Below are 72,089 nucleotides of genomic sequence, written 5' to 3' on the forward strand. Positions count from 1 at the left end.
TGAATTAGAGACGGCCGGTGTTGATGAAAACAAACATGGAGATCCTACATGCAGTTATCGTTTTCAGAATTTGTATTCTATTTTTACAGATTCAAATTTACGAGAATAATATTAACTGTCAAGAACAGCTCATTCGGAGTCAGTTTCGTGATTTGTGCCTCTGACCAAATGTCCACATCTGTCCACAGCTCATGCCTGCTGCTATTAGCTCTGACTACCTGTGCGGCTCAGCTACTTCCAGCAGTAACGGAGGCTCGTCAAGTATAAAAAAGCACATGGTTCCTTGGTTTGTTTCGGCTTGAGACTGGTTATATTCACACCAGAAGTGAACCGGCCCAGAGTTGATTTGGAAGTGGACCTCTTCTAGGTGGTCCTGGTCCACTTGTTTGATTCAAATCAGAGATCACTTTTGTGTTCACACCTAAAAAAACAGTCCAAACTTTCCAGGGAAACGAACTGTGGTCTGTTTTAAATGGACCAAACAAAGTAGGTGTGCATATGTGACATGTTAAAATGCCTTATTTTTTTGTAATTTAAAAAGAGCATTATTTATTTGAAATGTTCTTCATGGGTCATTAATAAGTCTACTTGTTCTCAGGTATTATTACAGCTTTACATAAATTGGTACAGGTTCAGTATAATTACATTTATATTTAATTAATGAGGGAAAATACAGGTTTATATAAATTTAATATTACATTTAAAATTGTTATTAAAGTCATTACATATTTTGCTTAAAAACCTAATGCATTTACAAATGTTTTATTTTAAACAAGCGATACACTGTTTTGTGGGATGTTTCATGCCTGGTCGATTGATGCTGTCTAGGAGGAAGTTGTTGTACGCATGTGCATCATTGAGTTGATTGTTGTGATGGTGGCCGTTGAATAAACCACGGACGAGGGAGGACACGTAGCGAGTTCGTGGTATTTCGATAACACATACAACACAGTCATCTCCCTCAAATGTCTGAGCGGAGAGCGCAACACATACACCCTAAGTCAGGGGTCATCAATCCTGGTCCTCGAGGGCCGGTATTCTGCATGTTTTAGACGTATCCCTCTTCCAACACACCTGATTCAAATGATAAGCCTATCATCAAACTCTGCAGAAGCCTGATAATGACTGTCAGGTGTGCTGGAAGAGGGAAACATCTAAAACATGCAGGATACCAGCCCTCGAGGACCAGGATTGGTGACCCTTGCCCTTAGTTAAATCTGTGTAACTTTACATGATTGAAAAATGTCCTTTCACTATTAATCTGACCTAAGATCCCCTTCTCTTACTGTTAAACTATCAGCTGTATCCCATTTTAAACTAGAAGCACTTGGAAAGCACAGACCTCCGCCAAGGCAGATCAGTGGGCCCCTCTGTGCCCCCCCCCCCCCCCCCCCCCGATCACCACCAAAATTTAATAATTTGTTCCTTGTGCAAGTATCAACATTTCCTGAAATTTTCATCCAAATCCATCCATAACTTTTTGAGTTATCTTGCACACAGACAGACAGACAGACAGACAGACAGACAAACCAACACTGGCAAAAACATAACCTCCTTGGCGGAGGTAGTAATGATGAGATTTTCTTGTGCATCTTCACCTGGATATATGATTCTAGTGTTTTAATGACTAAAACCTGATTGTGGCTCATGGATGATTAACATAGCTTAGATAACAACACGATACAGTATCATTAATGAGTACATGCACAACCCACACTTGTACAGTTAATCTCCTGTATTAACACCAAGCAGCGGCCTCTCAAACATAAAACCAAAACTAAAATAGCAAAATGTGCTGTTCCTTGAATGGCAACTAGAGGCTGGATGTTTACAATCGACCACAGAAATGGTTTTGGCTGATGTCTGAGGCACGGATATAACAGTTTTGGATTTTTCATTATAGTTTAATTTAGTTTTGACTTTTTTTTCTCTTTAATTCAGTTAGTTTTAATTTTTAGAGCAGGATTACTAATTGTTTTTAGTTTTCTTTATTTTTTTCTTAATTCTTAGTTTTAGTTTAGTTTTAGTTTTTTCATATCTTATCTTGCTCGCTGTCGTATTCAAATGAATCCCATTCAGGACTCTGCTGCTTTCTCCCAGCTTTAGTCTACATGTTTTCAGGTAGAGTGAGGACAAGAAGCCGACTCTAAACCACAAGTGACGAGAAGTAACGGACCATGAAGTGTCGTATGGTGCCGCCAGCTAAAACCGCTCGAGCGAAATAAATTAATTTCATATCTATCTGACATTGACGAAGACAAAAACAAAGGGAATTTTATCCATAATTTGTATATGTTTTAGTTAGTTTTGTAAACATACGATAGAGTTTTAGTTAGTTATTGTTTTTTTCGTCTAATTACCCTGCCCCCCGAAGGGGTGGCGAGGGGTGTTGTTTTTGGTTTGGTTTGATTGTTTGTTTCTTTCTTCGTTTAACACTCTAGCAGCAAAACTATTGGTTGAATTCATACCAAATTGGGTTTATAGATTGCCAGTGACCCAGAATAGATGTGGTTACATTTTGGGAACAGTAGGTCAAAGTTCACATTTTTTTAAAGGTATTTTTTAAATCTTTTTTTTTCTTCTCCCATTTACTTATAATGAGCGAAATTTCAAATGTCTATAAAAACATCAATTCTGTTTCAATTTACTTCAAACTTGGCACATATATAGAGGCAATTGATATGCTGACATCAGCACACACAAAGACATGATGAAATCTGCTTGATCGATGCTAAAGTAAGCTACAATATGTGCGAGGGGCAGGGTTTGTTGTGCCTGGAACCATTTGATATAGTTTTTATTTATTTCAGTTAATGAAAATGTTTTTTTTTTATTCTATTTTTCATTGATATATTTTTGTATATTTATTTATTTGCACATATAAATATAAAATAGGACAAATACATGTACATATCTCTCTTGGTAGAGAGAAGGGTACTAAAATGTGAAGGTGAGGTCAGAAAAGCTGAATGACCTCACCTTGACCCAGCTGTATTTTAAACAAAATAAAAGAATGTTATTGGCATACCTTCCATGAAGTAGAGGGATAAATAAAAATGATATAACAGTAACAAATGAAGGTTATATATTATAAACATCATTTTCTTCAAAAACAAAGAGCAAAACAAAATGAATAATAATGATAAGCAATAACAGTAGTTGTAATAGAAACACTAAATACATAGATAAATAAATAGATAGATGGGAAAAAGTGAGATTCGGAAGGGAAAAGAACCCTAATACTGCTAAATTAAGGTCAAATAACAAACCATCATCATTCTGTTAGTTTTTGTTAAGGATAATAACCTTGGTCTGAAGGTGAATTTTTTATTTAACTCATCAATTTAAGTTATATTAAGTCTTCAGGTTGTGCATAATTAAAGAAATTAATGCTTTATTCACTAGGTAGATATGCAGCTGATGAAGATTTCTGAGCTGGTGTGTATTCAATAAAACATTTTTTCCTGACAGACAACTCTAGTGTACTTTGACACATCATATAAAATGATGATTGTGATGATCTATTATAATAAAAAAAAATAAAATAAAAAAAAAAAATCCAGAATCTGGTGCTGCACTTATTGGAAATGACATGACACCACCACACTGTGTGATGAAGGGCAAAGTCACCTCCATCTGATGACATGTGATACTGTGTGATGAAAAATAAAGGAAAGCCTGATGATAGCGCCATGATCTGAAATTTACACGGGAACACTCAGTTCAGGTGAAATGACACCGAGCTCAGACGTGAGCTCACTTCTTTGAATATATAATGGATGCATATTTGAAGGGAAAGAACAGGAGTCAAGTCCTGATGCACTGCCCGCTTCAACAGCCCGACTACTTCCATCTACCTCCATCTGTTGCAGAATGAGTATGCTGCAGGCAGTGCCAGCATTAGTTCCTGTCTTGTGCATGGGCAGTGTGGAAATGGAAAAAACAAGGAGGAAGAAAGGATTCAAGGCTGCGTTGAGAAACGGCATTATCTGTGCCAGTAAAACAAAACAAACAAAAGCAACAGAGCCAACAGATGCACTGTGTTGGCTCAGTGTGTGCATACTCAGACTCCTTTGTTGCAGGTTACTCCGGTGAAATAGCTGAACCTGGCTCAGTTTGAACAACTGTGTAATCTGCTGTCAAGTAAAAACTATGAAATGAACTTTTGATTAACATTACCTAAGTCTGTCCTGGGTTTGATTCCAACCAGAGCCCTTTCTCTGTGGAGTTTGCATGTTCTCCTCGTGTTTGCGTGGGTTTTCTCCAGGTACTCCGGCTTCCTCCCACTATCCAAAGACATGCACTGATAGGTTAATTGGTCAACCTAAAATTATCTCTATATGTCAGCCCTACCATGAACTGAAGACTCGTCCAGGGTGTACCCCGCCTTCGCCCATAGCTAGCCAGGATAGGCTCCAGCACCCCCGTGACCCTAGTGAGGATAAAGTGGGTTCAGAAGATGAATGAATGAATTACCTAAGTCTGTGGACACACCTCAGACCTTGCAACAGGACACAATGAAATGAAGTCAACTCAGTGCTTTTTGTCCCTGTAGGGAAATTCAACCTGTGCATTTAACACATTCTACAACATGTAAGGATCAGTGGACTCACAGTGAAGGTACCAGGGACCACCTCCAGGTCTATGTCAGTACCATGTTTCATAAGATCCGGCAGGAGAATTAACCCAGCGCACATGTTTTTGAGAGTGAATTAAACCAGAGGACCTGAAGGAAAGCTACAGAGCAACTAGCTGCTGGGAGGTGCCACTTTGAGGCAATAATGCTAACAATCATGAACCTGTTTGAACCCATAAAGACCCAAAAAGCCAGCGGCGACCAAAATCATCTACTGATCTAAACTGTTAAATACCTATTGATCCACTAATCTTATCAATAAATGCAAATACTTGGTGTAAAATACAGTTTGTCATCTTTTCTTGGTCATCAGATATGACCCATTTGGATGTTCAGAGGCTCCGTAGTTACCATGGAAACACCATCATCTTCTACGACATTGATTCATCAGTAAAACCCATGGAGTTGGATCAATGACAGTGGATGGAAACACTGGGTTTATGTTCAGTTAATGATATATTTTTCTGAAAAAGTAATTTTTTCTTCAGTTTTCTCTGTTTCTGATATAATAACCCTTAACTTTACTGTGAGCTTTTATGAACACCTACATGATCAGTGAATTAAATACAGAAAAATACCTAATTTTCACAGAAAAAAAGCACAAAATATAGACGATAATATAATAATAAATGGTGATAAATTGCTTAAGAAATGTTAAGTATCGAGAAAAATTTATTTGGGAACTGCCACAAAAGTACCGCTGGGTCTTTATGGATTAAGAGCTTGGAGATGTAATCATCAGTAAATTGCCTGTCATAGATGCCGGAGAAGGAATAAAACCAATAGAAAGGTCAGTTGTGTGAATTCACTCAGACTGCCTCTATAATGTACCCCTCTACAGAACAAACCACTACTTCACATTCTTTCATTCCTCTGCTATGAGGTTGATAAACACTCATGCCAGCCATTTTAAATCAACGACTGAGACATTTCCTTTTAGGCTGAATAGAGATGCCTGAATCTGAATTCTAATGTGTTGACTCATAGCATCAACACAACACCTTAAAAGCTACTGGTAGTTTCAAAGGTCTGTCTACTGAAAGGAAAACACTGTGTTCTAGCCAAGGTTATAATCATTAACGAAAACGACTGAAATGACGAAAACTAAAATTGAAAAACATTTTCGTTAACTGAAATAAATAAAAACTCTAATTAAAAGGAAAAACAATGATAACTAACTGAAACTGTATTGTGAGCTTACAAAACTAACTAAAACTTATAAAAATTATGGATAAAATTCCCTCCGTTTTTGTCTTTGTCAATGTCGGATTCATATCAAATTGATTTATTTCTCTCCAGCAGTTTGAGCTAGCAGCACCATACGACACTTCATAGTCTGTCATGTCTGGTCACTGGTGGTTTCCAGTCGTCTTCTGGTCCACACTCTACCTGGAACATACAGACTAAAGCTGGGACACAGCAGCACAGTCCTGTCTGGAATTTACTTTAGTGATATGTGGGGTTGTTTTTTTTTTTTTTTTTCTCACTGTGTGTGTGTGAGTGACAGAGTGGAGCTAAATGACAGCATCAGACAGGTGTTGAACTAGCATCCAGGTAAAAACTGGAAAGTTTATCACCATGAAAAGGCCTTCCAAGCCCTTAACTGCACAGTTTAGAAGAGGAGAAAAGAGGAGGATGATAACTAATCCAATTACAGAGGTATGGAACCTGTTAGAATGTTAAAAAAACGTTTGATAGTAGCAGCTACAGCTAGCTGAACTGAACTGAAGCAAAGTTGGCTAATAATGGAACTGGAGATGATTAAGATATGATATATCTGCTAAGGTGTGGTTTACTGCTGATGAACTGGGTTATATATGTTTATAAGTGGTTTATATATGTTTCTATATGGTTTGTATACGTTTGTATGCCATTTACTGCTGGTTAGCTGGTTTACATATGTTTGTATCTGGTTTACTGCTGGTTAGCTCGTTTATATATGTTTGTATCTGGTTCACTGCTGGTTAGCGGGTTTATATATGTTTGTATGTGGTTTACTGCTGGTTAGCTGGTTTATATATGTTTGTATCTGGTTTACTGCTGGTTAGCTGGTTTATATATGTTTGTATCTGGTTTACTGCTGGCTGCTTTGTGCATCTCCTCTCACGCTTCGCACATCTTCGCATTGTTTTCACGTAAGTGACGTTGTGTATGGATCGCACCCCCCCCCCCCCAACCTGCTATAGGGAATTTATACATCATACTGTACATGTGTTTGTGTCTCTGCTCAGTCAATGAGCCGCCCTAACCCGACCCCCAAATAAAGTGTCCAGGGTAACCCACTGATTCGCGCCTCACTAATTTCTTTGAATAGGATGGTTAGGAAGATAAAATATATGATATAACTAAAACTAATACTAAAACTAAACTAAACTAAAACTAAGCATTCAGAAAAAAAAAAGATAACTAATAAAAACTAGCAAACCTGCTGTAACAACAAATTAAAACTAACTGAATTAGAGAAAAAGAAAAAACTATTATTAAAAATCCAGAACTATTGTAACCTTGGTTCTTGCATATAGATGAACTAGTTTATTTTCATATGGAGCAGGGAGAAGATGACTCAATATGTGCACTTGTGAAGCAAAAATGCACATAAATACAGTAGGTTTGAGCAGGGCCTTGGAACTGGACAGTCAGACCAGTCAATAGTATTCAGCACACAGCTCAGACTGGAAACAGACATTTCAGAATTATAGAGTAACTTCATCCTACTCTGAGCCAAACTAAGCCGCTGCATGATTTCGAAAAGTGCTAAAAAGTCAGTAAGAGGTTGAGAGGGGGAGGTGTGGAAATGACAGATGGGAGTTATTCAGGGTCACCCCCAGGACAGAGTAATAAGACACCCATATGAGAGTGCGAAAGGGTTAGAGATTTTTTAAATGGGTTTCCGCTGTCAAATCTATCATCAGGCATTTAGAAATAAAAAAGAGAAAACAATAACAATAAGGGTGTAAAACAAAGAACAAAAGACAACAAAATGGTCAGTTCTGAAAAAACGAAGATAGGAGGGCTAAATATAGTGGATGCAAAGTAATGAAGAAAAGTAAAAGAGGGAAAAAAAACCACACAAAAAACAATTAATTACAATTAATTACAGCTGTAGAATTCCCATAGTGCATGGCTTATAAATGTAAGACTGAGGAAAGTTTAGAGATGAACGTGAGCAATTCCTTGTTCTGATTGTTGTTTTGATTTTGCATTGGCTTCCGTTTAGAAATCTGAATAAATGAAAAATGCGTGGTGGAAAAAGACAACTTTGCACCATTTGCATTATTACTTTTTTCTTTTGTTTTAAGAAAATAAATATCTGTAATGCCTTCTGGTTGGTGATTTTGTGTGCTGTAATTTACATAAACCTCAGCCCACACGTTACAGAAATTAATCCCAGATGTTGAAATGTTTGCTTTACAGAAAAGTCATGAATATAAACATGGGACTATAAATGCTAAAGTAAAATGCAAAATAAAGCAAAAGATGAAATATGACTGGATTTTATAGAACATTAGATTAAATTGGTTATTAATCCCTCCCTTAATCCCTCTTGCCCATGAAGAGCCATTTGAGACAGAGAAAGGATTAAAAGCGAAAAAACTAATTAATGCTATATATCTTCACATTAAACATAACATGCGTGCACTTGAAAACCCTTGGCCTGACTTATCAGGCGCACTACTGCCCCCAGTGGCCTGACTTATCAATGCATGTGTGGCGAGTGTGGGGAATGTAAATGACGACAATGCCACCTGAGGAATTGCACCCCAGGAAATTAGTGACAAGCTCACAGGTTCAAGCAAATACCACAGGGGGCATGAGATGGTTTCAATTTAAAAAAACAAATTTATTGAACAAAAAATATTAAAAAGACTACTATTATTTAAAAACTAGCACGTGGCCCATAAAGGTGAACAGGGCCGGGGCTTACCACTGCGGCAGAGATCCAACAAAATATAAAAAAAGGGACTGCAAACCAGCACCTGTGAAGCTGCACACCAAACAAAACTGTCAACTGTGTAGAAAATCCACCACCAGGGATCACGCTGCCACCCCAGGCCCACGGCTCCTGTTCAAAAGAAAGAAAGAGAACAGTTAAAAAGGGCCACATGTTGTACCCCAAACCCCCAACCGAAAATAAACTAAGAATACAATTAATCAAACTATAATGCAAAGAACTAAACAAAACACAATGACATAAACTAGGAATGCACGAAAGACAGAACAAAAAGGAAAAATACATAAACTAAAAATTCAATTAATGGGAAACTTAACTATAAACACAAGTTTCTAAACAGAAAAATACAGTAATGATAATAAACAATCCAGCAATACAACAAAAGGGAAACAAAATAAATAAAGATTCAATTGAACAAACACAATATAACAAATGGGAAATATGATTAATTTTAATGAACACAATCCAACAATACACAAGAACAGAACAAAAAGGAAAATATAACAAACTAGAAGCACTCGGAGAGCGCAGACCTCCGCCAAGGCTGATCAGTGGCCCCCCCCCGTGGGCCCCCCCACCCCCGATCACCACCAAAATTTAATCATTTCTTCCTTATCCCATTTCCAACAAACCCTGAAAATTTCATCCAAATCTGTCCATAACTTTTTGAGTTATGTTGCACACTAACAGACAGACAAACAAACAAACAGACAGACAGACAAACAAACAAACAAACAAACCCTGGCAAAAACATAACCTCCTTGGCGGAGGTAAAGATTCAATGAAACGACGTCAACATAGTACAAACAAAAAAAAAACCCTAACACAACTAAATACAAATCAACTAAATGAAAAAGGAAGAAATCTCCGGAGAGGGGAATGGGTGCATCCACGGCGCTCCTTAAGGCTGGTTTATGCTTGCCGCACGAACAAGACGTGCGGAAAATAGACGCGGGCAGTTGGTTGGGGAGTATGTGTGGTGCTTTTATACTCCAGGCGGCTCCACACAGTGTCTATTCCCAAACTGCAGGGGGTAGTGTGCCGCACATCTATCACAGTAAAAAACTTGGGAAGAAGAAAATTGCCATAACAAACCAAACATAGTGACTCTCGCTTACCTCCTCCAGAGGGAAATTTGTGTCTGTTTCCCTGTGTTTAATATAATTCCAGAGCCAGCTCTACTCTCTTAGAATCCGTGGGACATTTGGGGTCCCCCCTGGGTCTCCACTTCTCCCTTTGGTGGTCTTTTTTGCCTTCACATATCTGTCCTGAATGTTTTTCCAGGTATTTTTGCTCATTCCTCCTCTTTGCCGACTGTAGCTGCAATTTCCCTCCGTGAATTGTTCACCACACGGCAGTGGTCCCGGTGTGACGAATCATACAAGTGCCTGTACTTCTGTACTTCTACCACCAGGAGCTCCTGAATGTCGGCCATGTTGTCCGTGCATCTCTTACAAATTTTCTGAGGCGTGCAAAGCGGAAAGTCTCTGCTTAAGATGAGCCGCGTGAAGGGGCATGGGTATGAAAATGACGTCAAGTGGCCGCGTGAAGCTGCGCAGAGCTCGCTAATGCGGTAAGCAGAAAACAGCCTTTAGACGCCAGCCATGAGCTTAGGCCAGGGCGAGAGGCAAACCTTTGCTGACCATGGAGACCATGGATGAGAAGATTAAAACAAAACCGTTAAAGCCAGAACAGCAGCGCCTCAGGAGAGTGGGGGAAGTATAGCCAGTCGAATCTTGGGATGGGCGCCGGCTCCACAGCTTCGCTGTGTGTAGAATGGAGGAGTTGTGACCAGGCTCAATCACACTGCAGCGTAAAAAGCATAATTAGCTCCAGGAGCCAGGCAGCAACAAGAAACAGAACCACACTGAAGGACGGACAACAGCAACCTACCAGCATATGCACCCTGACCGAACCCCAGCAGGGCAACGCGCTTCTACCCACCGCTCTGGAGGTCAGCCGCACTACAATGAACGGTAATGGTCACAAATGCTGGAAGCTATTACAGCACTTTTGCGCAACAGGCCAAAGGCTGAGTTCGAGTACCTCACCTGTTCAGATCCGCTGACCAGCCACCAGCGTTACACTGGATTAAATCGCCACATGGCTAACGCTGTCGCCGATGAGGAAGAGAGAGAGGGCGAAGGTGTGGGGGTGTGCCTGAGTATATATACGGTGCATAGCACCTCCCCTCAATCAGTGCTGATTTGGCACACAGAGGGGAGGGGAGGAGCAAATCCTCCTGCCACGTCTGCCAAAGCTTTTGGGACAGACGGATGACCAACTGATGACAATACCCTGCAGCCAGTGTGGCTGAGGGTGGAAATGGAAGTTTAGAAATTGGTCTAAAATTATTACGAACAGAAGGATCAAGGTTTGTTTCTTTAGAAGAGGTTGGACCACAGCATGTTTAGAAGAAGAGGGGACGGTGCCTTGCATTAAGGAGTTGGTAATGAAACTGGTTCAAAATTGTTAAAATGACAAAAAAAATTCTCTTCCTTTATGTAAAATACAGTCTGGGGGGTGATTTGTTGCCTTATGTCCTTGATTTTGGTAGAAAATAATTTTAAAAACTCCTCACATGTTTTGTGAGGCATCAGTAAAATGGCAGGGGGAGGGGGTAGTGATCGAGTGTATGACCTTAAATAAAATTCTGTGATTAGAACGATTTGCTAAAATTAAGTTGGAGTCAAAAGATGCTCTTGCTTCCTTAACTGCTATTGATCATTTTTGTTGCAGCTTTCCAGATTTCATAAAATACTTGTAAGCCTGTTTTCTTCCAATTTCTTTCTTTTCTCCTACAGTCTCTTTTCAATTCAGCATTACACTCATTTAGCCAGGGCTGCGGTGAAGTCGTGGACTTTTTAACTTTGTTTGGAGCAGCGGAGCCCAGAACAGTCTGGAAGGTTTGGTTCAAATGGGATACCAGCTCTTCTGGGTTAAAATTATTTGGGTTAACCCTACAACACCAGTTTTGAAGCCCTCTACATGATCAGTGTGATATTTATTTTCTTGAAAAACCTGATGGATACAATTAGATACATGCAATACACGGATAATCCACCGGGGGGAGGAATTTGTTCACCAGAGGCCTTTCCAGTGACACTACAAGATTGTCATTAATGAGGAAGGAGGTAGAACTTTGCCAATTTTGAAAAGGAATTACCAATTTGTTAGACATGTTTGTGTTATATTATGTTTTTGTTTGTTCAAAAATAATATTTGAGCATTAAGACCCGATGTATCAAATATGATACAAATTTGAAACTCATACATGGAAATTGATATTTGACAAAAAAGGTTTTGGGTTGTTCAGAAGGACCAATAAAGGCTCCAATTTCAAAGAACTGGAATTTTCTGTCAATGATGTAATGGTTCAGGCTTTACAGGGTTAAAAGCAGTTAAAAAAGCAGTATTAAAAAGTTCAGAAAACTGACTGGCAGACATAGAGTTAAAAACACGATAACGGAGGAGAGAGTTGTGATTAAAAGGTGGTTTGGATAAGGTTACATTAAATTAAATTGCTTTTTGGTCCGACACAGATATCCTTAAGCTCAAGGTTCTCAGGACTGAGACTGAGATGAAGAACTAAATCAAGTGTGTGACCTTTCGAATGTGTGGGAACTTGTATGGTCTGTGTGAGATTAAAAGATTCCAGTGTATAAATAAGATAACCAGATAAGATAAAGTCGATGACAAGAGACTGAGAAGAGCAACACACATGTATGTTAAAATCACCTAAGATAAGAACTGTCCCAAACTTTAAATTAAAACCAAACAGTAACTTAGCAAACTCTTGGATAAAAATATAGTTTGGCCTGGTCAGTCTGTAGAGTATTTAAATTAGCACTGGGTGTTTAGAATCTAATGTAAAATCAAAATGTTCAAATGAGGTAAAATCCTTCTGAGAAATGGGGGAGCGTTTAAAATCCTTTCTGAAGATAACAGCAGTGCCCCCACCCCCACACCCCTGCCTGTCAGCCGTTGTTGGTTTTCTGTTTGTGTTGTCAATAGCTGCACTATAGAATGACTTTTGCAACCAAGGTCAGATCTGTCAGTTCAGGATGAACTCTGTGTGGAAATTGCAGCATTTCTTATGCTTGCTGTCATTTGTTTGTGCAAACATCATTATTTTATTTAAGTAGTTTTTTACTGCCTCTCAACATGAATCTAGCCTTGATTTTATTGCCTCCGGCAAGAAAGGATGGAGGTTATGTTTTCATTGGAGTTTGTTTGTCTGTCTGTTAGCAAGATAACTCAAAAAGTTAAGGACGGCTTTGGATGAAATTTTCAGGAAATGTTGAGACTGGCACAAGGAACAAAGGATTAAATTTTGGTGGTGATCGGGGGGGGGGGGGGGGGGGGGGGGTGATGATCTGCCTTGGCGGAGGTCTGCGCTCTCCGAGTGCTTTTCTAGGTTTCCAATGCAATGGGTGACCTGCAGGGTTTTTATATATATGCTTCCTAGATTTATTTATTTTTTTGTCACTTAAGGGCAAGGAACCAAATATAGTTACTTCCTTGACCTTGATTTTTTTACATTACAATAAAATTTTTTGACAAATTTCACAAAGACAGTTGAGTCTTGTTATGTCCTCCAATAACACACTAAGGTTGAAATTCTGAATTCCAAAGTGTTTAAGATAACACATACATCATTTCCAGTTACCTCGAACATATATTGGTCACACTGGGATAAATATCAGGAATGCTGCTCTAACAAAATATTTTCACCACATCTGAAATGTAATGCAAAATACATTTCGCAGTCATTACTTCATTTAGATTGAGGAAGAAAATTTGTGATTTGTGAATGCAGACGGCACCCTTTTTGTTTGAGAGCACAGAAGGCAACCTTTTGTTTCATGTTCCCTGCCAAGCTAACCTCTTTAGCATTAACCAGTGATGTTTTGACTATATGTTAAGATGCCTCCACCAGGTCTGAGAGACCTACCCTCCCTTCCCTTGGTGTGAACCCCCCTTCCTGGAGTGCGACCCCCCTCCCCTTTCCCCTGAATGTAAATTTTCTTGTCTCCTTCCTAAAGTACAACCCCCTTTTCTTTATTACTTTGTTTGTCTTTTGTTTTCTATTGACTGCTTTGAAGTAACTGTATAAATACCATCTGAAAACATAGATTCGGGGTCAGACTACTGAAACAGACTCTGTCTGCATTGGTACTCTCACCGTGCTCCGGAACACTAAATAAAGCTACACTCATTGCAGCAAACTTTTAACCACGTTTTATGATTTTTCTTCAACAAGATATTTTCCCTCATCTTTAAATATCTGCATCACCTGCTACATTTTGGATTCCACATTTCCAACTCTCCTACCGTAAAGCTTGCATTACACATATGGTAAAATCTATTTTCTGCATCTTAGCAATAAAGCCAGCACCACTGAACTGAATTGCTACAGGAAAATATCCCTCACTCCGTTTTATGTGAAAAACAGGAAAGAGCTATTTCTGGAGCTCATTAGTCTCCATTATTGCTTCATGGAAATTGGCTGCAGCTCTGACAACAAGCTACTGTCACTGGTTCTCTCTCTCTCTTTTTTTTTCTTTTCTTTTTTTGGCGCCACTTCAGAAAATCTTATGCTTTCTGCTTCACTTCATTTAGATATTGAGCATTGGAAACCGGTGATGGAGGCATCACACTCCAACGTCCTGGTGGAGCCTCGGCCATCTGGGGAGCACCACCTTTTACTTCAAGGTATTCTGAGTCCATCAACTGTATAAACTGTGAAACGCCTGAAAAAATAAGCTTATTTTTGTCATTCACAGGAGCCCCCTACATCCATAGATGCAAACACAGACATGGAGATACACACACACATACACACACATACATAGTGCAGTTTCCATCTCAACTGTTGCATTTGGGGAAATAATAAACCTTATCAGTCGCTCTCAGAATAACACTCACAGTGCCAGAAGTCAATTTTAAGATTCATTTCAGATTGAATGTGTGCGGCTGTATGTTTGTGCTGAGGCAGGCGTTGGCTACTTGCGTCGGTGACCACTTACATACAAGCTTGTTTCGTACACTTTATGTAATCATTTCACACATGCCAAGTCCACTTACATATTGTGTGTGCTTGTGCAGACTATAAATGAGAGAGCTACAAACACAAAGCTTAGAGGTTGACTGCTGGCTCTGTTACCTTTTAATGCACAACTCTTCTCTTGTAAACAAGTGGACAAGGAGGAAAATTGAGGGGAAAATCTAAAAAATTACAACATTTGACTAGGCAGGATGGCTTAAAACAGGGGTGTCAAACTCATTTTAGCTCAGGGGCCACATTCAGCCTAATATGATATAAAGTGGGCCAGACCAGTAAAATAATATAAATGATAGGGTAAGAACTTTTGAGTAAAAAAAGTAAATTCCGTAATGAAAATGTTTACATCTACGAATTGTACTTGAACATAACATGAACAAATACGAACAATCTGAAAATTTGTTTAGTAAAATAAGTGCAACGTTAACAGTATTATGCATCAGTTTATCATTTATACATGTGAATCACAACTTAGAGATCACAGTGGGTCTACAAATACATGAAACATTAAATAACAGGTAGAATATTATTAAAATTCCACATACTTCTCTTAAGACATTTCAGATATTCACATTTTTTGTAAACGGCTAGGCTGTAAATGTCAACATTTTTGTATAATTTTACAGTTTTTTTATACTAAAACAAAGAGACAAATTTACAGTTTTCATTATTTAGAGGTTATTATGAGAGTCTTTTACTGGTCTGATCCACTTTAGACTGAAATGACCTAAAGTGACATCCTTGACTGTTAATATCTTCAATGTGTAATTTTTGCAATTCACAAATTCATCCCAGGGGCCGGATTGAACCCTTTGACGGGCCGGATTTGGCCCCCGGGCCGCATGTTTGACACTTGTGGTTTAAAATGAAGGTGTAATAAGAACAAAACTATACAAGCATTTGTGCACATTCTCTATTTTTCCACTGTTCATGAAATCTATTCTGTTCTATTCATTCTGTTCTATTATATTCTATTGTGTTCTATTCTGTTTTGTTGTGGTCAATTCTATTCTGGTCTATTCTGTTTTGTTCAGTTCTATTCTATTCAGTTTTATTCTATGACTCAGGATGGACTAATGGATTAGTGATAATCAGGCTAACATTGGGGTTTTACAAATTTGAAAAAGAATCTGATGAAAGTCATACGCTGCTTTAAAGGTCCTGTACAGAGAATTTGTTTAAAGTGACACCTTCGGCTGGAATCGGTGGCGTTTTTAAGGGACAAAGACTCCACTTCCCATGAGCACTAGCACCTACTGTCGTAAGGGCATAACTGTGGGCAAGGCGTGCATTTGAAGCTAATGAATGAGGAGCAGATCCTCTTTCCAACTCTGCATTTCTTTTTTCAAGACAGAAACTTGCCGGTGCAAAGTGACGTTTGAAATGAGACAACAAGCAAACTTCATAAAGTCCGTTTGTAGCGTAGTTTAGTAATTGGCATGAAAACGAAAGTGAAACCAAACTGAAAGTCTGACTCCTGCTTCTATGTCTGTTTTACTCCGGAGCTCCTGAGTGTTACTCACAGACCGGTGCTTAAAACGTGTCCCAATAATACACATTTGCTCCAGCTTTTCCACAAAGTATTCAAGCATTTTCATAAATTCCTTCAGTCATTCGACATCATCATTCTGCATTAGCAGTTCAGCTCTAGCTGCTTCAGCCTTCTGCATTCACAGTATTCTACTGTTAGAATGGTCTTGTTCCTGAAGGACAGTTTAGTATTCAGGCCCCGGCATGAACATTCAACTCCATACAGAACCATTTCAGTCTCACTTTACAAAGCCCTTAGTTTGGGACTGAAACAATGCTCCAAATAAAACAGATTACAGACGTCACAGAGCTAGCCCTGTGGCTAACACACAAGTGTTTACTAAGTATTTGACTGAGCTACAACAGCCACTATACTCAAATCCAATGTTCCAATGCATATGTATAACAAGAAAAGCACTCGGAGAGCGCAGACCTCCGTCAAGACAGATCTGCCCCCCCCCGATCACCACCAAAATGTAATAATTTCTTCCTTGTGCCAGTGTCAACATTTCCTGAAAATTTCCTGAAAATCCATCCATAACTTTTTGAGTTATCTTGCAAATAAAAAACAAACACACACGCACGTAAACACGCAAAGCACAGTAATCACAATACCTCCTGGTGAAAGTAAAGAACAGAACCATTCTATACCTGTGGAGAAGGAAGAGGGACAACCCCAGGTCTGTTTTCATTCCTTTAACTCCCTTAGTTCTATCCATCAGTTCAGTGCAGAGGTTTACCGGTGTTTTAGCTGGTGCTTTTTCACTGTACCGTTTCTTTTTCTTTCTGTCAGTCCAGCTCCAGTTCCAGTGTCCACCATCACAACTAAATAAATCCAAGAAATTCCTTTCTTTAGGAAAAAGGACAGATCTTCCTCCTCACTTATTCAGCTTATGTCACACTACTAAACTCTGCCGGTTGGTGTGGTGTTGTCATAGTGACATGAGTCTGCCATAAATCACTCCAGTCTTATCCGACCTGACCAGGGAAGCTGTAAATAGCATTTGGAAACAACCGATTTTGATGCTGATAATCTCATTTTAAATGGCTGACTACAATCAGGCATATATATAAAAAAATGAGAGTTTTGTAAGATCACACAGAAAGTCTGTTCGAAAGTCTATTCTATTAAGCTCGGTGTCCCGCCCACTCATTTGTCCTTCCTTTCACACTCCACTCACCTGTTTCTCATCATCCTCACTCACCTGTGCTTAATCACCACTCACTACTTCTGTTCACTCTCCCCTGTTGGTTCTTTCTCCATGCCTCAGCCTGAATGTCTCTTCAGGGTCTCTCCTCACCTGATCCCAGGTCAGGTGGTTATCAGTAACACCCTACTGTTCCTTCCCCATTCAAACTTGTGTGTGCTACACCAGGCTTCTTTCCTTTGCCTGTTTTCAGCAACCTCCTCCATTGCTGTGTTATTATTTGACAGTGTTTTCCTACACCGCCTCTGTTTGAGGATATTCTCTGAAGTGCAATAAAGAGTTTATTCTGTTATCACCTGTAAGTCCACTTTTGGTCCTTCTCCTGCATGACACTCAGAGTAAATTCAAATGTTATTATATCAAATAAAAAAAAACAACAACAAAAAAACAGGAAAACGTGACTTTTTCAACCAAATATACTACCGGTCAAAAGTATTGGAACACCTCAATTTTTCCAGTTTTGTATTGAAATTCAAGCAGTTCAAGTCCAATGAACAGCTTGAAATGGTACAAAGGTAAGCGGTGAACTGCCAGAGGTAAAAAAAAAAAAAAAAAAAACAAGGTTAAAAAAAACCTGAAAAATAATGTACATTCCAGAATTATACAAAAAGGCGAACAAGAAATGGGTTAACAACTTAAAGCAGTTCTGCAGCAATGGAGGTTGATCAAGCCTGGAAATCTGGTGCTACCAGTTCCTACAGGTGTCCCAACGTTTGTGAATTCCTTCCAACCCCCTGTGTCTGCAGAAAAGTAGAGCTGGAACACACTTTGGTACCATACCTTTGGGAGCATTATTTGAACAGTATTGTACTGCAGAAAGTAGTGTGTTACTATAAAAATGGAAAAGAAGAAAAGGCAATTAACCATAGAAGAGAGACAGAGCATCAGAACACTGGAAAATGTAGGTCTGTCCTACAGAGAAATGTCCAAGAAAGTCCAGGTGTCAGTAAGTCCACTTTCCTTCACCATCCAAAGGCACTCAGAAACTGGGGGAAATGCTGACAGGAGGAGGTCTGGCAGAGCCAAAGACACAACAGAATCAGAAGACAAGTCTCTGACAGTCAACAGCTGGAGTGAGAGGAGACTCACAGGACAACAGCTGAAAGCACAGTGAAGATAGTGGTCGTAGTAAGCAAGTCTGTTTCAGCTGTGAAGAGAGGACTTCCAGTTGCAGATTTGATCAGTCCATAACACCTTCTTCCAGTCTTCAGTAGTCCACTGGTGGTGTTTCATGGCCCAGGTAAGCCTCTTTTTCTTATTCTGAAGATTCAGCAATGGTTTTCTTGCTGCAACTCAACCCATCAGACCAAACCTTTGTATCATTTCAAGCTGTTCATTGGACTTGAACAGCTTGAATTTGAATACAAAACTGGAAAAATTGGGGTGTTCTAAAACTTTTGACCCGTAGTGTATATCGTTAACTGAACATAAACCCAGTGTGTCCATCCACTGCCATTGATCCAACTCCATGGGTTTTACTGGTGAATCAGTGTTGTAGAAAGTGACAGTGTTTCCACAGTAACTATGGAGCCTCTGAACGTCCAAATGGGTCATATCTGATGACCATGACAAGATGACAAACAGCATTTCACACCAATTATTTACATGGATTGATGGGATTAGTGGATCAACAGGTGTGCGGGATGGCCGTGGCTCAGGTGGTATAACGGGTTGTCCAATAACTGAGGGGTTGGCGGTTCGAATCCCGCTCCATCCTAGTCAGTCTGTTGTGTCCTTGGGCAAGACACTTCACCCTCCTTGCCTCCAGTGGTTGGATATAAAAAATAAAGATGTCTATATGGGAAATGATTCTATTATAAACAATTCAGAGCTTAAAGAAAAATAAAAACACCCAGAAAATAGAAGGATTAAAGCATGCCCATTGTCACACCATGAGCTGGTCGGAGGGGCCATAGGCGCAAATTGGCAGCCACGCTTCTGTCAGTCTGCCCCAGGGCAGCTGTGACTACAGGTGTAGTTTACCACCACCAGAGGGGGAATGTGAGGGCGAATGAATAATGGATCAATAATGTAAAGCGCTTTGGGTGTCTAGAAAAGCACTATATAAAATCCAACCCATTATCAACAGGTATTAAACAGTTCAGATGAGTGAATGTTTTTGGTCAGCGGTGGATGTTTGGGTCTTTATGGGTTAAAGCGTGATGCATTACATAGGCATTTCAGTAAAATTCACAAACTAATTACATAACGGAAACATCCACTAAATTATTTTGAAGAGAAGAAATGTATTAGCATATTATTGTTTTCAATTGTATATAATCACCTGATAAGAGCTGTGTGTTTTCATTACCTTAGAATGATGAGCAGCCACGTTTGGACAATAGCTCAGAACAAACCTGCTCTTTCTGTTTGACACTGGGTGTTATCCAGTGTTAATGTCCATTACTGTCACATAATAACATCTGAGTGGAGACCACAGTTATTATCCTCTTCAATAAAAAGCCCAGAATGGACAAAACAAACGCTGACTCTTCTCAAATCGTTTCCCTCTATTTCCCTCCCTCTACAACAGTTTTTGTTTTTTCATTATAAATGAGTTTCCATTTAACGATTATCTGGTTTTTGTCCCTGAAAAATGGTGTTGGCAATGATGAAAATTATTCAGCAATGAAATTAATGCTGCCACAGATGGAATTTGGATCAAAATATGACATGAACGCCTAATTATTTGTGAGTTATTCACTACTCAGTATTCACTACACCTATTTTTAATGTGCATTTCTATTTTTCTACATATTTATCATAGACCATGTGTAAATTCAGGCTTTTATTAATATATTATTCATACATGAGAGTGATTCATCACTAATTCACTTTAATACAGATGCCAGTGTTCACTTTACTCCTGCAGTATCACACTTCAGTTTACCTCATAGATCAGGAAAAAAACAAACAAATGTCCATATTGAAAATATTAATAGCTGAAATAAATTTAACCAAAAAGCAAAAAAGTGCATTATAAATGTTGGGTCTACTGTTTTTTCCAGTAAATGAGATTGTCGGAAACCCTGCAACAGAAAACTCAGAAAAAAGCAAATATTTGTAATGAAAATATCAACAAAAATATATTTTTCACTCCAAATGTTCACTGACTGTTTTTTTTTCTATATTTCAATTAAACCACAGTCAGTTTTTTCTTCAATCTTGGGTGTTTTTAAAGCTGAAATTATGGATTTAAGCATTTTGTTGTAAATAAACATATTTTATCATAATGGGATTATGAAGAAAGGTTCCAGTGTTTGAGTAGGTACGACAGCAGAGCTTTCTGATTAGTATTATCCGTCTGTAGTATAATTGTCTTCAGCTGTAATAATTAATCCCTCAGTTTGAGCAAAAGTGTCTCAAACTAGAGCAGAAAATTCCTCAAACCCAAACCAGCTTGCGACTCACTTTCCCAACAGTACAACAGAAAGCCATCCTCAGCCGTCTGAATCAGGACTGGTCCATGAAATGTCAAAAACTGACGATAAATCTCAAGTAATGAAGACACATTAGGTGAGAACAGACAACAGAACTGAGATAGATATCCTGCCATCCTGTTTCTGAAAGGTTTCACATTAACCCATAAAGACCCAAACATTCACCAGTGACTAAAAGCATCTACTGATCTAAACTGTTTCATACCTGTTTGTCATCTTTTCAGGGTCATCAGATATGACTCATTTGGACATTCAGAGGCCCCATAGTTACCGTGGAAACACTGTCATCCTCTACCACATTGATTCACCAGTAAAACCCATGGAGTTGGATCAATGACAGTGAATAGACACACTTGGTTTATGTTCAGTTTATGATAAATTTACTGAAAAAGTCCCTTTTTCTTCTGATATATTAACTCTTAACTTTAATCAGAGCTTTTCTGAACATCTACATGACCAGTAAATTAAATCTAGGAAAATAGATGATTTACACAGAAAAAATGCAAAATACAGACGATAATATTAAAATAAATGATGACAAATCACTTCAGAAAGGTTAAAGTAACACAACAGACTTTTTCAGCCTTCAAACTATATTTTCTAGCTCATTTTGGTGGTACAACAACTCACAAAAGGTTCAGTTACACTTTCATCATCACTCCAGAGTGTCTGACTTGCCAGCACCAGACTTCTGGGTTGGGGTCAGGACCCCAACACAAAAAGAACTAGAAATTTGGAGAGCGCAGATTTGGAGAGCGCAGACCTCCACCAAGGCAGATCAGCCCCAGCCCCCCGATCACCACCAAAATTAAAAAATTTCTACCTCCGCTGTCCTTGGTGGCGTTAAATACAAAATTCAACCGCTTTATGGCATACATCACTGATACGTCATGTAACTGATGGACATGTGCACAAGCAGCGACCAGCAGTAAGGAGTTTGGCGTCCTGGCTTTTGAGCTTTTACGTTCCTTTTTATGGAATAAAGGACGAGAGCTTCAGTGGAATGTTCGCTTCCAAAAGAATTTTAACGACTACTGTGTCATGGCTTTTACAGAGGCATGGCTCTCCGAACAGGACCACAACTCTGATCTTGCCATTGATGGCTTCGGAACCCTCTTCCGAGTGGACCACAATACTGAAATAATGGGTAAAACCCAGGGAGGTGGAGTATGTCTGTATATTAATGAATGATACTGCAGCTCTGTTATTGTCACAGAACAAATATGGATACGAGCCAGTTAACTTTTGTTGGTGTCACTGTGTCCATTTTACCTGCCCTGGGAGTTCCCTTTGGGGCCGGGACGTCAAAAAAAAAAAAAAAGAACAAAAAAACAAACATCCTGCTCCCTCAACTTAAAGTTTGCGGTGTTTCAGGAGATAGGGAAAAGGTAAATGAGCTTCACAACAGCGGGAGACTTAGAGGAATTAGTAACGCATCTTAAGTTCCGCCTCCCGCACTGTATTTGATGTTGTACAGGGACTGCAGACTATCTCACCGGAGGCTCCGAACTTTATATTGTGTGATTTTAATCATGTCTCACTGAGGAAGACCCTTGTACTTTTCTATCAGTATGTCTCCTGTCATACCTCAGGAAGTTTACGGCATCAATGGCTTGTCAACAAATGTGTGAGTATTACCCAGATAGAGATTTTACAACGGTTGTTCCAGACAATACCATTTCTTGTGAAATATTATTTTAATTTAGATAGCTGAATGCTTAAGTTCAATCACATATTAGCCAGTATTAGTTAGGATTCCTTTGTGTCACTAGATTTCTTTGTTTCACTGGTTAGTGGTAAAGTTCTTGAGATAGGTCACATCTTGGTCAACATACTAAACTGACAGATTTATGATCACAGGACTTAGGTTTTACCTTAGGCACACTTTTAAATACACATACACACAGACGATCGTAAACAACAAGAGATAAGAGGTAAACACTGTCAGTGTGGGGTTTTCCATAGAGTTGAGGTATCACATCTGCTTGACTTTAGAGTCAGATGACACCAGTCCATTTTCTGTGACCCAGCCCACCTAGCACAAGGGGGTCAGCCCATAGTTTGAAGATCAGTTTACAACAGGGGTCACCAATCCTGGTCCTCGAGGGCCGGTATCATGCATGTTTTAGATGTTTCCCTCTTCCAGCACAGGTGACGGTCATTATCAGGCTTCTGCAGAGCTTGATGATAGGCTTAGCATTTGAATCAGGTGTGTTGGAAGAGGGATACATCTAAAACAGGGGTGTCAAACTCATTTTAGTTCAGGGGCCACATTCAGCCCAACAAGATCTCAAGTGGGCCAGACCACGAAAATAATCATAGTGACAAAAGTAAAATTAAATTATGTCAATGTTTACATCAATAAAGTTTCCTTAAAAATCTGAATAACATGGACAACTTGAAATGTCTTAAGAAAAACAGGTGTGATTTTGACAATATTCTGCCTCAGTTTATCATTTACACATGTGCATTAGAACTTACTTTACAATTACAAAAACACAAAATATTTAAAATATAATATTAACAGGCAAAATATTAGCAAAACTGCACTTAAATCTCTTGAGACATTTCAGATTGTTCATATATATTCAGGTTATTCACATTTTTTGATAAAGGAAAGTTTGTTGATGTAAACATTTTCATGTAATTTTACTTTTTTTTTTACATTAAAACAAGAAAATTTGCAGTTGTCATTATTTATAGGTTACTACGAGTATTTTACTGGATTGAACCACTTGAGATGCTATTTGTCTGTATATGGAACCTGAGTTAAAATGATTTTGACACCATTGATTGTTAATATCTTCAGTGTAATTTTTTACATTTCACAAATTCATCCCAAGGGCCGGACTGGACCCTTTGGCGGGCCGGATTTGGCCCCCGGGCCGCATGTTTGACACCTGTGATCTAAAACATGCAGGATGCCAGCCCTCGAGGACTAGGATTGGTGACCCCTGGTTTACAAGGATTATAAAAGTGATGTGCATTGGAATGTCTGCATCCATTTCCCTGGTTGGGGTGCGGATCCTCAGCTGAGTTATATTTTGTTTGTGGTCAGATCAAGTCAATAATAAATTTATAAAAATGAGACCTAAAAGAATCTGGCCTTATTCATGGAGCTTCCAACAAAAGACCATGTTAACACTTGACTTAAGGGGGACCCCATGAGCAAAAGTTCTGTGGTGTTGCTTTAAATAGAGAGAAAAAAATCCATTTGGGAACTGACAAAAAAGTAGCCCTGGGTCTATATGGGTTAAATCAGCCAGAATCAAAACATCTGAAAAAGCACCAGACGGAGATCCAAACAATATATTCAGGAGGTCCAACAGTCTGATGTTCCAGCTCTAAATGCATCTTGATTGTTACTAAACTGAGGGATTCACTTCACTGATCTCTCACAGGATCCATATCGACCTTATTTTGTTCCCCCTGATGAAACTTCATATGTCTATTACAGACTGTGCAAAAGAAGTGGCAGTAGCGAATAAAATCAATACTCACTAAGTTTGCAAGTACTGTTTTGGAGCCAATCTGTTGCAGCAAAGTGGTGGAAAGAGGTTTTCATGAGGTGGTATAGGAGGACAGAACATTGGAATCCATATACAGAATTAGTCTTTGGGATGAATTCTGGTTACATTATCATCGAAAATGTCCTCCGTCTAGTTTCCGAAATAGTTATCATGCTCTAACAGTAAATAATAATTTTAACACACAAGTAACCATCAGATTTCTTCAACTCTCAATCAGGATGGAAAGTCTTTAAACCTACAAGAAATTCTGATTTGGTATTTATTTTGATACTGACCTAAATTGTCATTTTTATCTTGATAATATTTCAGAATATTAATAGGAAAATGTCTTATTCCTTTTTTATCTTTGTTTTTTTATTAATTTGTTTAACCTTTATTTCGCTAGGTAAGTTAGTTGTGAATTGATTCTCATTTACCATATAACGACCTGGCCAAGAGGCAGCACACAAACAGAATGAGTAGCAGCACAGGTTGCATGTACAAACGACAGAACAGGTTAAATATACAACAAACAAACCAACAGGATGGACAGTAGGGTTGAAATGATCACACATAAAATTTATCTCTAATTCTACTTTCTTCAGATACAACAAGAAAATACAGGAAATATGTGCACAAGATGCACAACAGACTGGATGTAAAGGTTAAAGTCGCTATTTAGTGTGACCTCTGACCCCATGACAAGAAGCAGCACGAACAATTAGAAACATCTGACATATGTTGAATGAAACCTGGTATTAAAACATCTGAAAATTAATACCGTAAATCTCATATTGTCTGAACAAAAGGGTTAAAGACATGTTAAGTGCAAAGGGACGTCACATTAAATATGACCACTTTGGTTTGTAGAAGCTGTTATTTTTCCTGCTGTACATACTTCACATATATCCAGATTGAATCCAAATGCTGAGACAGACAAAAGCATATGTGTGGGCATTAGAACTTTACTAAACCAACAAACATAATGATGGACTAGGACTTTTGCACTGTACTTTATATGAAAAAAGACTCAGCAAATGATCCATAGAGAATCCCTGTTCTTTTAAATATTTTTTGTTGATAGAGATTATCAACTGTATCAATTAAAAACAATTACGTAGACTTCATCTTGGTCAACGTCATCCTTTCCTCACAATACAACACAAAAATATTATTTATTTTCACAGCCTTGTATCCTCTGCATGTTCTTCATCTAAAAAAAAAATCCAATATACTGTATGCCTCTAAGGTGCAGTGAACTATAAGAATCGATCACATTTCGTATCACTTGTGGTCAATTTATTATTTTCAATACTTTCCGAAGCTTGTCAACATAATCAGATCAAATGTATTCATATAGCACCAAATCATAAAAGTTATCTCATGATTCTTTACATATAGAGCCGGTTGAAACCAGACTCTGGAGTCAATTTACAGAAACCAACAGAACCCTCCGGGAGCAAACATTTGTGACTGGTGACACTGGCAAGGAAAAATTTCCTTTCAGTAGCATATCGTGCTTGCAACCTTATTAACCCTCCGGTATTCAGGTGCGCTTTTTAGGAACACTGTGCACTTCGTGTAAAAATCTTCATATTATTTTTCACAATTTATACTGAACAAAAATATAAATGCATGACTTTTGTTTTTACTCCCATTTTTCATGAGCTGAACTCAAAGATCTAAAACTTTTTCTGTGCACACACAAGGTTTATTTCTCTCAAATATTGTTCACAAATCTGTCTAAATTTGTGTTAGTGAACACTTCTTCTTTGCTGAGATAATCCATCCACCTCACAGGTGTGGCATATCAAGATGCTGATTAGACAGCATGATTTTTGCACAGGTGTGCCTTAGGCTGGCCACAATAAAAGGCCACTCTAAAATGTGCAGTTTTATCACACAGCACAATACCACAGATGTCACAAGTTTTGAGGGAATATGCATTTGGCATGCTGACTTCAGGAATCTCCACCAGAGCTTTTGCCTGTGAATTGAATGTTAATTTTTCTACCATAAGCCATCTCCAAAGCTGTTTCAGAGAATTCATGAAGAAGACTGTGCGAGGAAAATGGTGGTCACACCAAATACTGACTGGTTTTCTGACCCCCCTGGACCACCCAATACAGTAAAAGTGCACATTTTAGAGTGGCCATTTATTGTGGCCAGCCTAAGTCACACCTGTGCAATAATCCTGCTGTCTAATCAGCATCTTGATATGCCACACCTGTGAGGTGGATGGATTATCTCAACAAAGGACAAAGGAGAAGTGCTCACTAACACAGATTTAGACAAATTTATGAACAATATTTGAGAGAAATAGGCCTTTTGTGTACATAGAAAAAGTTTTAGATCTTTGCGTTCAGCTCATGACAAATGGGAGCAAAAACAAAAGTCGTGCGTTTATATTTTTGTTCAGTGTAAATAAGGTTAGAATTCAAAAGTTGTTCATTTTTGCATGATCTTTAAAATTCTGGCCACCAACTAAAATTTGTACATTGTAAACAAAAGAAAATTACAAGACTAGCATCTGTCTCCCAAATGTGCCTAAAACGCACTATTTCTTCCATTTGGTATGTATGATTAGGGCTGACCTTGATTTACAAAAATAAAATCAAATTAGAGAAGAAAAATTAATTAATATATAATATTTAATAGTTTGATTTATAGGTGTGCATTTTTTGCACACTTGATGACAGATACTAGTATTTTTGAACATTTGACCAAGCGCCTAAAATAGTAATGCAAATTAACCGATGCTGGAGTTAATCATTGACATATGCCAGGCTGCAAAAATCAAATAATATGTGATCCACTTTTTATGTAGTATATTGAAAAAAAATATTTTTTGTGTTTTTTGCATCCCAAAAAAATGGTTTGTTTACATTACAAACACAGCATTTAAAGGGTTACAAAATTTGACAATTATTGAGTATTTGGTATTTTTATTTACAGCTCAAGTTGATGAAACAGAAAAAAGTGTAAAAGAATTAAAAACAAACTGTATGAAAATTTTTTTGACATTATTCCACAAGTGTGCCAAAAAGGCACACTTGGTGCTTAGTAAGGGCCTTGGTGGACGGGGTTAATGCCTGCGTCACAAGATTCTTATGAACGATTGGTTCGTACGAATCTCCCAGTTCCTACGAGTTCATAGACACTGCATTATCTCCCCCCAGGTTTTGTGTTGTTTCTTCATGTTTATTTTTCTGTTAATAAAACACTTTCCCTTCAGCACCGTGCATTTGAGTCCAGTCATTCACTTTGTCTTAACAATTTGTATATGATCCACTCTAAGAATGCCACAAATGACGTAGTACTGCCTGTTACCAACACCTTGCGTCCACCTTAAGAACGCTGTGCGAGTCTCTGTCTGTCCGTCCATGTGAACACCGTAAGGGGCTCTGAAAGAGAATGTAATGTGTTCTTGTGATGTACTTATGATATACTTGTCGCCACTGTAGGAACATGGGGTTCTGGAATGGTCTCCTGATCTTAAATACTCCATGAACGTCATGTGTTGTTTTTAGGTTGTTTCTGAGGTATTCATTAAGGTGCGTTCGAGGAAAAGCTTGCGCAAGAGCTTCCACCTGGCTACGAACTTAAGAACAGTCTGAGAACTCTCCATTCCTAGAAGGCCGCCTTGAGAAGGTTGTACAAAATAGTCCATAAATCGTTTGTGCTGTGTTTGTTGCTGTTAGTGAGGGCATTTGCGACCGAGGCATAAGCTGTGACTTCCTTCCATTTCCAGGTTCAGTTCGGTTCATTCCTCCATAAAATACATCCAGTTTTCTTTGTACCACTATACACGTGGTGATAAAGAGCAGAGGCAGTGGATGGTATTGATAAGTGAAGTTACAATTCTTAGACAAATGAGAAAAAATGAAGCTTGCTAATCTAATTGTGTTCGTTCCCACTGCATCTGCCAAACTGGATGATTATGAACTCTCCTGATACAGAATAGGCTTTTCTGAAGTGTTTTGTTTCTTCACACTTCATATTTCTTTTCTTAGCCCGTGGTCATTGCTCACCAGTTCAGGGGAAGGTAAATAAGGTAATGATTTATGACAAAATACAACTGAGCATGAAGCAAAGCCATGCTGTAAATGGACCAGGAGCTTAAACACTTTCAATCTCAATCTACTGCAGGTAAAACAGTGTGTCATGATCCCTGCCGGGGCGGACCGGTTAATCAGGGTCACCTGGACCTGGCGTCCCTGGCCTATAAATTGGGCTGCCTCTCTGCTTGCCCTCTCTCTCTCTGCTGCCTTCCTTCTTTTTCTCCCCAGATACCTAATGACCATTGGTATATGTGGTGTTGAGGACCTCCTTGGACAGAAGGACAGCTGCAGTTTAATAACTTCACTTCTGTGAATAAATGAGGTCTACTTTTATAACTCCCTGGGGTTGTCTCTACCTTGTTGTGCTCCCCATGAGCCAGGGGGCATAACAAGTGGGCGCTTGTCTGGGATTTGAAGAAATGAAGAGCATAATCTATTGAGAAAAAATTTATACATTTTCATGGAACAAATATTAGAATGTAGGTCAGTGTTTCTGATGATGTTTACACTAATAGAGATGACCTTGCTGGCCCTAATCCATTACTGTAATGCATTACTTTTGTAACGCGTTACCACCATCCATCCATTTTCTTCCGCTTTATCTGGGGCCGGGTCACGGGGGTAACAGTCTAAGCATGGATGCCCAGACTTCCCTCTCCCCAGACTCCTCCTCCAGCTCTTCTGGGGGACCCCAAGGCGTTCCCAGGCCAGCCGAGAGACATAGTCTCTCCAGCGTGTCCTAGGTCTTCCCGAGATCTCCTCCCAGCGGGACATGCCCAGAACACCTCCCCTGAGAAGCGTCCAGGAGGCATCAGAAACAGATGCCCAATCCACCTCAGCTTGCCCCTCTCGATGTGGAGGAGCAGCGGCTCTACTCTGAGCTCCTCCCTGGTAACTGAGCTCCTCACCCTATCCCTAAGGGTGCGCCCAGCCACCCTACGGAGGAAACTCATTTTGACCGCTTGCATCCGGGATCTTGTCGTTTTGGTCATGACCCAAAGCTCATGACCATAGGTGAGGGTAGGAACGTAGATTAACTGGTAAATCAAGAGCTTCGCCTTTTGGCTCAGCTCGTTCTTCACCACGACAGACCGATACAACGACCGCATCACAGCAGACGCTGCACCAATCCGTCTGTCAATCTCATGGTCCATCCTTCCCTCACTCATGAACAAGACCCCAAGATATTTGAACTCCTCCACTTGGGGCAAGGGCTCCCCACCGACCCGGAGAGGACAAACCACCTTTTTCCGGTCGAGAACCATGGCCTCAGATTTGGAGGTGCTGATCCTCATCCCACTCGCTTCACACTCAGCTGCAAACCTCCCCAGGGCACGCTGAAGGTCCAGGTTTGATGAGGCCAACAGGACAACATCATCCGCAAAAAGCAAAGATGAAATCCTGTGGTCCCCAAACCAGACCCCCTCCGGCCCCTGGCTGTGCCTAGAAATTCTGTCCATAAAAATTAGGAACAGAACCGGTAACAAAGGGCAGCCCTGCCAGAGTCCAACATGTTCCTGGAACAGGTCTGACTTACCGTGTTACTACCAATCCTGAAAATCAATATGAAAAATGCTGAACAAAATGAGAAATTATTCATTGTATTGAACAGTTTTGTAGTTTATTTGTATGTTTTGGTTTAATATAGGAGCTTTTTTTCCTCATACATTGCACTGTTTTTGCCACAGTGGTTTTTTTTTTTTTTATTCAGCTTAGTTTTATCTCCACATCATGTAAAGACAGTAAAGTGATGGAGTCTGTAGTGAATTGCATCATGATTTAATGTCGTCAGTTCTTCAATCAGTTGTAATCTGAGTCTCTCATGACAGCCTGGTCTCTTATCATCAGGGTGGACTTTCTCTACATACAAGCAGAGTCTGCGTTGTCTGTACATACAGCGCTGAGGATAAAACCCATTAAACATTTGCTTAATCATATCAGCTGATGTTGGGATTACTGTAATTTATTAATTATAAAGATAGAATCAAACCCTTAACCCTAACCACATCGAGCTGTCCATCAAAGCCCGGAGGACTAGAAGCGCACTTGATAGTGGGTCTAATTAAAGCAAACAAGACCTGAATTAATCCTAGAGAAAAATGATTTGCTTGTTATTTCAGTCATTCAGAGCCAGGTTTTCTTGAAGCCAGCAGCATCTTGTCTTTTATTGCCCCGAGATGTTTATGCATAATATATCTATCAGGAGGTACTCTGTGGGAATAATCATGCCATTGGGTGACTATTTCAGTAGGAATTCTGCTCACTTATACCATTTCTGTGTTATCTTTTTCAGAGATTGTCTTCATTGGCAACAGATATTGTTTTTTGTTTTGTTTTTTTTGCTTTTTTTTTTTCACTTAAGTTTTTATTGAAATTTTCCACACGTACAACAAAACAACAAAAAATGAACAAACCAACATTGCTTGGGTACATTACACACAATATATTGATATTATCCAGTCTTTCCACCATTCTGAGCTCTGTAAACAGCCTATTTATTCCACTTTATGTGCATTTGAGCTTCCTGTTGTTGCAGTCTGAGTCAAAGGGGCATTGTTTTTGGTTCTGTTAGTTTCTTTGGTTGGTTGTTAACATTTTAGCAGCAAAACTATTGGTTCAGTTCATACCAAATTGGGTTTATAGATTGCCAGTGACCCAGAATGGATGTCTTACACTTTGGGAAAGGTAGGTCAAAGTTCAAATTTTTTATGAATTTTTTAAATCTTCCCTTTTACCTATAATGGGCGAAATGTGTGCGAGGCGTGGGGTTTGTTGTGCCTGCCACCACTTGTTATGTGTTGTTTTCCTTTACAGATAAATGTTCCAGTAAAACAACTTCTCCCAAGACACTATTTAACAGTGACACTATTTGTGCATCCAGCATTTAAAGCCTCCCAGAAGAGTCTGATTTCTTTAAATAAAAACAAATTAGTCAGACAGTTGAGTTTGTTTCCTCTATTCTACAATGATAGTGGATTGTGTCAGATTTAGCTCTGGCAGTGAAGATAATATGGAAATAGTTTGACTATAACCCTAATAATGAGAAAAACAGTGACATGCTGTGTAAAATAAAAATAGAAACAGAATGCAGTGATTTGCAAATATCTTAACCCATAAAGACCCAAAGAGCCACTGACAACTAAAAGCATCTACTGATCTAAACTGTTCAATGTCTTCTGATCCACTAATTCTATCAATCCATGAAAATAAGTAGTGTAAAATGCAGTTTGTCATCTTTTCATAGCCATTAGATATGACCCATTCTGACATTCAGAGGCTCTGTAGTTACCATGGAAACACCGTCATCTTCTACAACATTGATTCACCAGTAAAACCCATGGAGTTGGATCAATGACAGTGGATGGACACACTTATTTTTTACATTCAGTTATTGATGGGTTTGCTGAAAAAGTCACTTTGGGCTTTTTCTGATATAATAACCCACAACTTTACTTTACCACATGAAACTTGGGAGTCATGATTGATAATCAGTTGACCTTCACAGATCACGTTGCCTCTGTCACCCAATCATGTCGTTTCACTCTGTTCAACCTAAGAAAGATCAGGCCATACCTAACCCAACGGGCCACCCAGCTCCTGGTGCAGACTATGGTTATCTCCCGCCTTGACTACTGCAATGCCCTTCTAACAGGCCTCCCAACTTGTGTTGTCAGACCACTACAGATGGTCCAGAATGCAGCAGTGCGTCTGGTCTTCAATCAGCCTAAAAGGGCACATGTCACCCCGTTACTTATTGAGTTACACTGGCTACCCATAGCTGCCCGCATCAAATTCAAATTGTTAATCCTAGCCTACAAAATTCTCAGTGGGTCTGCTCCTACCTACTTAGGTGCACTGATAAAAGCTTATGTTGCCCCACGACCACTCCGCTCGTCTGGGGAATGTAGTCTGGTGGTCCCCAGACCTTGTACAAGACAATCCAGGCTCTTTTTGTGAGTCGTTCCACGTTGGTGGAACGTTCTACCAAGTACTATGAGAACAGAGGCATCCCTGCCTATTTTCAAGAAGCTCCTGAAGACCCAGCTCTTCTGAGAGCACCTCCTGTCCTAGCACTGTCAGACATTCCATTTTAAATATTTTAATAAGGTTTTTCCCAGGATTATCACAGATTTTCCCAGGATCATCTCTGGACCTGCTGCGGTGGTCCTGCCTCTCTCCTGCCTTCATCATCATCACTCACTTAACCACAACTGCCTCCATGTGTCTCCCCCTACTCCCCCCTTCTCCCCCAGTCTCTATCTCTATCGCTCTCTCTTTCTTTACCCTCTCTCTTTAACCCCAACTGGTCAAGGCAGACGGCCATCCTCCAGGAGTCTGGGTCTGCTCGAGGTTTCTGCTGTTAAAGGGAAGTTTTTCCTCGCCACTGTCACCAGTCACAAGTGTTTGCTCCTGGAGGATTCTGTTGGGTTTCTGTAAATTGGCTTAGAGTCTGGTTTTTGACCAACTCTATATATAAAATGTCATGAGATAACTTTTTTGTTGTGATCTGGAGCTATATAAATAAAATTTGATTGATTGAGTGATTTGATTGGTTTTCCCCTGTAAGTCGCTTTGGAAAAAAGCATCTGCCAAATGCATAAACATAAACATCAACTTTAATCTGAGCTTTTAAGATCATTTACGTGATCAGTAAATTAAATAAGGGACAATATCTGATTTTCACAACAAAAAAAGAAGATATTTTTGTAACAAAAGTAGGTCAAAGTTCAAAATTTTTATGAATTTTTAAAATCTTCCCATTTACTTATAATGGGGGAAATGTGTGCGAGGCGTGGGGTTTGTTGTGCCTGCCACCACTTGTTATGTGTTGTTTTCCTTTACAGATAAATGTTCCAGTAAAACAACTTCTCCCAAGACACTATTTAACAGCGACACTATTTGTGCATCCAGCATTTAAAGCCTCCCGGAAGAGTCTGATTTCCTTAAATAAATACAAATTAGTCAGACAGTTGAGTTTGTTTCCTCTATTCTACAATGATAGTGGACTGTGTCAGATTTAGCTCCGGCAGTGAAGATAATATGGAAATAGTTTGACTATAACCCTAATAATGAGAAAAACAGTGACATAATAACACACAATAAAAATAGAAACAGAATGCAATGATTTGCAAATATCTTAACCCATAAAGACCCAAAGAGCCACTGACAACTAAAAGCATCTACTGATCTAAACTGTTTAATATCTTCTGATCCACTAATTCTATCAATCCATGTAAATAATTAGTGTAAAATGCAGTTTGTCATCTTTTCATAGTCATTAGATATGACCCATTTGGACGTTCAGAGCCTCTGTAGTTACCGTGGAAACACCGTCATCTCCTACAACATTGATTCACCAGTAAAACCCATGGAGTTGGATCAATGACAGTGGATGGACACACTTATTTTTTACATTCAGTTATTGATAGTTTGCTGAAAAAGTGACTTTTTCTTTACTTTTTGCTTTATCTGATATAATATCCCACAACTTTAATCTGAGCTTTTAAGATCATTTACATTATCAGTAAATTAAACAAGGGACAATATCTGACTTTCACCAAAAAAAAGCAAAAAAAAAAAAAGGAAATTTTTGTAACAAATGTTGATAAATCACTTAAAGGTTAAATAGAGAGAGAACATTTATTTGGGAACTGACACAAAAGGAGCATTGGGTTTTGATGGGTTATATTTTACTCACAACAGAATAAAGAAAACATGAAATGTTCAAACGGAGACAATGTGACATTTTAAGAAAACATCTGGGAACTGAGGAGATCAGTTGCTGGAGTTTTGGGAGAAGAACGTTGTCCTATTCTTGTCTGATGAAGGATTCTTGTAGATCAACAGTCTGGGATTTTCTTTGTTTATTTGTCATTTCATGATGCATCAGATGTTTTCTATTTGCAGACGGTCTGGACTACAGGGAGGCCAGTTTGGTCTGGTCTGGTTTGGACTCTCCTATCACAAAGCCAGGCTGTTGTAATAGATGCACTAAGTCAGTGGTTCCCAACCTTTTTTTTTAATTGTGACCCCATTTTAACATCACACATTTCTGGTGACCCTAGAAATTCAAAACAGAGAGATTTTTTTTTGCTAAAATTAATTTATTTTGATCATGTAATAGTTTGCCATACGATGTTGCAAATACACGTTAATTTTAGACGACATTAAGGCTATATAATGTACATAATGCACCTTTTTGGTGTCTGCTTCTTAGTTTCTCTTGGAGATGTTTTAGCGGGGCCAGGCAGGTGAAGATATCCTTCCATTCTCTGTTCGGCCTGGTTTTCTGACTGTGACTGTGTCTAGGCAGGTTAAAGCGTAGTAACGCACACGGTCACATGATCGGACCATTCAAGATATGCCCTCGGATGTTATAGCCTGTATTTTATTTGAACTTGATTTTTATTAGGAAAAGTGTGTGGTGTTTTAACTATAATGAAAAGTATATTGAATCATTAAGAAATATTTTTTATTTATAATGTGTTTTTTTTTAATCTATTGCTAGAAATTTCAGGCGACCCCATTTGAATTCCATGTGACCCCACGTGGGGTAGCAACCCCAAGGTTGAAAAACACTGCAACAAGTTGTTTTTTCTTTTATTTTGCTAAACAATGCAAAGCTTTCCCTGAAAAACATGTTGCCCAGATGGAAGCATGGGTTGTTCTAAAACAGGGGTGTCCAATCCTGGTCCTCCAGGGCCAGTATACTGTACGTTTTAGATGTATCCCTCTTCCAACACACCTGATTCAAATGATAAGCATATCATCAAGATCTGCAGAAGCCTGATAATGAGAATCAGGTATGCTGGAAGAGGGGAACATCTAAAACATACAGGATACCCACCCTTGAGGACCAGGACTGGACACTCCTGCTCTAAAACTTATATAAACTAGGGTTGGGAATCTTAGTTGTAAGGTATGATTTGCATCTCAATGCAGCATCTCCAATCCAATATATTAAAGATATGTGTGTGGCATCGATTCACACAGATTGGTCAGACTTTAATCAGAAATATATAAGCATTAAACATTTTTGAGTTTCAAAACCTGTTGGATTTCTTTTACATTTTAGTTTGACACATGCTTATGAGGGTCATTTTAAGATTATAAAAGAAAAGTGTAAAAATGCCACATCGTACAGTATAGTGTTAAGAGTCTGCTCTGTTTTGTTTTTTTTTAATCTGTGACTCAAATGGGAATCGATTCACTATAGTCAGACGAACCGGAAGAATCGTGTTAGTTTGAAGAATCGAACTTCACATCACTAAACATAATACTTGCAAAATGTTCCTTCAGCTTTTTATTTTTTTGTACCACCTCCATTTCCAGCCTGTTGCACCCAACCCAAGTCTTTGGACATTTAACTATGTAAAATAGTACATTGATATGTTTTATGTTTAATCATTTCTGTATTGAATAAAATCTGAGTTTGTGAGATTTACAAATCATAGCTTTTTTTAAATTTACATTTAACATAATGACCCGACTTTTGGGGTTGTACACACAAAGCAGCTGAGGTTCAGGAAGTTGTCCACAAAATGGAGGGATGTCCATCTCCCCCTGCCTTTAGTAAAAACACCAAACTCATGTTTAAATGAAGTGAATGAGGTTTTGATTGTTGGTGTGATGGAAAAGTGCTATATCTGTTGACCAACGTAAATATAGTAAAACATTTTAGTTGAATACTATTGATATTAACACTGCAGAACAGTCATAGTAAGGGTGTAAATATTTCATCCTGTCAATCATCCACCACAACAAAGCAACAAGAATAGCTTTCTGCAGTTCACTATATCTTTTTAACTGTTTACAATTAAGGCATATGAGCAGCTGGGACGCTCTGACAGCTGATGGCTGGATCGTTAACAGAGCTAACACATAATAGATAATATATTTAAGATCCACTGTTATAAATTGCTTAAACCCCAAAGAATAACAGATTTCATGCCATGCTGCCAAGTAACTGAAGACATTGTAAGCTGTAACAAAGCCCAGTAATTTAAGTGCTGGATGCAAGGCTGACATCCAACAAAGGCTGACAGAATGCCTTCCATATGCTAACTGTGCAGAATTACAGCGGTGATAATCCTTTGTAATTGTACCCTGTTTTTCATGGAAGCAAAAAATATGGTGAACGAGTTGTGAGAAAATTCTCACTTTCTCTGATTTTACGACAACATTTCTCCCAAATTCCAAATAAAAATATTGTTATTTAGAGCATGTATTTGCAGAACACGACACATGGTCAAAATAACAAGAAGATGCCGATGTTTTCAGACCTCAAATAATGCAAAGAAAACCAGTTCACATTCATTTCTAAACAACACAATATGAATGTTGTAACTTGGGAAAAGTTCAGACGTCAATATTTGGTGGAATAATCCGGATTTTCAGTGGCAACTTTTATGGGTCTTGGCTCTCCACCATTGCTGTTGGATGACTTTATGCAGCTCCTGGCATAGAAATGCAAGAAGCTCAGACATGTTTGATGGCTTGTGACCATCCATTTTCCTCCAAAAGTTTTCAAAGTGGGTTCAGGTCTGGAGTTTGGGCTGGCCATGACAGGGTCTTTATCTGGTGGTCCATCATCCACACCTTTATTGACCTAGCTGAGGCAGGGAACATTGTCCTGATAGAAAAACCAGTCCTCACAGTTTGGGAAAATTGTCAGAGCAGAAGTCCAGTAGTTTTCAAGAGTTATTTTTGGATTCCAGTTACTTGTGTGGTACTAATAGCATTATTTTTGCCTATTGTAAGAAGATAGTGATGTTCACAGTAGTGGTGTTTATACTTCTCCTTCTTAAATAAGACATGGATCAGGTGTTTATTCAGTAGAATCAGCTGTGCTTGTGTTGGAATTCAACAGACACAGGAATGGAATGGCTGTCATACATGCACACACGCTGATTTCAGAGGAAATTTCAGTGGTCTCTCAATTTTTTCCAGAGCTGTGTGTGCTTTCTTTCACAGAAATGTACATATAAAGGGAATTCACCCAGATCAGGGCACTTTTCATCCAGAAAATATGAAGTAAATGGTGACAGACTGTCACCAAACTAAATTTAGAAAAGCAAAGTAGTCTGTTGACTTGGGAAAATTGCATTTGGCAAAACAATGACCTCCTACTTGTCTGCTCAGATGTCTAGTGTCTGAGTTAATTAAATCCTATTCTAGAGATGGTTTGATTTAGAAAAGGCAGTGCAGTGTTGTTTGTTAACAGCTCAAAACCTAAAATAAAATGTTAAAACCCACTTTATAAAAAAAAAAAAAAATGCTAAGCATCCCAAGGGTCTGAAATGTGTGCACGTTAACCCACTACTATTGAGCTGAGTTTTTTTTTTTTTTCCCCACTGGAATAAATCATTACAACAGCAGCTCTGACTATACACAGGAAGTCAAGCAATTTTATAAACATACAAACACATGATCTACCCAAATTGTCAATCAGGCTGAACACCTGGGAGTTGTACATATTCAGCTGCCCGAAGAAACTTTATAAACATTACAGAGGTCCCAGTCAGAAAACAGTGATACTAAAATGGGTCGGCACCATTTTCTTTTCTTATGACAAGCTTTCAAAAAACTAACAATGACAGGAGAAGAAATATTTGGAGTATGAAATGTCATGTCTGTGCAGTGAAGGCCTGCTGGTCCTGCAGTCGAAGCATGAATGATGATTTTGCAATCCATGTCCATTACCTTCTGAAAAACCTATTACTCAAACTGGGACTTTTTGAAAAAGTGAAACAGAAAGCTGCGGCCAAAAGATTACTAAAAAATGGACTGGTACACAGTCTATGCTATTAGGATGCTTATAGTGATAACAGATGTTCTTTTCTAGGTTGTGGTGGGGTGGGCAGTTCAATTTACTTTATAAATTCCGAAGTCAGAAATGATCCCTAAGTGGAGCTGAGACTTAAAAAAAGAGGAAAAACCCTGCAGAATAAAGGGTAGCTTTCTGCAAGTGAAAATGATCAGATCTATAAAACTGAAGATAAGCTATTACATCATAATATGTTATGTATTTTACTCAAAACTAAACCCATCTGAGATCTATTTAGGTCCAAGATTCTGGTTCACCTTGACAGCCTTAGCATTATAATCTCATTTATGACAGATCTGATTTTCTTATTTGGCTGTTCACGTCATTCCTGAAAATGTGGTCAATATCACATTCAACTGTGAACTGGTCACAATTGAACCTCAACTACAAAGTCAGAGTAGCTGTTAGCATTTAAATGATTTCCTTCAGTAAAAGTAGTAAGTAAGTAAAGTAAAGTAAATTTTATTTATAGAGCACTTTTCACAGACAGAGTCACAAAGTGCTTTATCAATTCAAATCAGAATCAAATTAAGTTTACAGAGACCCAACAGAATCCTTCAGGGGCAAACACTTGTGATTGGTGACAGTGGCGAGGAAAAACTTCCCTTTAACGGGCAGAAACCTCGAGCAGACCCAGACTCCTGAAGGATGGCTGTCTGCCTTGACCAGTTGGGGTTAAAGAGAGAGAGAGAGAGTAAAGGAGGAGAAAAGAGAGAGCGATAGAGATATAGAGAGACTGGGGGGGGGATGACACATGGAGTACGTTATGATGAATACATAGAGTGTAATCAGTCTGTGGTGGTCCTGGGTCAGGTGGGAGACTAAAAAGCCTTTTTGAACAGGAGGGTTTTGAGGTGTTTCTTAAAGCTCTCTACAGAGTCCATGGACCGTAGGTGTAGAGGCAGGTCATTCCATAGACGTGGTGCCACAGCTTTAAAAGACCTGTCACCGCGTGTGCTAGTATGTGTAGTAACACATACAGTGAAAATACTCTTCTTTCAGCCTTACTTTTCAGGCTACAATATCAGAATCAGGATACTTTATTAATAAATAAATAAATATTCTACTGAGATGTAATTAGAACTGCCATTTGTACAATATGTACTAAACAATATATTATCAATATAATAATTTATGATCAATACATAAATAAGCATGCAAAAATATTGTTGTGTTATTAAAAATGATGTGGTTATAATGAGGAATTAAACCAGTGGTTCCCAACCTTTTTTGGCTCCTGATCCCATTTTAACATCACAAATTTCTGGCGACCCCAGACATTCAAAACGGAGACATTTTCTTTGCTAAAATTTATGCATTTCTGATCGTGTAATACTTTGCTATACTATGTTGCAAATAAAAGTTAATTTTAGTTGACATTTAGGCGATATAATTTATACTGAGCAAAAATATAAACGCACCATGTACAGTATTTGTGTAACTCGAGACGCGTGGCCCAAAATGGGCTCATGATGTCTGATAATTGTAAAACATGGCTAATTCTCTTGAGTTATAAACAAACTGTGATAGCTCGAGCGGTCAAGACATGTTTAAAAAGGAGCACAGACCCAGGATTTTAGGAAAAAAATACAAATATCTTTTATTTTCTTCAGAGCATCAAACCAACATAACCTTCACCAACCACCATCCAACACTAAATGACACTATAAACAAAAATGCACTGTGCATGTGACCAGACTACACCATTTTTCCAAAGGGGAGACACAATTTACACATACTAACTAAACAGTTCTTTCTTCCTTTAAAAACACCCCAAACTCATAAAATACACTATTTACAAATATTAAGACAAAACCAAATACCCAACACCACTATACATGTGGTGATGCGCGCACCTGCTGGCACACCAATCAATGACCGGAGCCTTTATTAGGAGGGCCTCTCACCTGGTTCTCTCTCTTCCTTCACTCCTGACGTCACACGCCAGTGCCACAGAGCTCCCGACTGAGAGCAGCCGAGACTGCAAACGAGATTCACTCACCTGTGCCGGGATTCAAGGCACAGTCACTCCACGTTCGCTCGTTACATGCTGCAACGCTAGAACGCTGGCGTTTGGGAAGCCTTTCGCGCTCCGTCCAGCAAACCTCCATGTTTGGTAGCCCTACTCTCCGGCAACATTTGGAAGAACGACACGAGGAATTGAAATCATCCCGGCTGGGCGTCTGAAGTCGCGGCGTGGTAGGTATTTGCTAGCTTATGATTGCTCTTAGTTAATAGCATTCAACCACTAAACCACGCTATTAAATGCAGGGTCCGAGGAGCGACGAGCCTCCCCTTTTTCCTCCCTTTTTCTTCGCTTGGTTTCCTGTGGTGGTCGGTCATCTTTCCCGCAAATCCTGGACTCCTGACCGGTTCTCTCATCCCCTGGCCGGACCCGCGGAATGATTCATCTGGGGCCGCCGCTTCGGTTGTCTGGACCCGCGGAACCATACGGCCCCTAGCTCCGCTGAGGACGCTTGAGCGAGCCTCCAACCAAACTTATCGGCGGTATTACTACACCCTGGTAGGCTGACTCTTTTAACTCAAAGACTGTGTTTTGTTTAAAGAGCACGGTTGAAGGCTCTGGCCCACTGCTGTGGCGTTTGACTTTTGTTTTTTTTTAATTGTAACTTGGACTGTCGTTTTTTAGATAAGTGTGAGTGTGGATGGATGAGTGTGGATGTTGGGTTTGTTTTAAAAAGAGAAAGTAAATGTTTGTTTTAAAAGTAAGAGGTATTATTAAATAAAGATTTTGTATTTTTTTATAATTTGGTCTACTGTCCTATCAGACACTTACATGCGTGACCTTATGGTGGGCTAAATTTAGGCTTAGCCTATTTATATTCCTTATTGTCCCTTACTAGGGTGGCGTTGTCTACAAAATTTTGGCTTTAAGACTGAGGTAACGGGTGATGTTTCACCCCACGGCCATGACATACAAACACATATATACATTTTTACATTTATACCGACACCAAAACACCCCTCCTTCAACCACCCCAAGTGTGCTACCCTCCCGGAACCTTTAAGTAGTGTCCAAACTCCCCCAGGGATTCTTTTAGCTGGACACACCAGAAACAGAAGCCAACATAAGGTAAGTTGGCGTCTACACATTCCCCACAATATTCTAAAAAAATAATGTCAATATATTAACTTTATACAATTTTACCACTGCTATACACCTTTAAGACTATGCACCGACTTTGTGATATACGCAGGCACATTATGCATGCCCGGCGAAACAGGACCACCACACACACGGCTCACCATCCCCTCGCTGGACCCGCTCCATCACAGAATTACTCTCTAAACAATATTTAATAAAGATACATTTAAACATATTGTATGTACATTTCTTTTGTGCTATGTGGTTTAACGCTTACATAGTTATTCAATATACTAATATAATTAATACCGGACGTAATGGCGACCCACCGTTACACAAACTTTATGTCCATCTCTGCGAGTGAGCACTAGTTCAGTGATCCAGTGATTCCACCCACAACACAGGTGTGTCATGTCCAGATGCTGCTCAAACAGCGTTAACAGTATTCAGACACTCCTTATACTGGAGACAATAAAAGGACACCTCAAAATGTCACATGTCCTCAGATGTCACCATGACACAGATGTCGCAAATCATGCAGGAATGGTTCTGGATAACATCCCATAGCTCCGTGTAGCCCTCAAAGAGGAGTGGAATAACATTCCATTGACCACAATTGACAATATGGTCAACTCGATGACAAGATGATGTGTTGCTCTATGGGAAGCCAAGGGTGGACACATGAGATATGGAGTTGGGATTTCTTTCAACTGGCCCCCACCGTGTCCACATGAATGTCCCTGAATGCCAGACGCCACTATCATGTTCTAATGGACAGAAATTTGTACCACATCAACAGAATAAACTGGGTGCGATTGAATATACTGTGTCACATGGTGCGTTTATATTTTTGCTCAGTGTATATTATTATGGATGGAGGCAGAAAAGCCAGGTGTAGATTACTGCACAAAGTCAGAATTTTATTTTCCTTGGTCAGGATATGTACAGTCAGTCCAGGCTGACAATTAATACTGAACAAACAATAATTCAAACTATGAATTATGAAAGAGCTGCAGCATCTGAAACTGACCACAATGAACATTTGACAGATAAACAGTACCACAGTGCTTCAGTTTCAGCTTCACTGTTTGTCATGTCTTTTATGGATTGGGATTGTCTCTGTCAACTCACCATATATTTTTTATCTGTAAGTTTTTATTTTTACTTTTATCAATTACTGGAAATTTCAGGCGACCCCATTTGAATTCCAGGTGACCTCATGTGGGGGACCCCAAGGTTGAAAAACACTGAATTAAACCGTCTGATGGCCACAGGCAGGAATGATTTCCTGTGTCATTCAGTGGTGCATTGGGGGGGCATCAGTCTCACTGATCGTGCCCCTGTGACTGACTGTCATGGAGTGGAATTGTCCAGTATTGTCCTGATGTTAGATGACATGCGCCTCTCTGACACCACCATCAGAGAGTCCAACTCCATCCCCACAGTGTTACTGGCCTTGAAATTCCTATCCATACTGACTGTACAGTAGAAAGACTGCTGTCAGTGTTCTAATGCTGCAGTAAATTGAATCAAAAACATCATACATAACAGTAATATACTGATCAGCCATTCCATTCTGACCACTGTCAGGTTAAAGTGGTTAATATCGACCAAAAGTATCTAAAGAACAACAACCGGATCTCAACCAACCCAGGATCTATGGGAGCAGAACATTATTACCACCTGTCTGATATTCTGTAGGTTCCCCTTTTTCCACCTGGGGGGACAGCTTTCTCCATTGCAGCGCCACCCCTCTGGAACTCCCTCCCACCTTCTATCCAGCACTGCTCCGACCCCAACACCTTTAAATCTCTTTTAAAAACTCATTAAGATTGCTTTTAATGTTTAATCCTAATGTTTAATGTTTAACCGTTTTATATTCGTATACCTGCCTTTTGCACCAGCTTTTAATCTGTTTTTAATGTCTGGTTTCTGTTTTTATCTGCTGCATGTAAAGTGTCTTTGAGTTCTATGAAAAGCGCTATACAAATAAAATGTGGTATTATTATGATTATTATTATTATCATTATTATAGAAACAGCTCTGACCTGAGGCCTAGTCTCCACCAGACCTCTGAAGGTGTGCTGCGGTATCTGGACCAAGACTCTTGAAGTCCTGGGTGGACCAGAATAGGTGGACCTCCATGGATCAGATTATCTGTCCAACACCTCCCGTAGATGCTCAGTGGTCCTCAGATTAGGAGGTCCATCTATAGTCAGATGAGGGTGAGGAGGTCCATCCAGACAGGTGAGGGTAAGGGAGGAGGTCACAGATCCGGGCTCACAGATGTCCTATAATAATTCTTCATTCTAACCATAATGCTGTCAGATCAGATGACTGGAAACAGTGGGAGTGGAGGCGTTGTTCTGGGTTAAATAGTGAACACACCTGTTTAGCGCACCCTTGAACGCAAATAGTGAGCGAACGATGGCTTAGTGAACGTAACGAGCGCAGAAACAGATTTTGCATTCATTAAGCCTCTGCATTTGCCGACCTATCGTTCGCTCACTATTTGTGTTCAAGGGTGTGCAAACGGCTTTGTTCACTTTGTAACCCAGAAACATGCCCCTGGAACACCCAACAACACCTGCAGTTGTGGAAATGTTCTAACCCAGTCATTACAGTTACTGTATGAACCTGGTCAAAGTCACTCAGATCCTTAAGTTGCTCATTTTGCTGCACATCAGATTCAATGACGAAATGTTCACTTGCTGCCTAATATATCCAACCCAGTGAAAAGAACTGTTGTACTGACATAATCAATATTATTACCCCTTCTCCTGTCAGTGGTCAGTGTATATTACACAGTATGAAGAACTGTTACTTGGATAAACACTGTTTTTAACTCTTTCTGATTCATGCTCTTCACACTGTCATGAAAATAACAGATCTGAGTCACATGCGGGTGAAAAGCTCAGATTTGAGCTACTTTTAGCTGCAGTGTGAACACAGGCTACTTTTGGAAAGACTGGTATTAAAGAAATTACTTTTAAAAAGACTTCCAGAATGCAGGATAGCATGGACAGGATTGGAGAATGTGTTTGAGAGGATGAATTAAATCCTGTAGGTGTGAGTGTGAATCAGGTAGACACAGATTTTAAAACCAGGTCAGCAGAAAGCATACACATTCACAGTGCCTTGTGCCTTAGCCGTTACATTGGTGACTATGAATGGGGAGATTTTCCTCTCCCTGACTTCCTTTACAGTCTCTATCAAATAAAGGTCAATAACATCCACTATAAATGGATACAAGAAAAGAAGCTTACTTAGAAAAGTCTTGTGTCTTAAAAAGAAATGTAAAAATGGTGTAAATACTGGAAGATGTTTCCCAATCTGCATCAATTTTTGACTTGACTGAATATTTAAAATAAAAGCTTTTTAAAATTATGTCAACAGCTGAATACTGCTTCTGTACATGAATCATAAATCATTTTCCCCTCTTCAATCAACCTTGTCAAAAAAGACGTGTGGCTTTTTATAAGTGTGCAATTCATGAGCTTCTTTTGAGCAGATCATCATGTAGATGCATCTCTCCTCGCTGCTGGATGCAGTGAACTCATGTAGCTATGCTCTCTAGTGTTAAATGGCCCTCGCCAAAAAAGGAAATCTGCGCATGCTAATGAAGGGAGAGTAAGAAAAGGAGACAGGAGCTATTGTTAGCATCGTTTCTGTCACTGACACAGCAATGACGCAAGGAGGAAGGAGATGACCAAAAGGGAAAGAAGGTAGAAAAGACACAGAGGAGAAGGAGAACGAAAAAGGGTACCAAAAAGATGAGTGGATGTGGAGGAAGGATCAAAAACGAATGTGTCTGAAGATACATACACACACACACACACATATATATATATATATATATACACACACACACAGGGTGGGAAGCAAAATTTACAATGAACATTTAGTTGTTTTTTCTCAGCAGGCACTATGTCAATTGTTTTGAAACCAAACATATATTGATGTCATAATCATACCTAACATTATTATCCATACCTTTTTGGAAACTTTTGCCCATATGAGTAATCAGGAAAGCAAACGTCAAAGAGTGTGTGATTTGCTGAATGCACTCGTCACACCAAAGGAGATTTCAAAAATAGCTGGAGTGTCCATAAAGACTGTTTATAATGTAAAGAAGAGAATGACTATGAGCAAAACTATTACGAGAAAGTCTGGAAGATACTATTAAAGAAGAATGGGAGAAGTTGTCACCCAAATATTTGAGGAACACTTGCGCAAGTTTCAGGAAGCGTGTGAAGGCAGTTATTGAGAAAGAAGGTGGACACATAGAATAAAAACATTTTCTAATATGTAAATTTTCTTGTGGCAAATAAATTCTCATGACTTTCAATAAACTAATTGGTCATACACTGTCTTTCAATCCCTGCCTCAAAATATTGTAAATTTTGCTTCCCCACTCTGTATACATACATACATATATATATATATATATATATATATATATATATATATATATATATATATGTATATATGTATATATGTATATATATATATATATGTATATATATATATGTGTGTGTATATGTATGTATATGTATATGTATGTATATGTATATATGTATGTATATGTATATATATATGTATATATATATATATATATATGTGTGTGTATATATATATATATATATGTGTGTGTGTATATATATATATATATATATATATATATCAGTGTGTGTGTGTGTGTGTGTGTGCTAGTGTATAATGGTCCTTATAAAACCAGTTTCAGCTGAACTACCGAAGTGAGGACCTGACCCACAAAAACCTACCTTTAGATCTGGAGTCTCAAACATGGGATGAAATTTGTGAAGTGACTGAAGACGTTAACAGACCAGGGTGTCAGACTCATGTTAGTTCAAGGGCCACATACAGACCACTTCCAACTAAACTGGGTTAGCCAGTAACATATTAGCTTAATAACCTTTAACCCCATATTTACAATTATAGAAAAAAAAAAAAAACATTTGTGTTGTTATTGTCAGGCAGATGCTAAATTAAGCAAAGACTGTGCATTTGAATATAGCACCTACAATAACTAAAATGCTAATTAGTGACATTAGGTATAATTGTCATCATAGTAATTATACACATTTTTCACTCTCAGGCAGAGCTAGCCTGCCCTATAAGCAAACCAAGCACCGGCTTAGGGCCCTGCAGCCAACAGGGGGCCCCAAACTTATGTATCATGTCATTTGATTTGTTGATTATCTGGCAACGCCGAACAGTGAAAGCGGTGATTGTAATGAAAACCTGGCAACCCAGGATGAAGTGATTAGTCAGTTTGTTGGAGCAGTTTCACCATGTCCAAACGACTACACCCTTCGAGCGCTGATAAACGTAAGTAGAAAAAAGTTGAAGAAGAAAAGAAACAACCCTCCCAAGGTAATGTGAAATACATTTTTCCATGAACACATAATGACAACAAATGCTTCATGGGAACTGGGCGGAGGGCTGTCTTTTTAGTGTATTAATTTAAAGACTGTTTTAGTGTCGTGGTGCGGCGGAGCCCCGTGGTGTTGCTCTCCATGGCATTCTACTGTGTGCCGGGGGGGGTTTGGTTGGGCTGAAGTGGCTAACGGCCTTGTTTGTGTTGACTTGTCACATAAGCATTAACGTTTTCATGTTTCTTCATTCTGGGATCCAGTTTCAAAAATGTACATATTTGGGTTTGTCCCAGTTTGGAGTTCAAACTGACTTCACACTAACCCATGAGAGCGTTCTGTTACTGTCAGAATGAAAGTGAGGTCCTGTGAGTCCAGACTTTCAGGGATACGTTGTGTTTTTAAATGGGGTTGTCTGAGGTACTTCAGTCAGTGAATTACCTGCTGTCAGATTGCAATCACGGATTTGGAAAACCACAAAGGACTTCTGGCACAGAAGCAAAGCAGTGTACTGCTGCCGTTGGGGCTGGTCGCAAAAACAGCTTAAAGCAAACCTATTTAAGACAGGATCAGTTTAAGTGAAATATATTTTAGGATATTTTCCCTGACTACCATGCTGTCAGTCTTTTTTACCTGGAAGGAAGTGATCTGCACCAGAATATTCTGTGAATAGTGCAGAGACACTAGGAGTCGATGAGTTACTTGTACAGCTTAGAGAATGTAAAACAAAGGCGTCGTCTGTGTTTGTGTTACAAACGAGGCTGCGAAGACCATGATCTAATGCAGGTAAACCTGATTTTGTGACTAGCCACTTCAGCAGCAGTACATTCCTTTTCTTTCGTGCCAGAATTCCTTTTTGCTTTTCCAAAACCATGATTGCAATCTGACTGCTTATATAAACCCACTAACAATAATCCAAACTATCTCTTTAACATCCATCCATTTTGAACCTCCACTTGTAGTTCATTTGACAGTGAACATCATTTATTTAGCATGTGACTAAATCACAAACTAATGCCGCGTTTCCACTGCGTGGTACCAGCTCAACTCGACTCTGCCTTTTTGCATTTCCATTACAAAAAAGGACCTGGAATCTGGTACCTGGTACTAGATTTTGGTATAGTTTTTTGGTTCCAAGACTGGGGGACGGATACTAAAACGTGACATGTAAACACTGCAGACCACTGATGGGTCAGGGAGTTGTCTGTGTGACCCGCCGTTTTACAAAAATCAGATGCAGAATTTTACAGTAAATATAGCGGTAGGTTAATCCACACAATGACAGTCTGTAAAACTACACCATGGTTTGTCCAGGAGATTCAGATGGAAAAATTCAGCATGAGCTTGATGAGACAACACGCAACGAGTGACTTTATCAGCAACTCTCTGAGCAGACGACACTAAAGTAATGTGCCGCATCGCTATGACATCCAGGTACTCTAATGTCGGTAGTATCCTGTAATGGAAATGGTCTCCAGGAATAGTACCTGGTATTCGAGCCGAGCCGGTTCCACGTAGTGGAAACACGGCATAAATGACATCAACTGGAATACAGCTCAGACTGAACCCTTTAGATAACATTTAGATGGGCCCCTGTGGTCCTAGGGTATTGTTGAGATGTTCAGGTTAAAATAAGGAGGTTAGGGTCAAGTATTCAGCTGTAAATGTTAAGGATAACGTGATACGAGATGATCTGAGTGACACAAATGTGAATGTTGGTCACAAAATGTTAACAAAATTAACCATGAAGACAAATACATACGTTTATTCCAATTACATTTATTTCAGTGTCAGATTGTATTATGACATTTGTCATTATTGTTTTGTAACGAACACTCTTGTTTGCAATGACACACCAGAATTCAATGCACCCCAGTACATTTATTCATATATATGTATGTGTTATGCAGGTAGAAAAATTAAATTCAAGTAATTGTAATTTGCTGGATCATCTACAGTAACGTACATTGTAAAACTATATATGTCTGTGTTTAGGCCATAAATTGTGTTCTTGCCCCCCCCCCCCCCCCCCCCCCAAACTTGGTAAATACTGTATATATATTGTTTTTGTGTGTGTGTATTACCAAGTCCTTATTTATAGACATTTTTAAAATATTATTTCTTCTGTATATTTGGTATACACGCTGACTAACATATTTCACTGGATCGCTGTGGTTGCTTTTGTGCCAAGGTCTTGTATTGATGTTGAAGAGTCAGACGTCTGTGCAAAGTGTTCTCTGAAGTGTCGTGTGTGAAAGCAATGTCTCACGCCTCCTGAACTGTTCCTTGACAAGCCCAATGAATCCAATGAACCCGATGAACCCTGGCATTGTCCAGTCTATATTAAATGAGAAGCTCCTCACTGCATCAGTTAATGTTAAAGCGCTTGTTTCAGACTGAGACATTCATCACTGCAGTAATTATCCAACAGAACAATCTTATCTACTTGCTTAATTAAATTCACATAGGGACTTTTTTTTTTTTTTTTTTTTTTTTTTTAAGGCAGTTCCTTTGTGTATTTACAAAGATAACTAATTACATCACATAATGTAACAGCAAGGGATTTTGGGTAGGAATCTGAAAAGTCCTAACCCCCTACCAGGAACTTTGCCCATGGAAAGTTTGAGGACAAGGGAAGGTTTTTCTTTACCTGGGTAATTTCCGTGGAAAGGTTTTTCAAAATCCCAGATAAATTTAAAGTTCCTGGTAAAGTTACTGCAATGGAAAAGGGGCTCATGGGGAAGTGCATGTCTTGGTGTGTTAATTTTAACCCTTTATTGGGCAAGTGACTATTTTTGGGCATTTCCGCATAAATTACATAAAGACTTAAAGACAGCAACAGTTACAGTGAGTCAACAAACTCGGGTCCAATGTGGTCTACAGGGTCTGTAAGGTCCACCCCTATATGAACAGTAGTTGCTTTTCCATTGACCCTAAAATTGCGCAAAGATAACTTGCGAATAAAAATTTACCAAATGGAAAAACAACAATTTCGCCCAAATTCTCATTTTTCGATTAAAAGTTTTTGCGCTGGCAAGAGGTGGTTTTTTGGGTGTAGCTTAAATGGTATATCACGCAAAACTGCAATGGAAAGACCTTTTTCTGCAACTAGAGCCACAAGAATAAGAAAAAAAAACAAAAACATGTTGACAGATATTACAACAAGAAAAGCAGAAGCGTTTTAAAAGAAACATAGCACAGTATGTGCAGACACACCAAGAAACCCAATCATTTTTTAAATTTAGTATGGGATAGAGGGGTAATATAATAATAATGAGTATATCTGTAAATCAACACGATATTTACGTTCGTCACCATGTTTATGGAATGACTTCTCGTGTCATCTCACGATAATAAGTGATTTAATGGAAAAACCGACATTACGCACTTCTGTATTTTTTTACATTTAGTAAATATCAGTAAAGTTTTGCGCATATGACTAATGGAAAAGGGACTAGTGAGTGTAACTGCTTTGTTAGGTACCATGGAGTTACGGTACTAATGTAAGGAGTGATGTTCAAAGGGAGAATGTGGATGTGGACAGGTGCACTTATGTTATTGTAATGTTTTAAAAGTCCTAATGTTCTAAAATACATGTTCCTTTCACCTTACACATGTTTTTCTTGTATTTTTTTTATTTATACTTCTTGTACTTATTTAATTTTTTTGGCCACTTATAGGTAAGGAACCAAATATGATAACTTCATTGACCTTGATTTTCTACATGAAAATAAATATTTTTGAAAAAAAAAATCACAATAAAAGTCTTCTTATGTCGTCCAATAACACACTAAGGTTGAAATGTTGAATTTCAGAGTATTTCTATGAGTGCCCTATAAAGAGCTAAGTAAGGATAATAATAATAATAATAAAAATAATAATAATAATAATAATAATAATAATAATAATAATAATAATATATGAATCTTTATTAAAATTCCTGTAATAAAGTACATTCAGAAGAGATCTCTCATGGATGAAACTATGGAATTATTGAGTCTCCTCATCAGTCCTCCTGTAAAGCAGTAGAACATGGCAGGTAGTATGGACTGATGAGTCATTAACTCTTTCCCCGCCAGAGCCTTTTCCAGTGAGTTGGTTGCCAGCGCCTGTCATGCCTGCAGCCAGACGTTAGTCTGGTTTTGTCTGTCTTTTATGTTTGTTTGTCACTTCCTGTTTTATTTTGTTAAGTTTCCCCTCATGTGTCTTGTCTGTTGTCTTTACTTCCTGTTCCCTGATCGTTCTCACCTTTTACCTGATTACCTGTCTCCGCCCTGATTTGCTCCACCTGTGTCTAGTTGTCTTCCCTCCCTTTTGTGTATTTAAACCCTGTCTCTTCCCCCTGTCAGACGCCAGTTTGTTACTCTTGCAGTACTTACCAGCGTTCTGATCTTGTCTGTCTGTTTTTGGATTCCTGTTTTTTTGACCCGTTTTGCTTACGCGGTTTTGCCTACTGCCTGCTCCCTGTCGGTTTTTCTGCCTCATCTGATTCCTGGTTCTGATCGCCTTGCCTGACTTTTGGTACGTGAGTTTTTGCCTTTCCCTTATGTCCTGTCGCCTGATTTATAGCTTACCTGTGTATGACCTGTTTCCGTCCCTGACCTCCCTTTGCTTTTCCCCAGTCGGGAAAAAGACCCCGCTAACCACACGGGGAGACGGGTTGTCGTTCTCGGTCCGGAGGACTGAGTTGAAGAGGAAATTACCACCTATTATCCTCAAGATTTTGTCATTTATATTTTTCCTACACCTGTGTGTGACTAATAAATCTTTTGAACTTAACATCCTGACTCTGAGTTCTGCTTTTGGATTCTGTGCCTGTACTAGCGCCATTACAGTACAAACTGGCCATGAAGAAGTACATCGACGAGTCTCTGGCAGCTGGGTTAATTAGACCCTCTTCTTCGCCTGCAGGAGCAGGTTTCTTTTTTGTTGACAAGAAAGATAAGTCTCTTAGGCCATGTATAGATTATCGGGGACTAAATGACATTACTGTCCGAAACCGATATCCATTACCACTGATGTCCTCAGCTTTTGAACTTTTGCATGGGGCTAAAATATTTTCCAAGTTGGATCTTCGTAATGCTTATCACTTGGTTAGAATCAGAGAAGGGGATGAATGGAAGACAGCGTTTAACACCCCTAGTGGACACTATGAGTATCTAGTGATGCCTTTTGGCCTGACCAATGCTCCTGCTGTCTTTCAGGCCCTTGTCAATGACATTCTCAGAGACATGTTGAATGTTTTTGTGTTTGTCTATCTGGACGACATTTTGATTTTTTCCCCAGACGAGACCACGCATGTTCAGCATGTGCGTCAGGTGCTCCAGAGGCTCCTCGACAACCAACTGTATGTCAAAGCGGAGAAGTGCGAGTTCCATCAGTCCACGGTCTCTTTTTTGGGGTTCATCATCTCGGAGGGGAGTGTCCAGATGGACCCAGAAAAGGTCAGTGCGGTGAGAGAATGGCCTACTCCAGCTTCCCGGAGAGACGTTCAGAGATTCTTAGGATTTGCTAATTTTTACAGAAAGTTTATTCGGGGATTCAGCAGTGTGGCTGCCCCCCTGCACTCTCTCACCTCTTCTAGGTCTGCGTTCAGGTGGAGCCCCGAGGCTGACAGAGCGTTTAGTCGCCTTAAGGGGGCGTTCTCTACCGCTCCCATCCTGTCCGTTCCTGATCCTGCTCTACAGTTTGTGGTGGAGGTCGATGCCTCCGATTTGGGGGTGGGAGCGGTCATCTCTCAGCGCTCGCCAGCCGATAATAGGCTTCACCCCTGTGCCTTCCTGTCCAGGAGACTGTCGCCAGCTGAGAGGAACTATGACATAGGCAACCGTGAACTGTTAGCCATTAAGGTGGCCTTGGAGGAATGGCATCACTGGCTGGAGGGGACAGAAGTACCGTTTCTAATCTGGACCGATCATAAGAACCTGGAGTACCTACGTTCGGCTAAACGCCTCAACTCCCGACAGGCCAGGTGGGCACTATTTTTCACACGTTTTAACTTCACCCTATCCTACCGTCCGGGCTCCAAGAATGGTAAGCCAGACGCTTTGTCCAGAGTGTTCTCCCCTGAAGAGCCTGTTTCTGAGCCTGAACCTATTTTGCCCAGTTCTTGTATGGTGGGGGCTTTTCAATGGGGTGTAGAGATGTTGGTCATTAAGGCCCTTAATAACTGTGAAGTTCCGGATGGCGTACCGCCAGACTGCCTGTTTGTTCCTCCTCGTCTCCGTTCCCAGGTGATCCAGTGGGGCCACACTTCTAAGATGGCTTGTCACCCGGGTGTGAGAAGGACCCTGTTTCTGATCAGACAGCGTTTTTGGTGGCCCGCCATGGAGAGGGACGTGAGTGAATATGTGGCCGCATGTCCTGTCTGTGCGGCTTGTAAGGCTTCTAACAAAGCGCCGATGGGACAGCTGCATCCGCTACCTGTCCCTAGGAGACCCTGGTCAGACATCGCTCTGGATTTTGTAACTGGTCTTCCTCCGTCGAATGGTAACACAGCTGTACTCACGGTGGTGGACCGCTTTTCTAAGATGGTACATTTTATTCCCCTGCCTAAACTCCCGTCTGCTAAGGAGACTGCGGAGGCGCTGTTGCAACATGTTTGTCGACTTCATGGTTTCCCAAGAGACATTGTTTCCGATAGGGGGCCTCAGTTTATTGCTAAATTCTGGAAGGCTTTTTGTTCTCTCATTGGTGCCTCTGTCAGTCTGTCCTCTGGCTTTCACCCGCAGACCAACGGTCAAACGGAGAGACTCAATCAGGTCCTGGAGGTGGGACTCCGTGTGCTGGCTTCCCAAAACCCCGCCTCCTGGAGTCATCACCTGTTGTGGGTGGAGTTTTCTCACAATTCTCTACCCAGTGCTTCATCTGGTTTGTCACCCTTTCATATAGTGTATGGTTATCAGCCGCCTCTATTTCCTGCATTGGAGAAGGAGGTGGGCGTTCCTTCAGCTTTAGCTCTGATCCACAGATGTAAGAGGACCTGGTCTCAAGCCAGGCAGGCTCTGATGAAGGCATCAGGCCGTTACAAGACTGCGGCGGACCGTCATAGGATCCCTGCACCTGTTTACCATCCGGATCAGCGGGTCTGGTTGTCGGCCAGGCACCTTCCCTTAAGGATGGAGAATCGCAAGCTGGCACCCAGGTTTGTAGGCCCATTCCCCATCTCGAAAGTTGTTAATCCTGTCTCTGTACGTCTTAAGTTACCAAGGTCTATGAGGATCCATCCCACCTTTCATGTGAGCCAAGTCAAGCCTGTGAAGGAGAGTCACCTGGTCCCGCCTACCCAACCTCCACCACCTCCACGCCTTATTGAGGGAGACCCAGCCTACACGGTTCGACGGCTGATGGCAGTTCGACGGCGAGGGAGGGGCTTCCAGTACCTCGTGGATTGGGAAGGGTATGGGCCTGAAGAACGTTCCTGGGTGCCGGCCTCCTTCATTTTGGACCCTGACCTGATCCGAGAGTTCCATCAACGCCATCCTGATGTCCCTGGTCCGTCTGGTGCCGTCCCTAGGAGGGGGGGTACTGTCATGCCTGCAGCCAGACGTTAGTCTGGTTTTGTCTGTCTTTTATGTTTGTTTGTCACTTCCTGTTTTATTTTGTTAAGTTTCCCCTCATGTGTCTTGTCTGTTGTCTTTACTTCCTGTTCCCTGATCGTTCTCACCTTTTACCTGATTACCTGTCTCCGCCCTGATTTGCTCCACCTGTGTCTAGTTGTCTTCCCTCCCTTTTGTGTATTTAAACCCTGTCTCTTCCCCCTGTCAGACGCCAGTTTGTTACTCTTGCAGTACTTACCAGCGTTCTGATCTTGTCTGTCTGTTTTTGGATTCCTGTTTTTTTGACCCGTTTTGCTTACGCGGTTTTGCCTACTGCCTGCTCCCTGTCGGTTTTTCTGCCTCATCTGATTCCTGGTTCTGATCGCCTTGCCTGACTTTTGGTACGTGAGTTTTTGCCTTTCCCTTATGTCCTGTCGCCTGATTTATAGCTTACCTGTGTATGACCTGTTTCCGTCCCTGACCTCCCTTTGCTTTTCCCCAGTCGGGAAAAAGACCCCGCTAACCACACGGGGAGACGGGTTGTCGTTCTCGGTCCGGAGGACTGAGTTGAAGAGGAAATTACCACCTATTATCCTCAAGATTTTGTCATTTATATTTTTCCTACACCTGTGTGTGACTAATAAATCTTTTGAACTTAACATCCTGACTCTGAGTTCTGCTTTTGGATTCTGTGCCTGTACTAGCGCCATTACAGCGCCAGCCCTTTGGGTCATTTTCACTAATCTTTGGAGGCTCACTGAAAATGTTGTGTTACGAGTATGTGAACACTGAATACATCAAAAGAAAGAACAGAACTTCAACTTTAAACACAAGAAATGATTTTATTCTACCTTCATTCGTTCGTGAGATATAAACATTTGAATATTGGTCATTTTCAGGAAAAAAAATGAATTTTGAGCAAAAAACTGAGAAAATTGCATTTTTTTCAAAGATATTGATTTTCAAGATAAAATTGATTTCCTATTTACATTTTTGACTCTTTCTCATTTACCAACAGTTACACTGTATTCAAAATCACAAAACAGAATAATATCAAAACTAATAACAAACAGCTCTAAGATATCCCATCATTCCACAAAATATTAGGGGAAGTCACACCAAACTTTACACAAAACATCTTCTAAAGCACCAGGTTTCTTATAAACTTTACATATTTACATACATCAGTTATAAGTCTTCCACATATTAGTTTAGCTTTTTGATATAAACACTTCAATATTCCTCATTTTCAAGAAAAAAAGAAACAAATGCACTAAATACTGTAGATTTATGGCCTTTCCTTGGCTGCACCACATCCTCCTGTTGGACCACCTGCTGTGTTTGATCTGTAAATAATTATATGGACATCTAGTTATTTATCTCTGTATGAATATATGTATTTATTTATTACATACTAAAGCCAAATAAAACAGTGTCTTACCTGTGTCCCTGCTGACATTATGGAGCTGAAACACATCTGTTGAATCTGTCCACAGTCAGAATCTGAACAGATGCAGACTAGCTGTCCTTTGTCTTGTCCCACGTCCGGTTGTCTGTCTTCTCCTTGAATGTCCACTAGAAATGTCTCTTTTCTCTTCCTCCTGTCTGTCATTGTCTCTGTGTCGCTCCGTGCCCCCCCCCACACACACACCCTTCGTGTCGGACCCGAGCCGATCCATGTTTCTCACTTTCTATTTCTCCATTCCTGTCTCTAAATGGTTCTTCTGTAGCTCCATCATATATTGAATTGTCAGACTCTGTCTCCATCATCAACCTTAAGGCTTTTGAAACTGCACGTGGTTCCAGCAGAGTCGGCATTTCCTCATTCACAGTGACTGGTGCTGTATGCGTTGCCATGGGATACGGTGATTCTAGTGCAAAAACGTTAAACCCGGTCTGTCATTTTTCCGAAAAAGCTCCTTAATTGTTTGTTTTTGGACTAATTCACACGATCCCCAACAGCTTCAACTACAGTATAACAGTGAAAACACGGATTGAGGGAATATCTTGTCATTGGCGGAGAAAGAGTTAAGATGGAAAACGGCAACATAATACTTTACATTTTCAACTTAAGTTGCGAAGCACAGACTCTGGTATTACCTGCTGATGATACTACACAGCACAGCACCTTATTCTTAATCCAGTTATGTAAATCTCTCTCTCTCTCTCTCTCTCTCTCTCTCTCTCTCTCTCTCTCTCTCTCTCTCTCTCTCTCTCTCTCTCTCTCAGTCTTTATGTGTGAGTTTCTGTTTGCTGCTGTTCTGGGGTCTGTCTCTAGGATCAGTCCTCTGCTCTTGGGGTCCCTCTCGATCGTTCATCTCCATGTTTCTTTTGGCCTCCCTCTGTCCCTCTTCCCCTGGGGTGTCCATCGAAGGGCTATTTAAGGAAGTGAACTGGATGACATGCGTCGTGTTTGGATTATTTTTGTCAGATATCCAGCCCGGTACAAAGTCTGGACATTCCAGCATCCAATTCATATATGTTGTTTTAGCAATAGGAGATCTGCTATCGGGGTGGAGATGTCCTTTTGGTCCCCCTCTGTCTTAAACCCATAAAGACCCAGCACTACTTTTGTGTCAGTTCCCAAATGAATTTTTCTCAATATTTAACCTTTCTTAAGTGATTTATCACCATTTATTTATAGTATTATCCTTCGTATTTTGTATTTTAGCAGTATAAATAAGGTATTTTCTCATATGCGATTTACTGATCATGTAGATGTTCATAAAAGCTCAGATTAAAGTTGAGGTTATTATATCAATAACAAAGAAAAATGCTGGAATTTCATTAACATATATCATTAACGGAACATAAACCAAGCATTTTGACCGACTGTCTTTGATCTATGTCCATAGCTTTTACTGGTGAATCAATGTTATAGAAGATGATGGTGTTTCCACAATAACTACAGAGCCTCTGAACATCCAAATGGGTCATATCTGATGACCATGAAAAGATGAATAACTGTGTTTTACACCAATTTTTTTTTTTTTTTTTTTTTTACATGTTTTGATATAATTAGTGGATCAACAGTTACATCAGTAGAAGCTTTTGGTTGGTGATGGATGTTTGCAGTGGTGTAGTGGGATTACTCTCAATTTTTGCCTGTTTTTTCAAGTAATCCAGAAAAATGCCCTTTTTTTTTTTTTTTTTTTTTTTTTTGGAGAACAATGACATGCAAGACTACTCTATTTAGTTTACCCAAAAATCCATCAGTAGTATTTTCTCACTATTATAAAATTATCATGATTTGATCAGGAGCAGTTTGTAGATATTACTGGTCACACAAGCAGCTGCATGAATGGAAATGTATTCAACAAGAGGCAAACATAGGATGATGTTAGCCTTTCATAACGTTAGCCTTTCATAACGTTAGCCTACTCACACAGTTTAACTATTGCTGACTAAATCTCCTCTCTAAATGTGCAGTCATATATCCAGTAGTTTAAAACAGTGACTAATTTGGAAACCACTGTAAAACCTACCTCAGAATTATGTATTCCATGAAAGTAGGTTCTCTCAGCCAGTGCGAGTTAGCAATATATTCCCCGCCCTACTCTGCCTCTGATTGGCTCATCAGTCCTCATGCCTAAAGTTAACCAATCTAATCAGTGAAAGTACTATCCAATTAGATGCAGAGTAGGGCAGGTCAAGGTTATTATCGTTAACGAAAACTAACGAAATGACGAAAACTAGAATTGAAAAAACATTTTCGTTAACTGAAATAAATAAAAACTATAATTAAAAGAAAAAACGATAACTAACTGAAACTGTATTGTGTGTTTACAGAACTAAAATGTATAAAAATGATGGATAAAATTCCCTTCGTTTTTGTTTTTGTTAATGTCGGATTGATATGAAATCGATTTATTTCACTCGAGCAATTTTAGCTAGCGGCACCATACGACACTTCATGGTCCGTCACTTATCGTCACTTATGGTTTAGAGTCGTCTTTTCTTCCCCGCTGTACTGGGAAACATGGAGACTAAAGTTGGGAGAAAGCAGCAGAGTCCTGTCTGGGATTTATGAGAATACGATGGAGAAGAAGAGAAAAGATGTAAAAAACTAAACTAAAACTAAGCATTTAGAAAAAAAACAAAAAAATAATAAAAACTAGCAAACCTGCACTAAAAATGCATTAAAACTAACTGGATTAGAGAAAAAAAAGTCAAAACTAAATAAAACTAAACTATAATGAAAAATCCAAAACTATTTTAACCTTGGGGAGGGTCATGGCTTCACCATCCTAGGGGAAAAAACGAGCAATTTAGCTCAGATACGACTGAATGGTGCACATCAGGGGGGATTTAGAAGTGAGTATACGCAATGATGACTGAAAAACAAGTACCATATTTCCCACACTATAGAGCACACCTGAATATAAGCTGCACCCACCAAATTTTAAAAGAAAAAAATATTTGTACATATATAGGCTGCACCTGACTATAAGCTGTAGGTGTCCACGTTGTAACATGAGATATTTACACAGAAAGATGGTAAACAGAAAGATTATTTAAATATTTATTTCCATACCTTAACTGCTTTTTTCCAAACAGTGCCTGTAACACGGCAGTAGAATGGCAGGCATACGGCTGGTTAAAAAACCCCAGAAAAGTCATTGATCACTATCCTCATCTTCCTTCTGCGCATTGAAACCACTGCAGTCGTCTTCTTCAGTGTCGGAGTTGAACATCCTCAGAAAGGCTCCGTCACACACCTTCTACGTCTCTCTTCTGTCGTCGCTCTCATTGTCACTTCCGTGCAGCAGCTCTATTTCCTTCTTGGACAGACACATCGACTGGTTTTAACTTAAAAGCTGCTTGATATGCATTTCTTCGTGTGTTTTCTGTGATGAGGGTTTGTGCATGACACGCAAAAGGATTGTTAAAAGTTAAGCTTAAAACTTCTTCTCCTCGCATCACCTCTTCCACCTGTCTGTCTTGCTTTTGTGCTTCCTGCTAGAACGCCCCCTGGAGGCCGTTTGCCCGTAAAAATCTATACTTGAGCTGCATCATTGTATAAGCTGCAGGGTTCAAAGCGTGAGAAAAAAGTAGCGGCTTATAGTCCAGAAAATACAGTAGGTATACTCCATATACCGCCGTATACCCTGAACTACACCACTGGATGTTTGGCTCTTTAAGGGTTAAGTCTACTTCCTGGCATGCTTCATTGCTTCTACAAGGTGAGTGTGTTTCCCTTGCTGTCGTTTCCATAGCATGAGTGTTTTCACAGGTTGAGGTTGCTAGCCTCACTCCCTTCCCTCCTCCTTATGTAAATGTACATAATTCATTTCTTTCTTTCTTTTTCATCGGGTCATTTAATGAAAATGTAGATTCCTTCTTTCCCTCAAACAGATCCAAAAACTGCTCTGAAACCACAACAAAACTGAACCACAAAGTCCCATCCACTGGGGTAAAATGTTTAGTCTTATGTGCCAAATATACATTTGCCCACTTGTTAGAAATGGATTCAGCTAAGCATATTTGTTTTTCATCACAGGCTGAAGTGCTTGTAATTTGCTCACCAAAATGAACCGTCTTTCTGAGTCACTTTAATTTGTCTTTATAATAGTTCTCTCAGGCTTTACAGCTGCATGGCCCATTGCTCTGTTTCTCCATGCACATTTATGGACATGAATGTAGATTTGTCAACAGTGTTTGCCAAATATAATAATGCATACTTTTCCTGTTTGTTTTTAATTAGTTAAATAGAAGGATTCACTGTCTGAAATGAAACAGTCATTGTATATACATTGTATTGTATAGTCATTGTATGATCATGTTCAATGCTATCAATCAGTCCCAGCCAATATCCGGTCTTATGTCAGGGTCAGTTTTATATTCACTCAATTTCCTTTTTATTAAACCGTCTGAAAATTTGGTTTGAGATTGTCAAACATGTATGTGATGTGCAATTTGTGTCTCATTAAAATGTAAGTAAATTGATTAATGGCTCATTCTGCTCTTCAGACCATTTCTCAATTGGGCGAATCACATTTTGATTGACAGTTCATTAATGTGTAACATTAAGTGCACATCACCGAGCTTAAATATGTTAGCAAAAGCATTTACTTATTCATTCATTCATCATCTGAACCTGCTTTATCCTCATTAGGATTGCGGGGGTCGCTGAAGCCTATCCCTAATACTTATGGGTAACGGTGGGGTACACCCTGGACATGTCACCAGTTCATCACAGGGCTGACATATAGAGACGAACAACCAGTCACTATCACATTCACACCTATGGGCAATTTAGATTAATCAATGAACCTATCAGTGCATGTGTTTGGATGGTGGAAGGAAGCTGGAGTACCTGGAGAGAACCCACGCAGACACGGGGAGAACATGCAAACCCACCCCCCCCATCGACTGGTGTTGGAATCGATCCCAGGACCTTCTTACTGTGAGGCATAAGTGCTTTCAACTGTACCATGGTGTCGCTGTCTTAGCAAAATGGGGCAGTAAAATAACCTTACATATAGTTTAACAATATTCTAAGAGGTAGGGGTGTAAGAAAATATTGGTTCAACAATATATCGCGATATTTCATTTCACAATACTGTATCGATATTAAAAAGTACTGTATTGATATTTTTACGTATTTATCCAAATGCAGATATTGAGGAGGTTCATTGTTGTTTTTCTTTTTTCAGATTTTATATTTATAGTTTATATTTTATTTATTATTATTTAACACTTTTTTGTGAAGTAATGTTAGTTCCTTTGTTGGGATACACAAAAATAATGTTATAATGGTAGTCATGAACTAATAGAATATGAACATTTGAACAGGATCTTGAACTGTTATGTCTGTAAAACATCATTTAAGTTTTAACACAGGAAAATTTTGTGATATAGCATTAGATTATGTTCTGATCAAATAAACATGTTTAGTATTTGTGCATATTTCTGGTGTAATTCAATTCTTCAATGAAATAATAAAAAAAAAAGAAAAAAGAAAAGAAACAAACAAACAAAAAATTGCCTTTTTAACAGTATTATGATATATCATGATATATCGTATTGTGATCCTAGTATTGTGATTTGTATCGTATCGGCAGATTCTTGCAAACACACACTCCTACTAAGAGATCAATTCCATGTAATATTTTTGACACAAGGTCATGTGACGTCAAAGAAGAGGATGAAATCAGCGAAATAAAATGTTATTTTCTGTTTGTTTCACAGCAGTAATGTTCTAAATCACTGTGGCCATGAGGCTGGAAACAGAACAAACAGGCTGAAAAATCTAAGAGATGATATCTATTGTTGTTGAGCACTTCTGTAAAGTCTTCTGTTTTTAGTCTGCTGCTGTACTGTGTCCCTGAAACCATAAAACACATCTTGCTGTCATTCGACCACTTTACTGATGATGAAGAGCAGAGGAGGTGGATGAAGCTAATAAGTAAAGTTGCATGTCTTAACTCTTAGGGGTCTGAGCCTGTTTTGGCTGTTTTTGAGTACTTTTGATTTTGCCTTTATATACTATATAAAGAGATGTTTACTATAGGCATGTTTGGTATCTTTTTTTCAGCACAACTTCATTTATATCATCTGTCTATTATTTTTTTCACTTTAACCTACTATATCAACAATAGGCAAAAAAATGCACAAAAATATAAAACTCGATTTGAAAAATGTATATAATCTATTGCACAAATAACACAAATATGCTTAACAAACATTTTCAAAGACTTTAAAAGTGAATATTGGTTCCAAATATTAGGTATAGAAAATCAAAATTGTATTGAATTGAAACTATACTCAAATATTTAACATAAAAGTGTATCTTTGCATAGGTGTTTTCTCCACCTGCCCCACCTCATTTTCATACTTGTATCCATGTTTGTTTGCTCCGGTTTCAAACTGTCATATCTCCGGTTGTATTTGCTCTATCAACATCAAATAAAAAGTGAGGAGTGTTTCAAGTCCACACTTTCGAATACAGTTGTCCTCAGTGGTCTACATGACCGACTTCCGACGCTATGACGTTTTGAATATGTCATGTGATTCAGTCATGGGGCCGAGACCGTGGACCCCTAAGGGTTAATCCAAGGAGGGAAAATTAAGTTTTGTCTTGATGTTAGTTCCCACTTGATCCACCAAACCAGGAACACAATGTACAATAAGACGAATGAAATGTTTCACATCGTCATGTGTTTTGTTGTGTTTGTCAAACCTTTATTTTACCTTAACCTGTAAACTGGTTGACACAGATAGAGTCACAATATCGATCCACAGGTGAGTATAAAGAAGTAATGCAGTTATAAATGGGCCAGAAGTTTTAGCCATATTTTGGAAACTCAAAGGGGTCATATTTTGCTAAACCCACTTTTATTAGTTTTTGGTACATTTATTTGTGTATTTGGAACCTAATAGTTCAAAAGGTTTGATTTTGAACCCTCCTGGTGCTGCAAAGCTATCTTTATATTTATTTTGGCAAAAATCGAGAGGATTTCTACAACCTGTTTCAATTCCTGCTTAATTTGTTACGTCTATAACTAGTTACGTCACAACATTTCCACATATAAGGTCAAGAGTTCCGACAAACATTTCTCAGAGTACCGAGAAACAGGAAAGAACAGCCCGGTCAACATTCTGGAGAGGGTGGGGTATGAAGTGGCTCATTTGCATTTAAAGGGCCAGTGCTCAAAACAACCTTTCTGGTGTCATTACTCAGAAATAGGGTTGAAAATGGATCTGTGGAGTTGAATTAATGAAGAATTCAGACCCAAGCATAGCATTTACAGTTTATGTAGACCACAGGGAAATGTTTAAAAATGCATAATTCCATTTAAATAAGCAAAATATGACCCCTTTGATATCACAGTCTACAGCAGGTGAAGTCTGACTGTAAAAGTGCACTAATAACTGGATCTGAGCTAAATAAATGAATGATTTAAGATGCTTTTGAACCGTAACTGTTGCCTCAAGAGAGTTTCTATTGTAAATGAGCACACAGACTCTGCTTTTGTTGACTGTTCCCCCCAGAAATTACTCTTCTGGCACAATGATTTAACAACTGGATTAAAAAAAAAAAAAAAAAAGAAATAATCTCAAATCAGCAGATGTGCCTATTCACCTGAAACGTTTGAGTCTCTTTTGGTTTTGCCTCAACACAAAATACAGTTTAAAGGTGAAATCAATTTACTAAGAATATTCAGTCACTGCATTTTACCCAAACTATTACACACAACACTAGGGCATTAACAGAAAAGACAGTTTTTCAATGTGTCGACATCTGTGGCATGAGTCGACGTAACTTCGGAGGAGTCGACTAGTCCTGTGTTATTCTCTCTCTCCCTCCCATCCAACAGTGCGCTAGCCTTCATTCAGCGCACGTCGATCCTCTCATCTTTCTACATTAAAAACATAGAGCACAAGGCCAAGACTGCGAAGGAAGAAGATGACTCAGAGTAGGATTACTAAATTGATTGTGATCTGAGAATATTACGGCAAGAAGGATTAATTGCAAGCTGAAGGTGGTTTCTGAGTGGTGCTGGTTTGTGATTCTGAAGGCCTTAATTTCCATTTACTTTAAGAAGAAAACTATTATCTAATAAAAACTTTCTTGAGGCAACAGTAAAGGTTCAAAAGCATCTTGAATCATTCATTTATTTAGCTCAAATCCAGTTATTAGTGCACTTTTACATAGTCAAACTTCACCTGCTGTAGACTGTGATATTAAAGGGGTCATATTTTGCTTATTTAAATGGAATTATGTGTTTTAAACCATTTCCCTGTGGTCTACATAAACTGTAAATGCTATGCTTGGGTCTGAATTCTTCATTAATTCAACTCCACACGTCCATCTTCAACTCTGAGTAATGACACCAGAAAGGTTGTTTTGAGCGCTGGCCCTTTAAATGCAAATGAGCCACTTCACACCCCACCCACTCCAAGTTGTTGACCGTGCTTTCTGTCATATTCAGCCACTTGTGTTCGTTTATACAATCAACAACTGAACATTTTAGGTAATCGGCTTGGACTTTGGACATATTTTCAGTATGGACTACAACCGCTGCTGCTGACAGACAAATATGTCGTACTCATAGAAATGTTCATCGGAAGTCTTGACCTTATAAAACGTAACAAATTAAGCAGGAATTAAAAGAGGTTGTAGAAATCCTTTTGATTTCTGAATGAATATAAATGAAGCTTTGCAGCAGCTGGAGGGTTCATATTCAAACTTTTTGAACTATTAGGGTCCAAATACACAAATAAATGTACAAAAGACTAAAAAAAAAGTGGGTTTAGCAAAATATGACCCCTTTAATGCTTTGCCACTTTATGTTGTGCACTTCAATTTAAAAGAAAATTGAAGGTGTTAGCATATGTTTTGTTTTGGTTAAAATGTCTGAGAAGGACTGTTGATGCTCGTGTCTTTTTATTCTTATTCCTCCGCTGTCAATGTGATGATGTCATACGACTTGTTGGCTCGACGTAGACATTACTGACAGATGAGTTAACCTGAAAAAATCTGTATGTCAAACCTGTCACCAGACGATAGTCTGGTTTTGTCTGTCTTTTATGTTGTCTGTCATTTCCTGTTTTATTTTGTTAAGTTTCCCTCGTGTGTCATGTCTGGTGTCTTTACTTCCTTTCCCCTAAGGTGTTCACCTTTCTCCTGATTACCTGACTCCGCCCTCATTTGTTCCACCTGTGTCTTGTTGTCTTCCCTCCCTTGTATTTAAGTCCTGTCTTTTCCCCTGATCAGTCGCCAGTTCGTATTTTCCTCGTGAGATACTTACCAGCGTTTTGATCCAGTCTGTCTGTCTGTCTGTCGACCTGTTTTTTGACCTGGTTTGCCATCTCGTTTTTGCCTTTCTGCCTTCTCCCTGTCGGTTTGTCTGCCTCAGTCCTGCCCTCCTGGTTTTTGATCTCCTCGCCTGTTTTTTACGGTACGTGAGTTAGCCTTATCCCTATGTCCTGTTGCCTGTCTGACTGCTTTCCCGTGTATGACCTGTTTCCGCCATTGACCTCCCTCTGCTTCTCCCCAGTCGGGGTACCGGTGCCTTCTGCCGAACCAGACCGAGGGTTCTCGTCCTCAGTCCTGAGTTCCCTCCCGGAGGAGAGCTCAGCGTCCATTATCCTCAAGATTCTGTTCACTATCATATTCATTGATCTGTCAGTGTTGTCCAGTGACAATAAACACTGTGAACTTTTACATCTGTCTCTGGGTTCTGCATTTGGGTTCAGTTTTCATACACAGGCCATTACACTGTAGTCAGTAATCCCCTACCCAGCACCTAGTATTAGCTTTAACCCTTTCATGCATGAATTATTACAACCTTAATCAAGACTTTTTTTTCCTGAGTGTTTTTATTCTTCTTTAGACATGAAAAAAAAAAACAAAAAAAACAATGCGGTTGAAATTTTTTTTTATGAACCTATTTTTCATGGAGTTCCAAAAATGTCCACCCATCTTGACACCATGCATTTAATTTTTGAAGCAAAGAAACATGTATTTACTGATATATTGTGTGAAAACTATGATATAAAAACATTTTTTAATGCTGCTAATCTGCTGTTTTGTCACATTTTAACATACTATTATACTAGTTATTACTCACTTCATGGAGATAATATGCAACATAATAATAATAACAATAAAAACCTTTTAATTACAGTTTAATAACAATAACAAGCAATTGATTTACACTCAAACATGTTAGTGCAGATCAGGTTTATCTTGAACAGCAAACTTACATTAATGGTATGAATTTCAGTGCATTAGGATGGGTGCATAAGCATCCACTGTGTTGGCTGATATGGAACTAAAACAACAAATCCATAAATATATAAGAACAGCTGTAGAACAACTGTCCACTGTAGTGACCGCTATGCATGAAAGGGTTAAAGACTAGCATTAGCATTTAGAACATTAGCAAGCTGCCACTGAAGGCACTTGGTGACCAACTCCAGGAGAATTAACCAACAGTAGTGGTTAAAATTATTAGAACACTTGACAGATCTGCAAATGTTGAAATTTGTGTTCCCTCCAAAACATGGTGACATGTTGAGCATGTTCATGAAACATGCAAATGTTTGGTCTGAGCTCAACAAATATCAGATGAAGTGAGTCCTACTGTGTTTATCCACTGTGAACTTTAATATTTTCTTAATGAGTAGGAAAGGCCTGATACATTCACCAGAATCACACAGCTGTGTTCTAAGACAGACCTAGGACTGTGTAGATATTTAATTTGTTTTATGGTTATTTAATGGTCAATTTAAAAAAAAAAAAAAACTAATCAAAGTTGAAACCTCCTAAATATACCAAGTGTTCAAATAATTCTGTCCAGAACTGTGTATGTACCTGAAATTTCATACTTGTCTCAGCTGACAATCCTTTGAGCAGTGTCTGGTTCCTGTGTTTAAGAAATGACAAAATGAAATCCGCATGGCTGATGTAAGCAGAATGAAGTCATTCCAGTCATTATGCATCTCCAGAAATGGTTCGATGCAACAACAACCGTCATTGATCGACCAAATCTATGACACTTGTTACAGCGATGCTTGTGTCCATGACGACCCCCCCCGGACAGAATGATGGGCTTCATATTCATAGTGCACTGATAGAAGAATGGGAGGACATGTCAGATCCAACCACCTATGAAACTGAGGGGGACCAATTTTTTTGACTTGTTTCAAATCCACATCCCAACCCTACGTAAACCAAACTCAGTATCAGGAAGACTATTAAAAGGCTTAGGTTGGAAGTCATTTCTGATTTCTTTTACAGTACACTTTCACTGTATTCCATCCAGAGTTACATTACATTTTGGCCGCAGGCTTGTTTTGATGACGGAGACTCGGACCCACTGTGTTCTGTCTTCTCCATCACATCCAAAGAGTTTCTCTGGGGTTCAGATCTGGACGTGTGGTGTCCAGTCCATGTGTGAAAATGATCATCATGTTCCCTAAACCACTCTTTCACAATTGAGCCAAATATATCTGGCATTGTTGAATCTTTCTACTCCCTACAGCAGAGGTGTCAAGTAACGAAGAACAAATACTTCATTACCTTACCTAAGTATAAATTTTGGTTATCTATACTTTACTGGAGTAATTATTTTCCAGTCGACATTTTACTTCTACTCCTTACATTTTCACACCATTCTCTGTACTTTCTACTCCTTACATTATAAAAATAGCCTTGTGTAAAAAATAATAAATAAAAAAAACATTGCCTCATTAATCCTATTTCATTCTGGCTTGTCATTGTTCAAATGAAAAAAAAAAACTATCCAGAAAACATGCCATCTGGATGCAGTGAATCTGATTGTGGTTGGATGAGAAGTATAAACATATACCATTCCAACACCCTATTGGTTTGTACACAATCCATTGCACCTGACTTTTTGCACCAGTCCAACTAGTCCTCATATCTTTTGCTCCATGAAACATATGTTAATGCTCAGAAGTGCACATGATTGCAATTACACCCAAAGATGCTTCTCCTTCATTCACTATTAGTGAATGCAGCCTTGGCCAGGAAGAGTTGATGTCATCAGGCGGTATCCAATGATCATTGGGTGTTTCGACCCAGATCCGCTACACCCTCAACATTGGTGGGTCGGCAGTGGTGGCCAGATCACTGCCCATCAACTCCCCCTTGCTTCCAGCTAAGCTCCTCTCTCCTGCTCCATAACCAACAAGAGGCTCTTTCTGCTGCCTCACCCATCCTGCGAGCTTCCATCTTTCTCTCCCTCCCCATCACCCCAATTGCCGTGAGCATCCTCCACACTGACTGGGCAGGGAATCCTCTACAGCCGACCTCGACTGGGAAGAGCCACGCCTGCCACCCTTCTCTCTGCAGTCACGCAGGAGGTCCTGGTATTTTGCCGCTCTTTCTTTTGAACGCCTCCTCACACCCTCTTCCCATGGGACCGTAATTTCTATGAGGATGATCTTCTTTGCCTCTTCCGACCACAGAAACCTCGTCTGGCCTCAGGGCTGTCTGGACAACCTGGGGGAATTGCAGTCTTCCCCCAGGTCTACCTTCATTCCCATGATTGGGCCTTTTGCAGCAGGTGACTTTTGTAGTTACTGTGGCTGGTGGCTTTTGACCCTCTTTTACGAACTTATTGGTTGTATTGCTGTCCCGTGTGGTTGGGTGTCTTGCGTCTCTCCTGCTCCAAGGTGTTAGCTAGTGTCATGAGCAACTTTATCATGGCATATATGGTTATTTAGTACATTTGCACTGGAGTAAAATGCCTTCATTTTCAATTGGCATATATGCAGCTGAAACAGGTAGCCTAGTGCATCCCAAATGTTTCAACATTAATATTTAATATAACATTATAGTTTTTATGGCCTTTAGACAAATGTTTTTTTGGGGAGGTGGGGTAGTGCACTATAGGCCCCTGTGGCATTGCCTAAGCCTTTGTCCTAATGACACTTTTTTTACTCTTTACATTTACTTTTATACTTTAAGTAGTTTTGAAACCAGTACTTTTACTTAAGTAAAAAGCTTGGTGGCCATTTTTCAAATAAATTTAGAAAAATATAAAAAATAAATAATTAACATAAATATTAATATAAAAATAAAACACAAATAATAAATATAAATATGACTTTATAATCAGAATCAGAAGCTATTCTGATTCACTGAATATGATTTTTTTTTTTAAATGTCAAAATAAAACACATAAATCTAAATAATTAACACAAATGAAATAAATAAACAAAGATATAATACACACGAACAAAAAAATGTCATAATTTGAATGTAGTTAATGAATATAATGAAATGGTCACAAGTCCAAAGACCTTTTTTTTAACAAGACCTACACATTTCACATTTTGTTGATACAAAACCTTGAAGTAAGTTACCCTTTAAGATTCAGATGTGACACTTTTATTTCACATGTATTAATTAATATCAGTACTTTATTAACGTAATTGATCCTCAAATGAGTAATGTGAGTATCGATATATTGATACCACAGAATTGACACGCCCACCACTATTATATCGTCAAAGGTGAGTGGAAGACAATAACAGGAAGTTTGAGTCCACCGTCACTATGTACGTACATAGGAAAGAAATCCAATAATGGACTGGAGTGTCTAAACCAGGGTGCATTTCTGAAGTGTATGTAAACACATCAGATCTGATCATTATAATTATCTGATTACTCCCAGTTATTGGATTTTTATGCTCATATAAACAGGCTCATTGTCATTGTTTCAGCTGGAACATCTTAATTACTGGAGGTTTCTCACTGGGGTATGCTTTTATCTGGGCTGTGTATGTATATAAAATACTAAATTACATAGTTAGAGAACTTTGTGTATTTAGGTCTCCAGAGGCTTTAACAGTGTTCTTCAGTGATCGTTTTAAATCACTTTAAATTACTTTAAATCACTTAGCCCCTCTACAGATTTTTACATTAAAAGTGTTTTGTTTACAGTATGGTACAGGGAGATTTTTTTTTTTTTTTTTTTTGAGTAAGTTTTTTAGCAATAATTTTAGAGTAAGTTCTATAGCAAGTTTTTTTTAAGAGTACATACCAACCGTAATTTTAATGTGGTTACTAACCTGCCTGTTTTCTTGTGTCCGTTTTGTCTTCTTGTGCTGTTTGCAAAGCTGCTGAATACTTGAATTTCCCTCAGAATAAATAAAGTCTCTCTCTCTCTCTCTCTCTCTCGCTCTCTCTCTCTCTCTCTCTCTCTCTCGACTGTTTTATAAAATCAGTGCCTGAACTAAAGGGACTGTGAAGTTCCAAACTTGTTCTATAAATCTGCAGTGGAGCTGGAGGCACAAAGTTTGATGAGACTGTCTCTCAGCGGCTCCCTTCTGTGACTCCTTTATAACTCAGTTAATAAAGGAATGAATTCTACTCAGAACTAAATTCAGATCCCATTAAAGATGTAATCATGCCTGAGGACACAGTAGAAGATTGAACAAAGGACCACCGTACTCCAACTCAGCCTTAAACCCCTATTAACTAAAGATAACTTGTGAAATCCTCTAATTAAACTTTTTTCATGAGGGAAAGCCACTTTTTTTTTTCTGACAGCAACTTTGAGGAAAACCCAAGTTACAGGTGACCACAGACAAACTCTTCAAGCTTTTTTTTTTTTTTTTAATGAAACACCAAAATGCACAGTTTATAGTACACATGCCCTCCCGTAACACGGTGCTAAACTGAAAATAGAGAGAGAGAGAGAGAGAGAGAGAGAGGTAGATGAAAGTAAAGTAAAGGAGAGATGAAAGCACAGTCACAGCATAATGGCATTGAGATTTTCTAAGGTACAAAACAACCTCATCCAATGACATAAATAGGACAGTCTCAACACTGTTTGATGCACCACTTAGCTTTTCCTGTGAGGACAAGAGTGTGATTAGCAGCTTGATGTCACTGCAGTTCATGCTATTCACCACCTCTGTCTTACACACAACTGGAAGCAGCCTGAGGGTGGCTTTTATTTTCTGTGTGCATGTGGCTGAGTGTGTGTGTGTTTGAGTTTTTAACCTTTACTGCATTTCAGCACCGGTTTCAGTCATTTCCTCAACAAGGCATGTGGTGGTAAACAAGCAGCGTCTGGCTAGGTCGAATTTGCTGTTATCAAATACTAATTTGGTATATCCTTCTGTTTTCTATATGTTTTCTGTATTAACCCATAAAGACCCAAACAACCACCAGTGACCAAAAGCATCGACTGGTCTAAACTGATCCACTAATCCTATCAATACATTTAAATAATTGGTGTAAAATACAGTTTATCATCTTTTCATGGTCATCAGATATGACCCATTTGGACGTTCAGAGGCTCCGTAGTTACCATGGAAACACTGTCATCTTCTACAACATTGATTCACCAGTAAAACCCATGGAGTTGTTGGACAGTGGATGGAGACTGTGGCTTTGTGTTCAGTTAATGATAGATTTTAAAGAAACAGTGTTTTTCTTCAGTTTCCATTGTTTTGATGTAATAACCTTTGCATTTACTGTGAGCTTTAATGAACACCTACAGGGTGGGGAAGCAAAATTTACAATATTTTGAGGCAGGGATTGAAAGACAGTGTATGACCAAATAGTGTATTGAAAGTCATGAGAATTTATTTGCCACAAGAAAATTTACATATTAGAAAATGTTTTTATTCTATGTGTCCTCCTTCTTTCTCAATAACTGCCTTCACACGCTTCCTGAAACTTGCGCAAGAGTTCCTCAAATATTCGGGTGACAGCTTCTCCCATTCTTCTTTAGTAGTATCTTCCAGACTTTCTCGTAATAGTTTTGCTCATAGTCATTCTCTTCTTTCCATTCTAAACAGTCTCTATGGACACTCCAACTATTTTTGAAATCTCCTTTGGTGTGATGAGTGCATTCAGCAAATCACACACTCTTTGACGTTTGCTTTCCTGATTACTCATATGGGCAAAAGTTTCTGAAAAGATATGGATAATAGTGTTAGGTATGATTATGACATCAATATATGTTTGGTTTCAAAACAATTGACGTAGTGCCTGCTGAGAAAAAACAACTAAATGTTCATTGTAAATTTGCTTCCCCACCCTGTACATGATCAGTGAATTAAATATAGGAAAAGACTGAAGATTTTAACTGAAAATAACAAAGAAAAATAAAGAGGATAATGTTATAATAAATGGTGATAAATCATCTAAGAAAGGTTCAAATAGAGAGAGAAATTCATTTGGGAACTGCCACAAAAGTAGCACTGGGTCTTTATGGGTTAATGTTTTAACATCCACCCGTTCTATGGACAACTTGTTGCAGGTGAGGCTTATAACAGAAGTGTGAGGCCAACATTAATGTGGTAGACTTCATTTAAAGGAGAACATCTTTT

The sequence above is a fragment of the Sphaeramia orbicularis genome, chromosome 1 (genome assembly GCF_902148855.1).
Source record: "Sphaeramia orbicularis chromosome 1, fSphaOr1.1, whole genome shotgun sequence".
In the NCBI taxonomy this organism is placed as follows: domain Eukaryota; kingdom Metazoa; phylum Chordata; class Actinopteri; order Kurtiformes; family Apogonidae; genus Sphaeramia; species Sphaeramia orbicularis.